This window comes from Pyrus communis, chromosome 12, assembly GCF_041283825.1.
Source record: "Pyrus communis isolate YQ-2024b chromosome 12, ASM4128382v1, whole genome shotgun sequence".
In the NCBI taxonomy this organism is placed as follows: domain Eukaryota; kingdom Viridiplantae; phylum Streptophyta; class Magnoliopsida; order Rosales; family Rosaceae; genus Pyrus; species Pyrus communis.
Window position 1 is genome coordinate 15,080,705 of NC_142576.1, and position 72,089 is coordinate 15,152,793.

General features: G+C 38.8%; 1 protein-coding gene across 1 annotated transcript; it reads left to right on the forward strand.

Annotated features, from left to right (window-relative positions):
- Positions 1–1,589: 1,589 nt before the first annotated feature.
- On the forward strand, positions 1,590–38,171 carry LOC148692377 (uncharacterized; the record flags this gene model as incomplete). The annotated part of the gene is made up of 7 exons (XM_088680923.1): positions 1,590–1,618; positions 11,289–11,352; positions 12,205–12,504; positions 12,601–13,938; positions 34,413–34,577; positions 35,547–37,116; positions 37,621–38,171. Coding segments are annotated over exons 1-7 (4,017 nt in total), but the record flags the coding sequence as incomplete, so codon positions are not given.
- Positions 38,172–72,089: the final 33,918 nt, after the last annotated feature.

Here is a 72,089-nt window from a genome sequence, read left to right on the forward strand (position 1 = left end):
GAAGAAATCAATTCATATTTCAAACATGTTCATGGCTTCAAACTTTCCCCTAACTAATTAGGGGTTTAGCCACTCATGATTACAGCAAACTCAGAGAGTAATAACAAAGTAAACATTGAAAACAAGAACGAAGTACACCTAAGAACACTCCAATCTGCGAGCATGAAACGTTCAAGGCCTCCTTCCTCTCCTAATTGCTGTGGCACAAGAGGTTTTGGGCAGAAAAATATGGAGAATGGTGAAGTATGGATGTGTTAGAGGGATGGGATGATTTTCTGGCGTGAATGGTGAATGAATCAATTCATTTGTGGCTGCAACAAGAATGTTTCTTTATAGGATTTCAGGAATTAAAACCCTAGGTTATTTAGGTAAACAGAAATTAAGTTAAAAGCTTCTAGAAATAGGAAATCAAATCAGAAAATTAAAGGAAAGTGGTTAATAGGTGCGGCAATGGCATAAAACACAATAGTAATGTTTTTTAATGCAAGGAAATAGAAAAGAACTATCTCCCTTGCACGGCAAGGCTTGCATAGGAAATAAGTAAGTGTTTAATTCCCCAAATCCATTCTAAGAATCAGGAATTAAGGAGAAGGGCTAAGTCTTGCGGCAAAGGGAGGAAAAGAAGGGGAAAGTGCAATTAAACTTGCAGATTTTGAGTGAAAGGAAATGTATAGGTGCGGCTAAGACTTTTAAGAAAGGGATTGTGACATAATCTTGCAGATTTTGGGAGAGAAAAGGAAGGTAAGGTGAGGCACAATTTAGGACATGTCTAGGGCTTCCAGAACATGTGATTTAGGCAACCAACATTATTTGGAAACTTCAAAAATGGACACCTTCACAAATGGAAACTCCCAATAATGGAAACTGGTTTCCAATTCTTGATTCCTCCTTCTTCCTTCGATTCTAGGCTCACTTGGTCTTCAATTTCGTCCAACACTTTGGCTCCAAGCATAAGCTATCCATCTTTAGCCCAAAAGTGCTCCAAAAGACTCCAAAGTGCACTTCTTTGCTCCTTTAGCCCTTAGAACCTGAAAACATACGAAAATGGCTTAAAAGACTTAAAGAACTAAGAAAACACAACGTAAATGCATGAGAACAAGCCAATTAAGTCGCATAAATATGCTCCTATCACTTACCTTAATGGATAGCAATTACTCGTCTGGGAATGTTTCTGAAATAGGTGAAGGCTCCTCCTCATGTACCATACGGCTTAGGTGGTTAGCCACCACATTTCACTCCCCTTTTTGTCCTTAATTTCGATGTCAAACTCTTGAAGAAGTAGCATCCATCGAATTAGCCTTGGTTTGACTTCTTTCTTGGTGAACAAATACATTAAAGTTGCATGATCAGTGAAAATAATAACCTTAGTACCAAGTAAATATGATCGAAATTTATCTAAAGCAAAGACAATGGCAAGAAATTCTTTTTCAGTGGTCGAATAGTTTAATTGAGCATCATTCAATGTTCGGGATGCGTAGTAGATAACATGCGGCTTCTTGTCCTTTCTTTGGCCTAAAACAGCCCCTAACGCATAGTCGGATGCATCACACATGAGCTCGAACGGAAGGCTCCAATCTGGTGGAACAATGATGGGTGCTATGGTTAGCAAGTCCTTGAGGTGTTGGAAAGCTACCGTGCACTCCTTGTTGAAATCAAAAGTTGCATCTTTTTGTAGGAGACGGCATAGAGGTTGGGAGACCTTCGAGAAATCCTTAATGAACCTTCGATAAAAACCTGCATGTCCAAGGAACGAACGAACCTCTCTAACCGAAGTAGGAGAGGGTAAGCGGCGCACAAGATCTATCTTTGATTTATCAACCTCAATACCTTTTTCAGAAATAATATGACCTAAAACTATGCCTTGTTTAACCATGAAATGACATTTTTCCCAATTTAGAACAAGGTTAGTTTCAATGCATCGTTTTAAAATCAAACTAAGATTATTAAAACAACCATCAAATGAATCACCAAAAACGCTGAAATCATCCATAAAAACTTCAGTAATTTTCTCAACATAATCCGAAAATATGCTCATCATGCATCTTTGAAATGTGGCAGGTGCATTGCATAAACCAAATGGCATGCGACGATAAGCAAATGTACCAAAGGGGCATGTGAAAGTGGTTTTCTCTTGATCTTCCGAAGCTATTACAATTTGATTATAACCTGAATATCCATCAAGAAAACAATAAAAATCATAACCCACTAACCTTTCAAGCATTTGATCAATGAATGGCAAAGGAAAATGATCCTTCCTCGTAGTGGCATTGAGCTTCCTATAATCAATACAAACCCTCCAACCTATTTGGATTTGAGTAAGAACAAGCTCATTTTCAGCATTTGTCACCACAGTTACTTCGGATTTCTTTGGAACACATTGAACCGGAGACACCCAACGACTATCCGAAATGGGATAGATCACTCCACAATCCAAGAGCTTAATTATCTCCTTCTTCACAACTTCCATCATTGGAGTGTTGAGTCGGCGTTGAGCCTCTCGAGATGCTTTAGACCCCTCCTCCAAAAGTATACGATGCATACACGTGGTAGGGCTTATTCCCTTGATGTCGGCCAAGGTCTAACCAATTGCTATTTTGTACTCTTTTAACACCCTCACTAACTTAGCTTCTTCTTGTGCCATGAGTGAGGAGGAGATAATGACGGGCAGGGTTTCTTGGTCTCCCAAGAAAACTGATAGGAGCATATTCATGCGACTTAAATGGCTTGTTCTCGTGCATTTACGTTATGTTTCTTTAGTTATTTTAGTACTTTAAGCTATTTTCGTGTGTTTGTAGGCCGAAAGGGCTAAAGGAGCAAAAAGATGCATTTTGGAGACTTTTGGAGCACTTTTGGGCTAAGGATGGATAGCTTATGCTTGGAGCCAAAGTGTTGGACGAAATTGAAAACCTAATTGAAGACCAAAGTGTTGGAACCTTGTTCCCTTTAGTTTTAGGATATTTAAACCTTTCCTATATCCTTAGTCGTGCATAACATTCCAACATTCCACTCCTTCATTCACCACTTATCATATCATACACTTATCTTATCATCACCACATATCATTCATTTATTACTTATCATATCATTCATTCATCTACATATCAATAACCACTTATCTTATCACTCAACATATCATTCATTTATCACTCAACATATCATTCATTTATCACTTAACATATCATACACTTATCATAATCATTCACTTATCACTTATCATAATCATTCACTTATTCTTTCATCATTCAACCACCAATTCAACACATGCATCTTCAAACATATCAACCCTACAAGCACATGCTCCCCCTAATCCCTTGCCGTGCCTTCCTCAACCATTTCAACCACATTCTTCCACTTTGTCTCTCATCATTTCAGCCACATTTCTAACTCACATGCATCACATTCATTTCCAAATAACAATCACTTCAAATGCCATGCATTCACATGCATTTACACCACCAAAAACCCCTTTGACGTGGGCTTTCAATGCCTTTCCAGCTTTCCCTTTTATTTTCCAGCTTTCATTCTTCACAATTTCAGCCATTACACATGCATTTCAAACCTTTCAACACCCTTTAATCATCTCCCTTTAAGTTATGATTGTATTTCCTAACCCTACATGCATTATTTATTAGCATCTTCACATGCATTCACACACACTTCACACAAACAAACACCCTTGTTGCCGTGAGTTCCCTACCTTTTCAGCATTCCATTTCATCATTTCACCAACAATTCAGCCACATTCCACATGCATAACCAACCTAGTGTCACTCCCATTCATTCCCTTTAATTATTTAGCCATTATCATACATTTATTCTCCCATAAACAACCCAACAATGCCGTGAGTTCCCACTCCCATTTCCAGCTTTCCATAACTTTTCCTAGTTGTTTTATTACATACATTCCCCCTTCATTATTCCAAACACATGCACCCATAATCATTCATCCCCTCCTAGCTGCAATATTCCCTCTTTTGTTCCCCCATTTCACCTATAAATAAGCATCCAACACTCCTCAAAATTCACTCACTCTTCCATACACATTTTCAGTTACAAACACTTCCATCTTCTCCCTAGCCGTGAGTCTCTCCATTTTCTGCACCATTCCCTTCCCTTTCTCCTCCATTTCTTCCATTTCCATAATCCCCCAAACCACTCATCCCCCAAAAACTCACCTTAGACCTTGTGCTACAACAACGAAGAAGAGAAGAGTGCCTAAACGTTCATACAATTCAAGTTTGAGTTGTTGGAATGTTTAGGTGTTTCTTTGATTTCAATGTTTAAATTCAATTTTCTTTGTTTTGTAATGGAAGAGAAGAGTGCCTAAACGTTCATACAATTTAGTTTGAGTTGTTCGAATGTTTAGGTGTTTCTTTGATTTCAAAGTTATGAGGAACTAAACCCCCTTTAGCTAGGGGGTGATTCGAAACTATGTTTATATTTGCAATTTGAATTGATTACGTTTGGTTGGAATTTCATAAGTTGTGGATTCAATTCGTTTAACTGTTTGATTGATAACTTATTTATGTATGTTCATTGAGATTGCAAGCTTAATTTTCATGCATAAATATGACGCTAGAATATAAGTGAATTTCACCTAATCGCTATGAACTTATATTCACAAGTAGTGGAGGTTGCTTATAAACAATCGCGTTAAACGAATTCTTGGCATAAGTTTCATGCGTATTCCATAGTAACGAATGCCTCGTCGATGTTTATGATTTCCGTTGAACTTAATGATCTTTGTTGAATGTCTCTATCATGCGTATTCCATAGTTAGGGACTTTGATTAAGAATAATTTGGTTGTAATGCGTAGTCCATTCAATCCAACGAATTTAGGGAAATCTGAAAGTTAATCTAAGCGGATCTAATTAACTTGGAGCATTGAGTTTCACAACTTATCGAAAGACCAACTGAGAATCAATTTTGTTTGCAAGTGTAACATGTGTGGAGAAGAACCCCTTGGCTATTCCATCATCCATATTTTTATCACATTCATATTTACATTTTGCCTTTAATTATATTCTGTCTTTTTAATTTAATATCGTCCAACCACAATTCCCCCCCCCTTATTTTGTTAAGTCTTAATCATTCGTATTTGTTTTATTTTTGTATCTTTAAGCTTTTGGAGTCATAAACAATTGCAAATTCGTCTAAATCAAGTTCTAGCTTCTATTTGAGTCAATTTGATTGTTTTAGACAATTTGAGTTTTTCAAAGCCTTTCTGAGTCATAGTAGTCTTGTTAAGAGTATTTTAATTTAGTTTTTATGTTTTTAAGTCAATTTAGAAGGTTTTAGCAAGCCCTCCTAATCCCCGGTCTAGAACGATCCTTCACTTATCCATTCTACTACAATTGTCAAACGAGGGTTTAATTTGAGTGTCAAGTAAATCTCGCATCAAAAACATACTTTAAATGGCTTGGCAATGGTTTAAGTTCAAGGGAAGGTGGCTGCACAACTGAAGGAATGGGCTTATTAGTCGAAATTGGAATTGAAATTGGGTCCAAAGACTTACCAGATTTTAGTGGCAATGACTCAAGGGCAGCCACTATCTCAATCATATCTATATTAGGGGGCACGGCATGGTGTTCTCCATGCATGCCGTGGGTGGCCAATGAGGCTGGTTCCTTGTTTTTGCATTCCATTCCTCTTGTGATGACCAATTCAAGTGCATCTTCGTTCAATTGTTCAAAATGGTCATACGCCAACGAATCAATTACATCAATAGCAAAACATGAATGATCATTAATAGGGTACTTGATAGATTCAGAAAGATTGAAATTAATAACTTCCCCATCAAATTCCATTGTTAACGTCCCATTAAACACATCAATCTTAGTGCGGGCAGTTTTCATGAATGGGCGTCCAACAAGGATTGGCAACGAAGGGGAATTGTTTGATTCTTCCATTTCAAGCACGTAGAAATCCGCCGGAAAGATTAGATGATTGACCTGCACTAAAACATCTTCCAAAACACCCTTTGGATAGGCATGAGATCTATCGGCCAATTGAATAATCACACCATCATTTTTTAACTCACCTAGGTTCGTAGATGCATAAATTGAGTAAGGCATAACATTAATAGATGCACCTAAATCTAGCATGACATGTTCAAAACGATTATTGCCAATAACACAAGGAATTGTAAAACTACCCGGATCTTTGCATTTAGGGGGCAAATTACGTTGCAAGATGGCTGAGACATTTTCACTTACCTTTACAACCTCTTTGTTCGAAATTCTCTTCCTAGTAGTGCAAAGTTCTTTTAAAAACTTAGCATACCTTGGAACTTGCTTAATTGCATCCAAGAGTGGTATATTGACTTGTACTTTTCTAAATGTCTCCAAAATGTCCTTTTCAACCTCCTCCTTCTTCGTTTGCATGAATCTACGAGGAAAGGGTACATTTGGAGGAATAACATTAGAAATAATCGAATTTGAAACCTCCTTACCCTTGGAAGCCGAATGGGGTTGTTTGGGTGGCTGTGGCATGGGTGGTGTTACCCTTGCCGTGGCTTGCTCTTGCTTTTCCTCCTCGAATTGCAACTTTTCGTCCTCCGTAGGGGCTGATTTAGAGGGTTGTGAGGCCGTTCCAACTTGTTTTCCACTTCGCAACATGATTGCATTGGCAGATTCGAATCCTCCTTTTAGGTTGACAACGGTTGAACTAGGTGATGCGAACTAAATAAGCACACAAATTAAAACCCTCTTTTGACAATTGTAGTAAAGATGCAAGTAGGGATCATTCTAGACCGGGGATTAGGAGGGATTACTAAATCACTTGGAAACTGACTCAAAAACGTAAAACAAACGTTAAAAACACTACACTAGACTCAAAGAATGCAAAACTAAACAATAAAACACTAAAACAAATCAAAAGACTCAAAGAATGCAAAACACTTATAAACACAAACTAAGACACTTTCTAACTAAATTGGACACTAAAGTAAAGTGGGATTGAGGTTTTGACGAAATTAAACTAAATGCACAGATTGCAATTAAAAGGCATAATGAAAATATGAATGTGATGAAAATATGGATGAATGCTAGCTAGAAGGTTCTTCTCCACACATGTCACACTTGCATACAGTTTGATTTTCAATTGGTCTTTCGATGAATTATGAAACTCGACACTCCAAGTTAATTAGGTCCGCTTAAATTAACCTTCAGATTTCCCTAGAATCATTGAATTGGATGAATATGCATCGCAACCAAATTATTCCTAACAAGTTCTCTATATGAACAGCATGATAAAGATACAAGTTAGAATCATTACGTTCTTTGGAAATCATAAGCATCGACAAGGCATTTGTAACTATGAAAAGCATGATACTCTTGCCAGGAATTCATTTAACGCGATTGTTTATAAGCAACCTCCACTACTTGTAAATATAAGTTCATAACTATTAGGTGAAATTCACTTATATTCTAGCGTCATATTCATGCATGAAAATTAAGCGTGCACTCTCAACAAACATACACAAATAAGTTATCGATCAAGCAGTTAAACAAATTGAATCCACAATACATGAAATTCCAACCAAAAGTAATCAAATCATATTACAAGCATAAACATGGTTTCGAATCACCCCCTAGCTGATAAGAGCATATTTAGGCGACTTACTTAGCTTGTTTTCGTGCATTTATATTGTTAATTCATAGTTGTTTTAGTAGTTTAAGCCATTTTCGTGTGTTTTTAGGTTCATATGGCTAAGGAAGCAAAAAGATGAATTTTGGAGCATTTTGGAGCAAAATTGGACTTGGAATGGATAGCTTATGTTTGGAGCAAAAGGAATGGACGAAATTGAAGGATTCCTAATCCATTGCAGCCACATGTGCCCATAATCATTCACACCAAAACCTTGCACATGCTTTCCCATTTCATTATTCATTCACTTTGCACCACCAATTCAGCCACATGCACTTATTCCTTCATTATTTCACCCACATGCTCTCCCATTTCAGATTGCATTCCATTCATTCCACCCTTTAATCACATGCATAAATCAGCCACATGCATCTCCCATCACCATTTCAGATTTCCACCCACCTCCTAGCTGTCATGTTCCCTCTTATTTACCTATAAATAAGCATGCATTTCAGCCACAATTCATTCACACTCATTCATACACATTTCAGTCACAAACTCTTCCATATATTCAGAAAACCATCTCATATACACATTCATTCACGCTAGGAATTCATTCCCTCTCTCTAACACTGCCATACTTCACCATTCTTCATATTTTCTGCCCAAAAACACTCCTTGCCTTCCCCTACATCCATCCCTACCCTAAACACATCATCCTACATCATCCATAACCCCCAAAACTCACCAAAACCCCTTGTGCCGCAACAACAAAGAGAAGGAGAAGAGGCCTAAACGTTCATACAATTCAAGTTTGAGTTGTTGGAATTTTTAGGTGTACTTCCTTTCCTTGATTTCAATGTTTACTTTGTTATTACTCTCTAAGTTTGTTGTAATCATGAGTGGCTAAACCCCTCATTAGTTAGGGGAAAGTTTGAAGCCATGAACATGTTTGAAATATGAATTTATTTCTTCCAATTGTGATTTGTTAAGTTGTGATTGTAATTCAATTATCATGTTTATTAAAAACTTGTTTTTGTATGTTGATTAGGGATGCATACTTAGTCTTCATGCATAAACTCGATGCTAGTTTATAAACGAGTTTCACCTAATCGTCACAAGTTTATAAACATGAGTAGTGAAGGTTGCTAGTCACAACCGCGTTAATTGAATTCTTGGCAAGAGTATCATGCATTCATAGTTACAATTGCCTCGTCAACACTTATAATTTTCATAGAGCATCATGATCTCTCATTGTATCTCTTCTATGCATTCATGTTGAGAACCATTGGAGAATGATTTGAATTGTCGCATGCATCATCCAATTCAATAACATAAGGAAAATTTGAGAGTTAATTAGTGCATCACGGTTAACTTGGGGTGTTGAGCATCATAGTTAATGAAAAGCAATTGGAGAATCGATTCATATATAAATGTGTCATGTGTGGAGAATAGACCTCTAACTAATCCATCCATCATCTTGTTTCTCAAATCCGTTTATACAATCTGCCTAGTTTATTAACTTGTTTTGTTAATTCAATTTTCGTCAAATCAAAACCCCCCTTTACTTTCTTGTTCTTTGGTGCTTAGAATCTGTTTAATTTATGTTTTAAAGTGTTTTGAATCAAGCCATAATCTTAAATTCGTCCAAAATTGGGTTTAAGGTCAGAAACTGCCTAATTAGTGTTTTTAGGCAGTTTTGAGTCTTTTGAACTTGTTTTGAGTCCTTTGAGTCTTTGTGAACGTTTTTAACTTTGTTTTTATGTTTTTGAGCCAATTTAGAGGTTTTAGCAAGCCCTCCTAATCCCCGGTCTAGAACGATCCCTACTTATACTTATACTACAATTGACAAAAAGAGGGTTTAATTTGTGTGCGTATAATTTTCGCATCAAATTTTGGCGCCGTTGCCGGGGATTAGCAAAATTGCTAATCCCTTGTGTTTTTGCCGTATGTTTTTAGTGTAATTTACCTAGTTTTCTTATTTTGTTTTGTTTTCTTGGTTTAGGTACTAGTGCATGACGCGGAGTTCTCAAACTGTGCATGCACATATCTTGGACTTTAACGACGATTTTGAACGTGATTTGAGAAGAAAGAGGAGGCATCCCGAACCTAGTGAACCTAGTTCAAGTTCAGAGGCCGAATCTGAGTTTGAAAGTGTGGAAGAAGAAGTTATGGCAGCGGACAATCGGACCATTAAAGAGCTTTCGGCCTCGGGGTTGACCAATGCCGCACCATTATGCATTCAATACCCCGCGGCTGCCCAAGGCAAGACCGATGAATTCGAGTTGAAGTCAAGCTTGTTGCACCACATTCCGAAATACCATGGGCTTTCCATGGAAGATCCCAACAAGCATCTCAAGGAGTTCGAGGTTGTTTGTTCGAGCATGACACCCATAAATGTCGATGGGAACATTCTAATGATGAAAGCTTTTCCATTCTCTCTTGTGGAAAAGGCTAAGGATTGGCTTTATGAATTGGCACCCGGGACCGTTACTTCTTGGGAGAGCATGAAGAGAGCGTTCTTGGAGAAGTTCTTCCCTCCTTCAAGAGTCATTCTCTTGAGGAAGAAAATTAGCGGAATCCAACAAAGTCAAGGAGAATCTTTTCCGGCATACTACGAGCGTTTTAAAGCCCTTGTTGCATCATGTCCTCAACATCAAATGAAGGAGGAGCTTCTCCTTCAATATTTCTATGAGGGCCTTCTTCCCATTGAAAGGCAAATGCTCGATGCTTCGGCGGGAGGTGCATTGGTGGACAAAACTCCTATGTCAGCCAAGACCCTAATTGCAAACCGTGCTCTAAATGCACAACAATATGAAGGACTTGGGCAAAGGGACCCCCCACGGCAACACTTGAATGAGGTAAGTTCTCAATCCGATATTCAATCTCAGATAGCTAATCTTACTTCTATTGTGTCTCAGATGGCCGAAGGAATGAAGATACAAGGACCGATTGTATGTGGTGTATGTTCTATCCAAGGACACCCTTCGGAAAAATGCCCTCAATTGATTGAGAATGGGGGATGGGAGAGTGCAAATGCCATTGGATTTCCGAGCCACAATCAACCAAGGAATGATCCATATTCCAACACATACAATCCGGGTTGGAGAGACCATCCAAACTTCAAGTGGAGGGAACCTCAACAACCTCAACAACAAGGAGGCTTTAGACAACAACCCCCGGGGTTCTACACCAAGCCATTTGGCCCCAATCCAAACCAAGCACAACCTGCCCAAAACAATCAAGGTACGTCGTTGGGCAATGAAACACTTCTTAAGTTACTTACCAATTTGTCTCAGGGGCAAGAGGATCAAACCAAAGCCATGCAAAACCAAGACAAAAGGGTGGATCACTTGGAGAAACAAATTGGGCAGATTGCGGAATTTGTAGGACAATTCCGAGACAAAGGCAAGCTCCCTAGCTCAACCATTGTCAATCCAAGGGGAGGGTGCGAATCTGCCAAGGCAATCATGTTGAGAAGTGGTAAGGAGGTCGGAACCACCTCAAGGCCATCCAAAACAAGTCAAGAAGAGGACATGTTGCTGCAAGAAGAGGAGGAACAAGCAAAGAAGGCCACGACAAGGGTGAAAGAAACTTTGCCGCAGCCCCCTATTGTGCCAAAACCGTCCAACACGCCTAAGGTAAGTCCAAATTCGACTTTGTCAAGTTCTATTCCACTAACCGTGCCTTTTCCTCACAGATTTTTGCAAACAAAGAAGGAGGAGCATGAGAAGGACATTCTTGAGACGTTTAGGAAAGTTCAAGTCAATATCCCGCTCCTAGATGCCATAAAGCAAGTGCCCAAATACGCTAAGTTCTTAAAGGAATTGTGCACTACAAGGAAGAGGGCGTCACATAAAGAGGTAGTAAGGGGAAGTGAGAACGTTTCCGCTGTTTTACAAAGAAAGTTACCACCAAAGTGCAAAGATCCAGGTAGCTTTACAATCCCTTGTATTATTGGTCAAACTAAGTTCGAACATGCTATGTTAGACTTAGGAGCTTCAATTAACGTCATGCCATACTCTATTTATGCTTCAATGAACCTTGGTGAATTGAAAAATGATGGTGTGATTATTCAGTTGGCCGATAGATCTAATGCCTATCCAAAGGGCGTATTGGAAGATGTCTTAGTGCAGGTGAATAATTTGATCTTCCCGGCGGATTTCTATGTCCTTGAAATGGAGGAAACCACCCATGCTCCATCCTTGCCGATTCTTCTTGGGAGGCCATTCATGAAGACAGCCCGAACTAAGATAGACGTGTTTAAAGGCACTTTAACAATGGAATTCGATGGGGAAGTGATTGATTTTAATATTTATGAAACTATGAGATTTCCTAAAGATGATCACTCATGTTTCTCTATTGATATTCTTGATTCTTTGGCGCAGGCACACCTTGATCAATTACATGGCGATGCACTTGAAACGGTGATTACAAATGGCATAGAAACGAAGGGTCACATGAATGGCACCATAGCAACCCACGACATACAAATGAACAATTATGCCGTGGCCTTTGATGAAGATGTAATAGAGACCGTGGCAGCCCTAGAGTCATTGCCACGGCTCCAAGGTAAGTCCCCTAGTCCAATTTCCATTCCAATTTCAACTAATAAGTTGCTTCCTTCTATAGAACAACCACCTACCCTTGAGCTCAAACCGTTGCCAAATCACTTGAAGTATGTGTTTTTGGGAGAGCAAGACACATTGCCCGTCATTATAGCTTCATCACTCACGGAACAAGAGGAGGAGAAGTTGGTGAGGGTTCTCAAAGAGCACAAAACAGCCATTGGGTGGACTTTGGCCGATATCAAGGGTATAAGCCCTACCACGTGCATGCATCGAATTCTCATGGAAGAAGGCGCCAAACCATCAAGGGAAGCCCAACGTCGACTCAACCCACCAATGATGGAAGTAGTGAAGAAGGAAATCATCAAGTTACTAGATTGTGGCATCATCTATCCCATCTCAGATAGTTGTTGGGTTTCACCGGTCCAAGTGGTTCCCAAAAAGTCCGGAGTCACTGTGGTGAAGAATGAAGAAGATGAACTTGTGCCTACACGCATTCAAATCGGTTGGAGGGTGTGCATTGACTATAGGAAGCTAAATGCCGCAACAAGGAAAGATCACTTCCCTTTACCATTCATTGATCAAATGCTTGAAAGGTTAGCCGGTCATTCTTTTTATTGCTTTCTTGATGGTTATTCGGGTTACAATCAAATTGTCATAGCGCCAGATGATCAAGAAAAGACCACCTTTACTTGTCCATTTGGTACTTTTGCATATCGTCGTATGCCATTTGGTTTATGCAATGCACCGGCCACTTTCCAACGATGCATGGTAAGTATCTATTCTGATTATGTTGAAAAGATAATTGAAGTATTTATGGACGATTTTAGTGTGTTTGGAGACTCATTTGATGCTTGTTTGCATAATCTCACTTTAATCTTGAAAAGATGCATGGAAACTAACCTTGTTTTGAATTGGGAAAAATGTCATTTTATGGTTAAACAAGGTATAGTTTTGGGTCATATCATCTCTGAAAAAGGAATTGAAGTTGATAAGTCTAAAATAGATCTTATACGTCACTTACCCTCTCCTACTTCGGTTAGAGAGGTCCGTTCTTTTCTTGGCCATGCAGGATTCTATAGACGATTTATCAAGGATTTTTCTAAAATTGCACAACCACTATGCCGTCTCCTACAAAAAGAAGTGGCGTTTGAATTCACTAAGGAGTGCACGGCATCATTCAACCAACTCAAGGAGTTGTTGACCACGGCACCCATTATTGTTCCCCCGGATTGGAGCCTCCCGTTCGAGCTTATGTGTGATGCGTCCGACTATGCTTTAGGAGCAGTTGTAGGACAAAGAAAGGACAAGAGGCCGCATGTCATCTACTACGCCTCACGGACGTTGAATGATGCTCAACTTAATTATTCCACAACCGAAAAAGAACTCTTGGCTATTGTATTTGCATTAGATAAGTTTAGATCATATCTTCCTGGTACTAAAGTAATTGTTTTCACTGACCATGCAGCCTTGAAGTATCTTCTCACCAAAAAGGAGGCTAAGCCAAGACTCATTCGTTGGATGCTCCTACTTCAAGAGTTCGATCTCGAAATCCGAGACAAGAAAGGGTGTGAAAACGTGGTGGCTGACCACCTAAGTAGAATGGTGCGTGAGGAAGAGTCCACCCCCATTTTAGAAACGTTTCCGGACGAGCAACTTCTGTCCATTGAGGTAAGAACCCCTTGGTATGCCGATTTGGTCAATTTCTTGGTGTCTAAGCAAGTTCCTAGTACCCTAAACAAGTTCCAACGTGATAAACTTGTTCATGATGCACGTTTTTATGTTTGGGATGATCCATATTTATGGAAATTCTGCCCAGATCAGATTGTGCGTAGATGTGTGCCCGAATATGAATTTAATTCCATTCTTACGTTCTGCCATACTTATGCATGTGGGGGACATTTTGGCACCCAAAGGACAGCCCTAAAGGTGTTACAATCTGGATTTTATTGGCCTAATCTCTTTAAAGATGCTAAAATGTTTTGTTTAACATGCGATAAGTGTCAAAGAACAGGTAACATAGGGCCTAAGGACCAAATGCCGCAACAATCTCTCTCATTTGTGGAAATTTTTGATGTTTGGGGTATTGATTTCATGGGCCCCTTCCCTCCATCTTTTGGTTTCACTTATATCTTGCTAGCTGTCGATTATGTTTCCAAATGGGTGGAAGCCAAAGCCACCCGTACTAACGATTCTAAGGTTGTTGCAGATTTTGTGAAATCTAATATTTTTGCTAGGTTTGGGATGCCACGAGTTTTAATTAGTGATGGGGGTTCTCACTTTCGTAACCGCACCATTGAAGCTTTGCTCAAGAAGTACAACGTTACTCATAAGGTTTCCACACCTTATCACCCTTAAACTAATGGGCAAGCGGAGGTTTCAAATAGGGAGATCAAACAAGTCCTAGAGAAAACCGTGGGACCCTCAAGAAGAGATTGGAGTTTGCGCTTGGACGATGCATTGTGGGCCTATCGTACGGCTTACAAAACTCCCCTTGGCATGTCACCTTTTCGGCTTATATATGGTAAGCCATGTCATTTGCCCGTTGAGTTAGAGCACAAGGCACATTGGGCTGTGAAAACCTTCAATTTGGACATAGACGCTGCTGGAGTTCATAGGAAACTCCAATTAGATGAACTTGAGGAGATTAGGAACGAGGCTTACGAGAATGCTCGCATCTACAAGGACAAGACGAAGGCTTATCATGATAAGATGCTTCGTACCAAAACGTTCTCCAAGGGGCAGAAAGTGTTGATTTTTGATTCAAGACTTCGGTTATTCCCTGGTAAGTTACGTTCTAAATGGATTGGACCTCTTGTTGTTACTAATGTTTTTCCTCATGGTGCAGTCCAAGTCCAAAGCTTAAAAAGTGGCCACGAGTTCAAGGTGAACGGACATAGATTGAAGCCATACTATGAGAACTTTGTGGAGCATGTTGTGGAAGAGCTTCCCTTGGGTGCCGTGGGCTACAATCTGGAGTGATTAGGTACCGTCCGGCTGGAAGACGTTAAAGCAAGCGCTTCTTGGGAGGCAACCCATGTGTTGAAACACGAGAAGAAGGAACTTTCACTCAAAACCCAGATTTGCGTCCCTAACACTATCTCTTTATTGCTATTACTTTGCCATTTGTGTTATGTTTGCTAGTTGTGTTAGTTGATTGTTTTTGTGTTAATCTAAGTTTGAAACATTGAGGACAATGTTTGGTTTAAGTGTGGGGGGGGGGGTAAACAAGCTGTTTTTGATACAAATTCGTGGGATTTTATCACCCATAACTTCAAATGTTGTTCCTTGCTGTTTTAAGGTGTTTTTAAGTTGTTTTAGAGTGTTTTAGTATGTTTTGATTTAATAACTCCGAAAATCACATAAAAATTTGAAAAACATGTTTTGAAAAGCCTAAAAAGAGTGTTTTGAGTCGTTTTTGTGTGTTTGTGTCTTAGGGTACCTTCCAACACAATGATAAGGATTTGGTTTGTAATTGCATGACTGTTAAAAAGAGTTATAAACATAGAGAAAAGTTTGATTTACTCTTGGTATATGCTTGGTTATGGTTATAATGTATGACTTCACATGCAATCATAAAAGAAAAATTAGTTTTTGTAACATGCTTGAAGGAAGCAACTCAAACAAACGCTACAACCCTGTGAGACTCGAGCCATTACCTTCTTTGGAGAGTTATAATCTGTGATTCTTTGTTTTCTAAAGTTGTTGCATGATCTCATTATTCCTTGCTTGGTTGCTACTTAGAATGCAATTGTATCATGATAGAACTAAATGCTAGAACTTATATCCGTTTCATTCAAAGCATGACATTGAACTGCATAACATATATCAAGATGAAGTTGTGTAGTTGCCACCATAGCCAAATAGCCTCACTTCCCATATTTCGTATATGTTGTAAGTTTTACCCCCGTTGAGCTTTGTTTAGCCTTTATTCTTTGTTAACCCATATTATCCTCACCTAGCCTAGTTTAGGACAATCCACACCCTTGTTCTTAAAAGATAGTGAGCATGACTTAAATGAATTCCTTTTGAGTACATTATGAAAGAAAATGAGTGTGGGGGAGAGAATGTTTTGTTCTTAAGTGTTTATGTATGTTTTGAGAGTCAAAAAAAAAAAAAAAAAAAAAAAAAAAAAAATTGTGAAAAACATATGAAAAAGAAAAACAGAAAAGAAAAGAAAGAAAGAAAGAAAAAAGAGCTTGTTCTCCCTTTTTGTTCAAAAGTTGAGTTTTCATTCAAAAGTGAATTCTAAGATGATTCAAATGCTTTGCTCGCTATTTCTTTAAGAACCTTTGTTTTCCATATCCCTTCTTTGTTAGCCAATACCCTAGCCCCGTTACAACCCTTTGACTTCTATCTTGAGTGTTAGGTGTTTCAATTTGTGGAGTTTGAACTTGGTATGAGCTTATGGTGTCACTGGTTCTCGCTTCTAAGTAGTAGCATTCCATTCATGAGATCATACCTAAACATGCTTATTAACTCCAGAAAATGCTTTCTTTGATATAACATATGTGAGTGTTAGAATTCATATTTACATCAATCTTCTCACATATACCTAGTGTAAGGTGTGAAGCTAGAAAATCTGTGTGAAAATAGAGTGCATTCTAGTGAGGAATTGAGGAAATTCTCTAAGGCATGTTACTACATTCGAAATGTGTTTTAATTGATTAAATGCGAACTAGTATGTGGTGACTATGAGTAAGAATGTACTTAAGTGTAAAGATTGCTAAAATCTGTGGGAATAATGATTTTTAACATGTCATGTGCATTGGAAATCCCTGAGACGATTGTTGGAATGTTTAGGTTGTGTTTTACTTGTTTAGTGTCGTTTTATTTGTTTTGATTTTCTGTTTTGCTCGAGGACGAGCAAAAGCTAAGTGTGGGGGAATTTGATAGGAGCATATTTAGGCAACTTACTTAGCTTGTTTTCGTGCATTTATATTGTTAATTCATAGTTGTTTTAGTAGTTTAAGCCATTTTCGTGTGTTTTTAGGTTCATATGGCTAAGGAAGCAAAAAGATGCATTTTGGAGCATTTTGGAGCAAAATTGGACTTGGAATGGATAGCTTATGCTTGGAGCAAAAGGAATGGACGAAATTGAAGGATTCCTAATCCATTGCAGCCACATGTGCCCATAATCATTCACACCAAAACCTTGCACATGCTTTCCCATTTCATTATTCATTCACTTTGCACCACCAATTCAGCCACATGCACTTATTCCTTCATTATTTCACCCACATGCTCTCCCATTTCAGATTGCATTCCATTCATTCCACCCTTTAATCACATGCATAAATCAGCCACATGCATCTCCCATCACCATTTCAGATTTCCACCCACCTCCTAGCCGTCATGTTCCCTCTTATTTACCTATAAATAAGCATGCATTTCAGCCACAATTCATTCACACTCATTCATACACATTTCAGTCACAAACTCTTCCATATATTCAGAAAACCATCTCATATACACATTCATTCACGCTAGGAATTCATTCCCTCTCTCTAACACTGCCATACTTCACCATTCTTCATATTTTCTGCCCAAAAACACTCCTTGCCTTCCCCTACATCCATCCCTACCCTAAACACATCATCCTACATCATCCATAACCCCCAAAACTCACCAAAACCCCTTGTGCCGCAACAACAAAGAGGAGGAGAAGAGGCCTAAACGTTCATACAATTCAAGTTTGAGTTGTTGGAATTTTTAGGTGTACTTCCTTTCCTTGATTTCAATGTTTACTTTGTTATTACTCTCTAAGTTTGTTGTAATCATGAGTGGCTAAACCCCTAATTAGTTAGGGGAAAGTTTGAAGCCATGAACATGTTTGAAATATGAATTTATTTCTTCCAATTGTGATTTGTTAAGTTGTGATTGTAATTCAATTATCATGTTTATTAAAAACTTGTTTTTGTATGTTGATTAGGGATGCATACTTAGTCTTCATGCATAAACTCGATGCTAGTTTATAAACGAGTTTCACCTAATCGTCACAAGTTTATAAACATGAGTAGTGAAGGTTGCTAGTCACAACCGCGTTAATTGAATTCTTGGCAAGAGTATCATGCATTCATAGTTACAATTGCCTCGTCAACACTTATAATTTTCATAGAGCATCATGATCTCTCATTGTATCTCTTCTATGCATTCATGTTGAGAACCATTGGAGAATGATTTGAATTGTCGCATGCATCATCCAATTCAATAACATAAGGAAAATTTGAGAGTTAATTAGTGCATCACGGTTAACTTGGGGTGTTGAGCATCATAGTTAATGAAAAGCAATTGGAGAATCGATTCATATATAAATGTGTCATGTGTGGAGAATAGACCTCTAACTAATCCATCCATCATCTTGTTTCTCAAATCCGTTTATACAATCTGCCTAGTTTATTAACTTGTTTTGTTAATTCAATTTTCGTCAAATCAAAACCCCCCTTTACTTTCTTGTTCTTTGGTGCTTAGAATCTGTTTAATTTATGTTTTAAAGTGTTTTGAATCAAGCCATAATCTTAAATTCGTCCAAAATTGGGTTTAAGGTCAGAAACTGCCTAATTAGTGTTTTTAGGCAGTTTTGAGTCTTTTGAACTTGTTTTGAGTCCTTTGAGTCTTTGTGAACGTTTTTAACTTTGTTTTTATGTTTTTGAGTCAATTTAGAGGTTTTAGCAAGCCCTCCTAATCCCCGGTCTAGAACGATCCCTACTTATACTTATACTACAATTGACAAAAAGAGGGTTTAATTTGCGTGCGTATAATTTTCGCATCACTAGCTAAATAGGGATTTAGCCTCTCATGTTCACAAAAAGAGAAATACAATTGAATTTAAACATAAAGCACAAAGGATTGATTACACCTAGAACGCCCAACGAATCCACTTGAATTTCTGCGCGTCTAAGTCCTCTTTCCTCTTCTCCTTGCTGTGGCAGTGAGGTTAAATGGTGTTTTTGGATGGTTTTCTGGGTTAGGGATGGATTTAGGGAAGTTTGGTGGTGCGGCAATGGTGGTGGAAGGTGTGGAATGGAGGGGGAATGAATGGTGGTGCTGCGGCAGAAAAAGGGAGGCTGCTGGAATGGATATGGTGGCAGCGGCCAGGATGGGAGAAAGCTGGAATGGGTGGTGAAGGCACGGCAGAGAAGAATAATAGGATCTGGTGGCTGCGGCTAATATTGATTTTTGATTTATTAGGGTCAATGATAAGATGGGAGGCCACGGCTTAGAAGAATAATGAATGAATGAATGGGAATGACGGCTGAAACGGGAATTAGGGTCAATGATGCACGATTTTGGGAGAGAATATAAGGTAGAATGGTTGCGGCTTAGGGGGGAGAGTGTGTATGTTAGTGGCTGAATGAATATTGAATGATAGAATAGGCTCTAGGGTTAGGAAAAGGTGCGGCTAGGATATATTGGTGGCTGAATAGAATGAATGGATGGCTACGGATTAAAGGGAGAGTATGGAAGTGTGCGGCTTAGGAGGAATTAGGGTGTGAAGGTGGCTGAATGAATATGAAATGAGAGGTGAATCAATATGAATTAGGGTGCGACTGCAAGGTTGTAGAACTAGGGTTATTAGGGTGAACGGCTGATATGTAATTAGGGTGATTAGGGTTTAGGGTTTAAGTGCATAAAATGAGACAAAACTACCCCCCCTTGCACGGCAAGGGAAGGGAATTGGGCTAAAAGCACGACATGGGTTGGAAATTGGGCTAGGGCCTTGGTCTTGTGTACTAAAGTGCATACAAAGCCTACAAAGTGGCTAGAAAATACGGACGTTTAGATTAGGAAAGGTTACCAAAACGGGAAACTTAGGGTTAACTTTCCTACTTCAAGTAGGAAACCTTGTTTGAGTAGGATTCCTCGTTTTGGTAAGAATTCATCATTGGAGTAGGAATTCGTCGTTTCTTCAAATCTTCAACTCATTCATTCCTCTTTCGCTCCAAAAGACTCCAATTTGCATCTTCTTGCACACTTTGGCCTTATAATCTGAAAATACACAAAAATAGCCTTAAACACTAAAATAGCTAAGTAAACACAACATAAATGCAAGAGAACAAGCTAATTAAGTCGCATGAATATGCTCCTATCACTAGGCAACTTGCCTTGCTCTCTGAATTGGCCCGTAAACTCCGCAATCTACCCTACTTGCTTCTCTAATTTGATAGGAGCATATTTATGCTACTTAGTTATGTTATTTCCTTACATTTAGTGAGCTAATTATTACTTATTATAGTGTTTTAAGCTATTTTTGTTTGTTTGTAGGTCGTAATGACAAAGTTGGCAAGAAAAGGCAATTTTGAGCCTTTTAGAGCAGTTTTGGGCTTATGATGGATAGCTTGTATATGGAGCAAGGTGGATGGACGAATTTGGAGTCCAAAGAGTTAGAAACATGCTACAAATCAGAAAAGGAAAGTTCAAGACAAAGAAGATAAGGAAAGAGCAAGAAATATGGAAACTTATCCTAACAACCTTATCTTATCCAAACCTTATCCTATCTTATCCTAACCTAATCCATTTCCACCTTAATCCTAGCTGCAAGTGGACCTAAAAACCTAATTTCTAGAAGCCTTATCTGACCCTAAAAGGGTGCCACACCTTTCTCCCTTTTTATGTCGTCTAGAACATCCAAAATCAGCCACAAAACACTTAGTTTCTAGAAGGCCCAATTTTGGGCGAAATGCCTAAACCTTTTTCTGATTGGATTCTGATTTAATTTGGCCCTTTTCCTCTTGGATTTGGATTCTATAAGTCCATATCTAAAACCAATTGGGCTAAGACTTAATTTCCAAGGAATGTGCCGCACCCTAGGGGGCCCTAAGCACTTGTATTTGCTAGGTTTAACCCTAATTCTGATTGCTAGGGTTTTGCCATGCTATATATATATATGAAACTAAAAGTTGCCACACATACACACCCTAGGCAGCCATTCATCATTCAATTCGTTCATTCATTCACACACACACCATCCATTCAGAAAATACAACCTTGTGCCGCAAACCCTAGGGAGAAGAAGCAGTGCCATGGCTTCCATTGGAGAAGGAGACCCTTGTGCCGTAAGGAATCTGCAACCATTGGAGACTTTGAGAGTTCTTTGTTCCCTCGTTTCGTTTCCATGTTTATTTTAATTTGCTTTTCAATTGTTATGAACATGTGTAACTAAGTTTTTCTTAGTTAGAGGTGAATTCGAAGCCATGGACTTATGTTTTATATGGATTGATTTCCTCCAGATTTTGTTTCTTGAATTGTGAATGTGATTTACTTAATTGATTTATTGAGAAATTGTTCTTGTGTGTTGATGAAGGATGCATACTTAGTTTTCATACATGAATTTGATGCTAGGATATAAGGGAATTTCACCTAATCGTTATGAACTTATATTCACAAGTAGTGAAAATCGCTAGTCATGATTGTATTAAGTAAATTCTAGGCAAAAGTATCATGCAATTCATAGTTATGAATGCCTAGTCAATGCTTAGGGTTTTCAAAAAGCTTAATGATCTTTGATTTTATCTCTATTATACAGTTCATGTAGGGAATTTGATAAGAATAATTTGATTGTCGATGCGTATTCCATCCAATTCAATGAAACTAGGAAAATCTGAAAGTTAATTTGTGCTTTTCACAATTAATTTGGGGCATTGTCATTCATGGTTTAAAGGGATAAAATCTGGAATTCAATTTGTGTTACATATGTGCATGTGTGGAGAAGGACCCTCTAACTAGCCTTTTTCCCATTCAATTCACCTAATTTAGTGCCTAATCTGTTTAGTTTACAATCTGATTAGTTAGAAAAGTGTTTGAATCTGTCCAAATTAGTGTTTTGAGTCTAAGTTAGTTAAATTTCGTCCAAATCACGCTTTAGAGTCTAATTTGAGTCTACTTGATTGTTTTGTGCTGTTTTGAGTCTTTTTAATTTGTTTTGAGTCATATAGGTCTAGTTAAGTGTTTTTAAGTTTAGTTTTGTGTTTTTAAGTCAGTTTATAGTAGATTAGCATCCCTAGTTAATCCCCGGTTTGATGCGAAATATATAAGCACACAAATTAAAACCCTCTTTTGACAATTGTAGTATATGTATAAGTAGGGATCGTTCTAAACCGGGGATTAGGAGGGATTGCTAAATCACTTGGAAACTGACTCAAAAACGTAAAACAAAGGTTAAAACACTAAACTAGACTCAAAGAATGCAAAACTAAACACTTAAAACACTAAAACAAACCAAAAGACTCAAAACAGCACCAAAACAGCACCAAAACACTCAAAACTGCCTTAAAAACACAATCTGGGCAGTTTTGAGCACTTACACTAATTTGGACGAAATTGGGTGATAAATTGAATCAAAACACTTAGAAACACAAACTAAGACACTTTCTAACTAAATTGGACACTAAAGTAAAGGGGGATTTAGTTTTTGACGAAATTAAATAAAATGCACAGATTGTAATTAAAACAGATTGTAAATACGAATTTGATAAAAATATGGATGGAATGCTAGCTAGAAGGTTCTTCTCCACACATGTCACACTTGCATACAAGATGATTTTCAGTTGGTCTTTCGATGAATCATGAAACTCAACACCCCGGGTTAATTAGGTTCGCTTAAATTAACCTTTAAGTTCTCCTTAAGTTAATGAATTGGATGGGACAGCGCATACACAATTCAAAACATTCTCCAAAAGTCCTTTACGTGAAAAGCACAATAAAGATACAATCAAAGATCATTAAGCAACATGAAAACTATAAGTGTTGACGAGGCATTCGTTACTATGATGAGCATGAAACTAGTGCCAAGAATTCATTTAACGCGATTGTTTATAAGCAAAGAAAAAGAGTTGAAAATAAGTGAGAATGAACTCACAAGTGTTGATTGTTGAAGAAAGGGTCCAAAAGTTTGAATTTGACCCTAAGTTATGTGTGAATCTTCCCTTCATGTTTAAAGTTGGTTTCTGCGTTCAAAAGTGAATTCTAAGTGTTTATTTCATTACTTTGCTTACTATTGCTTTAAGAACTTTTGTTTATCCTTACCTTTCTTTGTTAGCCAATACCTTAGCCCCATTACAACCCTTTGACTTCAATCTTGATTGTTATGTGTTTCAATATGTGGAGTTTAAAATTGGTTTGAGCATATGGTATCCCTGGTTCTCGCATCTAAGTAGTGGCATTCCATTCATGAGATCATATACAAGTTAATAATTCCGGAAATTGCCTTCTTTGTTATGACATATGTGAGTATTAGTTTACGTATTTACATCAATCTTCTCACATATACCTAGTGTAGGGAGTGTAGTCAGAAAATTTGTGTGAAAAGAGAAAGTATATCTTGTGAGGAATTGGGGGATTCTCTAGGCATGTTACTACATTCAAAATCATGTTTTAATTGATTAAATGGGAGGTAGTGTGTGGTAACTATGGTTAAGTATATGCTCAAGGGTAGGGATAACTAAAATTTATGTATGTAGTGTTCTTTAATGTGTCATGTTCATTGGAAATTCCTGAGGTACATGTTGGAAGGTCTAGATTGTGTTTTGTTTGTTTTGCTCGAGGACTAGCAAAAGCTAAGTGTGGGGGAATTTGATAGGAGCATATTTATGCTACTTAGTTATGTTGTTTCCTTGCATTTAGCGAGTTAATTACTATTTATTTTAGTCTTTTAAGCTATTTTCGTATGTTTTTAGGTTCTAATGGCAAAAGGAGCAAGAAAGGGCATTTTGGAGCTAAATGGAGCATTTTTGGGCATGGATTGGATAGCTTAACTATGGAGCATAGAGGATGGACGAAATTGAAGTCAAGAAGGGCTAGGAAAGGCTACAAATCTGGTGGATGAAGTCCTAATGCAAAGAAGATAAGGAAATAGCAAGAAATAAGGAACCTTATCCAACCTTATCTTATCCTATCCGAACCAACCTTATCCTTTCCTAACTCTAACATTATCCTATCCTATCCTATCCAAATCAGGTTAGGACTTAAATCTAGCTAATTAGAGGGGATTAATTACACATTTAAACACCTATTTCAGTTTCTAGAAGCCTTATCCATTTGTTTGCCGCATGTGGACCATTCCTTGTAGGTTTAGGAGTTGCAATCCTTCCTCTACACCTATATCATGAGTCCTTATCCATTTAGGTCCAGAAATCTACCCTTTACCCCTTCTAGAAGTCTAAATTCTGCCAAAAAATACCTAGTTTCTAGAAGCCCTTAATTTCTGGCGAAAATTCCCTATCCCTTTCCCCTTTGGTTTCTACAAAGACTTAACCCTTTTTCCATGGGATTGTGCAATCCTTGTCCTTCACTAAGTGTGCATAATTAGCCTATATAAACAGCCAATGCCTCACCATTTAATCCATCCACTCACACATTCATTCATTCATACTTTCATCCATCAAACACCACAATCCATTCTACAACACCCTAGTGCCGCAAGCAAGGAAGCAAGGAGAAGAGGACTTGTGCAATCTGCCATTGGAGTGTGGAGAGTTTCTAGGTGTATTCTATCCTTAGTCTTAGTTCAATGGTTAAATTTAATTATCTTTGTTTTGCGAACACGAGGAACTAACTTCTTTTTAGTTAGAGGAGAATTTGAAGCCATGATTATATGTTTTATATGAATTGATTACGTCCGGTTATTATTTCTTAAGGCATGAATGTGATTTGCTTATCTAAGTTATTAAAACTGGTTTATGTATGTGGGTTGGGGGTTAACACTTAATTTGCATGCATAAACTTGATGCTAGAGTATAAGGGGGTGTCATGTAATTGTTATTCACTTATATTCAAAAGTGGTGGACGTTGCTAGTCACAATCGCATTAAGTAAATCCTTGGTATGAGTCTCATGAGTTTCATAGTGATGAATGCCTTGTCAACGCTTATAGTTTTCACAAAACTTAATGACTTTTGATATGTATCTTTGTTATGCATCTCATATAAAGAACTTGAAAAAGATAATTTGGTTGTAATGCGTTTTCATTCAATTCAATGAGATAAGGAAAACTTGAGGGTTAGTTGTGCGATGCAACTAATTTGGGGCGTTGTCATTCATAGTCTAAAGGAGTAATAACTGGACATTGGTTCGTATGCATATATCATGTGTGGAGAAGGACCCTCTAACTAGCCTTTTACCCATTTATTTTACCTAAATTCGTTTTTCAAAAGTGTTTTCTACAAAGTTTTTGTTTTGAGTCTTTGTTTGCATGAACCTACTAGGAAAAGGCACATTCGAAGGAAAAACATTAGTAGGAACCGAATTTGACACATTCTTACCCTTTTTGGACAAATTGGACAATTTGGGGTCACTTAAGGATTGCGGCAAAGGTGTTTCCACCTTTGCCGTGGGTTGGCTTGATTCCTTCTCTTCAATTCTCAGTTTTTCGTCCTCGTTAGGACCTGATGGTGATGGTGTAGGACCTGCCCCAACTTCTTTTCCACTTCTCAAGAGTATGGCCTTTGCACTTTCGAAGCCTCCCTTTGGGTTTGGAATGGTAGAACTAGGAAGTTGGCCTTGCTCACGAAACTTCCCTACAAAATCTGCAATCTGCCCAACTTGTTTCTCCAATTGCTCCACCCTCTTGTCTTTGTTTTGCATGGCTTTGGCTTGATTTTCTTGCCCTGAGACAAATTAGTTAGTAACTTAAGAAGTGTATCATTGTCTAAAGTGTTACCTGAACTTGTTTGGGCAGATTGTGGAGGTACTTGTGTGGGTGCGTATGGCTTGTTGTAGAAGCCCGGGGGTTGTTGCCTAAAGCCTCCTTGTGTTTGGGGTTGTTGTGGCTCCCTCCACTTGAAGTTTGGGTGGTCTCTCCAACCTGGATTATAGGTGTTAGAATACGGATCATTCCTTGGTTGGTTTTGGCCTTGAAATCCAATTGCATTTGCGCTTTCCCATCCACCATTTTCAATGCGTTGTGGGCACTTCTCAGAAGTATGTGATAGGAGCATATTCATGCGACTTAAATGGCTTGTTCTCGTGCATTTACGTTATGTTTCTTTAGTTATTTTAGTACTTTAAGCTATTTTCGTGTGTTTGTAGGTCCAAAGGGCTAAAGGAGCAAAAAGATGCATTTTGGAGACTTTTGGAGCACTTTTGGGCTAAGGATGGATAGCTTATGCTTGGAGCCAAAGCGTTGGACGAAATTGAAGACCTAATTGAAGACCAAAGTGTTGGAACCTTGTTCCCTTTAGTTTTAGGACATTTAAACCTTTCCTATATCCTTAGCCGTGCATAACATTCCAACATTCCACTCCTTCATTTCAGCCACACTCCCACATATCATTACTTATCATCACCACTTATCACATATCATTCACCACATATCATTCACCACTTATCATATCATATCATACACTTATCACTTATCACAACAACAACCTTGCACATGCAGCCACATATTCATTGCACATGCAATTCCAACCCACATGCATCCTTTAATCATTCAAACATGCAGCCACATTCCCTCCTAGCTGTCATGTTCCCCCCATTTCACCTATAAATAAGCATCCATTGCATTCATTCTCATTCACACTCTTCCATATTCACACTCATTCATACACATTTCAGTCACAAACACCTCAATTCTCTCTTCCATTTCAGAATGTAGACATCAAAACTCCCTTGTGCCGTGCCCTCCCTTACAATCCAAACACCATCCTTCCATTTTCACCACTTCCCAAACCATTCACACCATCAAACTATCCTTAGACCTTGTGCTACGACGAAGAGGAAGAGAAGAGTGCCTAAACGTTCATACAATTCAAGTTTGAGTTGTTGGAATGTTTAGGTGTTTCTTTGATTCCAATGTTTAAATTCAACTAAACCCCCCTTGGCTAGGGGGGGATTCGAAATATATGTTTATGCTTGCATTTTGATTTGATTACTTCTAATTGCGTTTCATAAGTTGTGGATTCAATTTGTTTAACCGTTTGATTGATAACTTATTTATGTATGTTTATTGAGAATGCGCGCTTAATTTTCATGCATGAATATGACGCTAGAATATAAGTGAGTTTCACCTAATAGTTACGAACTTATATTCGCAAGTAGTGGAGGTTGCTTATAAACAATCGCGTTAAACAAATTCTTGGCATAAGTTTCATGCAATCATAGTAACGAATGCCTCGTCAACACTTATAATTTTCATAGAGCGTAATGATTCTTGCTTGTACCTCTTCTATGCATTCATGTTGAGGACTTGTGGGGAATGTTTTGAATTGTCGCATGCATCATCCAATTCAATAACGTTAGGAAGATTTGAAGGTTAATTAGTGCATCACGGTTAACTTGGGGTGTTGAGTATCATAGTTTATTGAAATGCAATTGGAAATCGTTTTATTATGCAAGTATAACATATGTGGAGATGAACCCCGTAGCCAACTTTCCATCCATTTGTTCTTTCTTTTCTTGTTTCTGTTTTCATGTTTAATTTAACTTGTTATTCAATTATATTAAACATGTGAAACTAATTTCTTTTTAGTTAAAGGCGAATTTGAAGCCATGGACATATGTTGGTTATGATTTGATTTACTCCAGTTATGAATTCATGAACTTTAGATGTGGGTTACTTTTCTGTTTTGATTAAGAACTTGTTTATGTATGTGGGTTGAGGGTCGACACTTAATTTGCATGTCTAAACTTGATGCTAGGATATAAGGGAATTTCACCTAATCGTTATGAACTTATATTCATGAGTAGTAAAGATCGCTAGTCACGATTGTGTTTAGTAAACCCTAGGCTGGATTAACATGCGTATTCCATAGTTATGAATGCCTAGTCGATGTTTATGATTTCCATTGAACTTAATGATCTTTGTTGAATGTCTCTATCATGCGTATTCCATGGTTAGGGACTTTGATTAGGAATAATTTGGTTGTAATGCGTATCCCATTCAATCCAATGAATCTAGGGAAATCTGAAAGTTAGTTTAAGCGAACCTAATTAACTTGGAGCATTGTCATTCATCGTTTGTTGAAGTCATAACTGGGAATCAATTTATATGCTTATGTTCATGTGTGGATAAGGAACCCTCTAACTAGTTTTTCATCATTTTATTTCATTAATTTCGTTTTTACAATCTGTTTGTTTCCAAGTTTCTGTTTTTATTTCAAGTTTCATTCAAAACCAATCCCCCATTTCTTTTAAAGTGTTAGATTAGTTAGAAATACATTTAGTTTGTGTTTATAAGTGTTTTGATTCATTTTGTTTCCCAAATTCGTCCAAAGTACTCAAGGTGCTCAAAACTGCCCAGATTGTGTTTTTAAGGCAGTTTTGAGTGTTTTGGTGCTGTTTTGAGTCTTTTGGTTTGTTTTAGTGTTTTAAAGTTTAGTTTTGCAATATTTGAGTCTAGTTTAGTGTTTTATATTGTGTTTTTACGTTTTTGAGTCAAATCCAAGTGATTAACAATCCCTCCTAATCCCCGGTCCAGAACGATCCCTACTTGCACCTATACTACAATTGATAAAAAGAGGGTTTAATTTGTGTGCGTATAAATCTCGCATCAGTATGTCCTTGGATAGAACACACTTCGCATACAATTGGTCCTTGCATCCTCATTCCTTCGGCCATCTGAGACACAATGGAAGTAAGATTAGCTAATTGTGAATGAATGTCGGGTGTGGAACTTACCTCATTTACTTGCTGCCGTGGGCGTCCTCTTTGGCCTACTCCTTCGTATTGTTGAGCGTTCAACGCTCGGTTAGCAATCAAGACCTTGGCAGCCATGGGTGTCTTGTCCACCAATGCTCCACCCGCCGAGGCATCGAGCATTTGACGTTCAATTGGTAGGAGCCCCTCGTAGAAGTATTGTAGAAGTAACTCCTCCTTCATCTGATGCTGTGGACAAGAAGCAACAAGGGATTTAAAACGTTCATAATACGTAGGAAAAGACTCACCTTGTTCTTGCTGAATTCCACTTATCCTTTTACGTAAAAGGATGATTCGAGAAGTTGGGAAAAACTTCTCCAGAAATGCCCTCTTCATACTCTCCCATGATGTGACGGTTCCGGGAGCTAATTCGTACAACCAATCTTTGGCTTTGTCCATTAAAGAGAATGGAAAAGCCTTCATCTTCAAAATACTTCCATCGACGTTGACGGGAGTCATGCTTGAATACACCACCTCGAATTCCTTCAGATGCTTGTTCGGATCCTCCATGGACAACCCATGGTATTTCGGAATATGGTGGAGCAAACTTGACTTCAACTCGAACTCTTCAGTCTTCCCTTGGGCAGGTGGGGGATATTGGATACACAAAGGTGCGGCATTATCCAATCCCGAAGCCGAAAGCTCCTTGAGTGTCCGGTTGTCCATGGCCATGCCGTGTGGTTCTTCAAAAATCCTTGCCGTGGCCTCCTCTTCCTCTTCTAGGACTTGTTCTTCGAGGTCAAGTTCCAGGCTTGGTGGATTTGATTCGTGTTGCTTTCTCTTTCGTCTCAAAGTCCTCTCAAAATCGCTGTCAAAGTCCAAGATATGCTCACGAATCGATTGAGAACTCCGAGTCATGCACTAGTACCTAAAACAAGAAAAACACAACATGGTCAGAAACTTTAACAAACTAAAATAAACAGAAAATAACAATCCAAGGGATTAGCAAAGTTGCCAATCCCCGGCAACGACGCCAAAAATTTGATGCGAAATATATAAGCACACAAATTAAAACCCTCTTTTGACAATTGTAGTATATGTATAAGTAGGGATCGTTCTAAACCGGGGATTAGGAGGGATTGCTAAATCACTTGGAAACTGACTCAAAAACGTAAAACAAAGGTTAAAACACTAAACTAGACTCAAAGAATGCAAAACTAAACACTTAAAACACTAAAACAAACCAAAAGACTCAAAACTGCCTTAAAAACACAATCTGGACAGTTTTGAGCACTTACACTAATTTGGACGAAATTGGGTGATAAATTGAATCAAAACACTTAGAAACACAAACTAAGACACTTTCTAACTAAATTGGACACTAAAGTAAAGGGGGATTTAGTTTTTGACGAAATTAAATAAAATGCACAGATTGTAATTAAAACATATTGTAAATACAAATTTGATAAAAATATGGATGGAATGCTAGTTAGAAGGTTCTTCTCCACACATGTCACACTTGCATAGATGATAGGAGCATATTCATGCGACTTAAATGGCTTGTTCTCGTGAATTTACGTTATGTTTCTCTCGTTATTTTAGTCCTTTATGCTTCTTTTGTGTGTTTTCAGGTTCTAAGGGCCTAGGGAGCAAGAAAGTGCATTTTGAGGCCATTTGGAGCATTTTTGGGCATGGATTGGATAGCTTATCCATGGAGCCAAGAGGATGGACGAATTTGAAGGCCTTGTATGCACTTGAAGACACAAAACAATGGCTCTAGCCCAATCAAACACATTATGCCATACAAACCAACCTATTTTAGGCCCATTCTATGTACTTAAACCCTAGCCCTTTAAACTAATTCATTTATCACTTATCAAACCATTCACTTATCACTCACCACATATCATTCACTTATCACTTAACATATCATTCATTTATTTCACTTCCATACTCCTCTTAATTCCACATGCATTCTCACACATGCACATCATTCACTCACATTTCCACCATTCATTCTTTATTCCTTTCCAAACATCTCACATGCATTTCCACCTTCCTACTTCATCATTTCACCACATTCTCCCTCTTTAACTCACATGCATTCATCATAATTCACAACACAAAACAACTTCATTGCCGTGGGTTCCCATTTCCTTTCCAAACATCTCACATGCATTTCTTCATTATTTCCTAACCCTACATGCATTATTTATTGCATCTTCACATGCATTCACACACACTTTACACATTCAAACCGTGAGCTCCCATTCCTATATGCCATTTTCAGATTTCCACCCACTAACCTAGTCATCAACACATGCACTTCCACCTTTCATCCACAATGATTCATGATTCATTCACTTTGCATCCTTTAAATCACATACTTTTCCATCATTAATTAGCCACTTGCATCTTAAACAAACAACCATATGTTCCCTCCACTACTCCTATAAATACCCTTGCATTCATTCATTCAATTCATATCTCATATTTCCATTCACAACACTTCACACAACACAAATACCATTCCATTGCCGCAATTCCCCTTCCATTTTCTGTGCAGTTTTTCTCCTTCATTGCAGCCACTATCCAACCACTTCCCATCCCTCCAAAACACTTCACATAATCCCCAAAGCTCACCTTAGACTTTGTGCTACAACAACGAGGAAGAAAAGAGTGCTTAAACGTTCATACAATTCAAGTTTGAGTTGTTGGAATGTTTAGGTGTTTCTTTGATTTCAAAGTTTAAATTTAATTCTCTTTGTTTTGTACGTATGAGAAGGGAAGAGAAGAGTGCCTAAACGTTCATACAATTCACGTTTGAGTTGTTGGAATGTTTAGGTGTTTCTTTGATTTCAAAGTTATGAGGAACTAAACCCCCTTTAGCTAGGGGGTGATTCGAAACTATGTTTATATTTGCATTTTGAATTGATTACGTTTGGTTGGAATTTCATAAGTTGTGGATTCAATTCGTTTAACTGTTTGATTGATAACTTATTTATGTATGTTCATTGAGATTGCAAGCTTAATTTTCATGCATAAATATGACGCTAGAATATAAGTGAATTTCACCTAATCGTTATGAACTTATATTCACAAGTAGTAAAGGTTGCTTATAAACAATCGCGTTAAACGAATTCTTGGCATAAGTTTCATGCGTATTCCATGGTAACGAATGCCTCGTCGATGTTTATGATTTCCGTTGAACTTAATGATCTTGGTTAAATGTCTTTATCATGCGTATTCCATAGTTAGGGACTTTGATTAAGAACAATTTGGTTGTAATGCGTATTCCATTCAATCCAACGAATTTAAGGAAATCTGAAAGTTAATCTAAGCGGATCTAATTAACTTGGAGCATTGAGTTTCACAACTTATCGAAAGACCAACTGAGAATCAATTTTGTTTTGCAAGTGTAACATGTGTGGAGAAGAACCCCTTGGCTATTCCATCATCCATATTTTTATCACATTCATATTTACATTTTGCCTTTAATTATATTCTGTCTTTTTAATTTAATATCGTCCAACCACAATTCCCCCCCCCCTATTTTGTTAAGTCTTAATCATTCGTATTTGTTTTATTTTTGTATCTTTAAGCTTTTGGAGTCATAAACAATTGCAAATTCGTCTAAATCAAGTTCTAGCTTCTATTTGAGTCAATTTGATTGTTTTAGACAATTTGAGTTTTTCAAAGCCTTTCTGAGTCATAGTAGTCTTGTTAAGAGTATTTTAATTTAGTTTTTATGTTTTTAAGTCAATTTAGAAGGTTTTAGCAAGCCCTCCTAATCCCCGGTCTAGAACGATCCCTCACTTATCCATTCTACTACAATTGTCAAACGAGGGTTTAATTTGAGTGTCAAGTAATTCTCGCATCAAATTTTGGCGCCGTTGCCGGGGATTAGCAACTTTGCTAATCCTTTGTCTTTATTTTTATATTTTTTTGTTTTTCGTGCATTCTTATTTCAGATTCTTAGTTTGTTTGTTTCCTTTTTTTTTTTAGGTACTGTGTATGACTCGTAGCTCTCGGCCTATTATAGAGAACATCTCCGACTTTGACGGTGATTTTGAACGCACTTTGAGGAGAACGAGGAGTCAACAAGAGCCACCACAACCTCCACCATAACCTGGGCTTGAAGAAGACGAAGTAGGTGTAGAAGAAAAGCCCACGGATCAGATTTTTGAAGAAGAACAAGCCATGGCAGCAGATAATAGAACCATCAAGGAGCTTTCGGCCTCAGGTTTGGATAATGCATTGCCTCTTTGTATCCAATACCCCACGGCTGCAGAGGGGAAGACTGAGGAATTTGAACTCAAATCCAGTTTGTTACACCATATTCCGAAGTTCCATGGCTTGTCTATGGAAGACCCCAACAAACACTTGAAGGAGTTCGAGGTGGTTTGTTCGAGCATGACCCCCGTCAATGTGGATGGGAGTATATTGAAGATGAAGGCCTTTCCATTTTCACTTATGGACAAGGCCAAAGATTGGCTCTACGAACTAGCCCCGGGAACTGTGACTTCGTGGGAGAGTATGAAGCGTGCTTTCTTGGAGAAATTCTTCCCTACTTCGAGAGTGATTCTCCTACGGAAAAAAATTAGTGGTATTCAACAGAATCATGGTGAGACATTCCCGGCTTATTATGAGCGCTTCAAGGGCCTTGTAGCTTCATGTCCCCAACATCAAATGAAGGAGGAACTTCTCCTTCAATATTTCTATGAGGGCCTCCTTCCTATCGAACGTCAAATGGTTGATGCATCAGCGGGAGGAGCATTGGTGGACAAAACACCAAGGGATGCCAAGATTCTCATAGCCAACCGAGCGCTCAACGCTCAACAATATGAAGGAGTGGGCCAAAGGGAAGCCCCACGGCAACAAAGTGTAAATGAGGTGAGTGCTATTTCTGAAATTCAATCACAACTTGCTAATCTTACTTCTCTTGTTTCTCAGGTTGTGATTGGTCCAAAAGCACAAGAACACCAAGTTTGTGGCGTGTGCTCAATTCAAGGGCATCCATCCGACAAGTGCCCTCAACTAATCGAGAATGGTGGGTGGGAATCTGCCAATGCAATTGGTTTCCAAGGACAAAATCAAAACAACCCATACTCGAACACTTACAATGCCGGATGGAGGGACCATCCAAACTTCAAATGGAGGGAGCCACAACAAGCTGCCCAACAAGGAGGATTTAGGCCAAACCCCCCTGGTTTTTATTCCAAGCCGTATGCACCCCAACAACCTTCGACATCATCTCATTCAGGTACGTCCTTGGAAAGTGATCAAGCTATGCAATTACTAACCTCTATTTCGCAGGGGTTGCAAAATCAAAACAACCGGATAGCAAATAACGAGAAGGAGATGACGGATATGAAGAAACAAATAGGGCAGATTTCTGAGTTCCTTGGACAGATTAGAGAGCAAGGAAAGCTTCCTAGCTCAACCACAGTCAATCCAAAGGGAGGATTCGAATCCGCCAAGGCCATCACCCTAAGGGGTGGAAAAGAAGTTGGGACCGAGCCAAACAATCCCAAATCTGCCCAGAAAGTAGATGAAGAGACGACACAACCTGAGGCAGATCACCCTAACTCGGCCAAATCAGGTAATTTAAGTTCAAATTCATGTACTTCACGTCCTAATCTGCCCAATGTACCTTTTCCTCGCAGGTTCATGCAAGAAAAAAAGGAAGAAAGCGAGAAGGACATTCTTGAAACGTTCCGGAAAGTGCAAGTGAACATACCGCTTCTCGATGCAATCAAACAGGTTCCAAAGTATGCTAAATTCCTCAAGGACCTATGCAATACAAAGAGAAGAAGGGCAAACAAAGAGGTAGTGAAGGTAAGCGAGAATGTGTCCGCTGTTTTGCAACGTAAACTGCCTACCAAGTGCAAAGACCCCGGTAGTTTCACGATTCCTTGTGTAATTGGACATAATCGTTTTGAACATGCCATGCTTGATTTAGGTGCATCCATAAATGTCATGCCTTATTCTATTTATGCATCTATGAATTTAGGTGAATTAAAACAAGATGGTGTAATTATACAATTGGCTGATTGTTCTAACGCGTATCCAAAAGGAGTTTTGGAGGATGTGCTTGTGCAGGTGAACCATTTAATTTTTCCGGCTGATTTCTACGTCCTAGACATGGAGGATTCAGCCCATTCTACATCTTTGCTGATTCTCCTTGGTAGGCCATTCATGAAGACGGCCCGAACGAAGATTGATGTATACAAAGGCACCTTGACAATGGAATTCGATGGGGAAGTGATTGATTTTAATATTTCTGAAACTATGAGATATCCCGTTGATGACCATTCTTGTTTTTCCATTGATGTTATCGATTCTTTGGCGCAGGTATACCTTGAAGAATTGAACGAGGACGCCCTGGAAACAACCATCACTAAGGCCATAGAGCGCAAAAATGAAGGATTTGGGCCAATGCAAGGCCACGGCAAGGAGGAGGAATTCTTTGCAATGGGTTCTAGTGAAGAAATAATTGAGGTTGTGGCAGCCCTTGAGTCATTGCCACAACAATATGGTAAGGTTCCACTCTCACTTTCAAATTCAGTTTCCACTAAGATGCTACCTTCTGTTGTTCAGGCACCATCGCTTGAACTTAAGCCGTTGCCAGACCATTTGAAGTATGTGTTTTTGGGAAAAGGCGAAACATTGCCCGTCATCATTTCATCAAGTCTCACGGCAATGGAGGAGGAGAAGCTTGTGAGGGTGCTGCGAGAACACAAAACGGCCATAGGGTGGACTTTGGCCGACATTAAAGGAATAAGCCCTACCACATGCATGCACCGTATACTTCTTGAGGAGGGGCCTAAACCAACTCGAGAGGCTCAACGCCGTCTCAACCCTCCGATGATGGAAGTGGTGAAGAAGGAAATAATCAAGCTTTTAGATTGCGGAGTGATCTACCCTATCTCCGATAGCCGTTGGGTCTCTCCAGTTCAAGTCGTTCCCAAGAAGTCCGGAGTAACTGTTATCAAGAATGATGAGAATGAGCTCGTGCCTACACGCATTCAGACTGGATGGCGGGTATGTATCGATTACCGGAAGCTAAATGCCATGACTAGGAAAGATCACTTTCCTTTGCCATTCATCGACCAGATGCTCGAAAGGTTAGCCGGTCATGCTTTTTACTGTTTTCTTGATGGATACTCTGGATATAACCAAATTGTGATAGCCCCGGATGATCAAGAGAAGACCACATTCACATGTCCCTTTGGAACATTTGCTTATCGTCGCATGCCATTTGGCTTATGCAACGCACCGGCCACTTTCCAAAGGTGTATGGTAAGTATATTTTCCGATTTTGTTGAAAAGATCATTGAGGTTTTCATGGATGATTTCAGTGTATTTGGGAGTTCATTTGATAATTGCTTGGATAATCTGACCTTAATTTTGAAACGATGTGTTGAAACTAACCTTGTCTTGAATTGGGAGAAATGTCACTTTATGGTGAAACAAGGTATAGTTTTAGGACATATTGTTTCAGAAAAAGGAATTGCAGTAGATAAATCGAAAATAGACCTTGTACGTCACTTACCCTCTCCTACTTCGGTTAGAGAGGTACGTTCGTTTCTTGGCCATGCAGGGTTCTATAGGCGTTTTATCAAGGACTTCTCCAAGATGTCCAACCCTCTTTGCCGATTGCTTCAAAAAGATGTGCCATTCAAGTTTGATGAAGAGTGTAATTCGGCATTTAACCAACTCAAGGAGAAGCTAGTCTCGGCCCCCATTATTGTACCTCCAGATTGGAGCCTTCCGTTCGAGCTCATGTGCGATGCATCCGACTATGCATTAGGAGCTGTTCTAGGACAAAGAAGAGACAAGCGGCCGCATGTCATATACTATGCCTCTCGGACTCTCAATGATGCCCAATTGAACTACTCCACGACGGAAAAAGAACTTCTAGCTGTGGTTTTTGCTTTAGATAAATTCCGTTCATATTTAATTGGTACTAAAGTAATCGTTTATTCTGATCATGCAGCTTTGAGGTACTTGCTCACGAAAAAGGAAGCAAAGCCGAGGCTTATCCGTTGGATTCTTCTTCTTCAAGAATTTGATATTGAAATCCGGGATAAGAAAGGAAGCGAGAATGTAGTGGCTGACCATTTAAGCCGAATGATCCACGAGGAGCATGAACATGCCGTACCTATCCCTGAAACTTTTCCCGATGAGCAGCTGCTATCCATTGAGGTAAGTGAACCATGGTATGCAGATTTAGTGAATTACTTGGTGGCTAAACAAATTCCAAATGAACTAAACAAGCACCAACGTGATAAGCTTAAAAATGATGCACGTTTCTATGTTTGGGATGACCCTTATTTGTGGAAGTATTGCTCAGATCAAATTGTACGTAGATGTGTGCATGATTCTGAATTTCACTCAATTCTAAGCTTTTGTCACACATATGCATGTGGTGGTCATTTTGGCACACAACGCACTGCCCTCAAGGTTCTAGACTGTGGTTTTTATTGGCCGACTATATTTAGGGATGCTAGAACCTTTTGTATGTCTTGTGATCGTTGCCAACGAATGGGTAACATAGGTACCAAGGACCAAATGCCGCAAACCCCTGTCTTTAATGTTGAAATTTTTGATGTTTGGGGCATTGATTTCATGGGCCCTTTCCCTCCATCTTATGGTTTCACTTATATCTTGCTAGCCGTTGATTATGTTTCTAAATGGGTGGAAGCAAAAGCCACCCGTACTAACGATTCTAAGGTGGTTGCAGATTTCGTGAAAACTAACATTTTTGCTAGGTTTGGAATGCCGAGAGTAATCATAAGTGATGGAGGGTCTCACTTTTGCAATCGGACCATTGAGGCGTTGCTAAGAAAGTACCATGTCAACCATAAGGTCTCCACACCTTACCATCCTCAAACAAATGGCCAAGCCGAGGTGTCTAACCGAGAAATCAAACAAATTTTGGAGAAGACCGTTGGACCAACAAGGAGGGATTGGAGCTTACGTTTAGATGATGCACTGTGGGCATATCGTACGGCATACAAAACACCCATTGGGATGTCACCTTTTCGGCTCGTCTATGGTAAGCTATGTCATTTGCCCGTAGAGTTAGAGCACAAGGCATATTGGGCCGTGAAGATTTTCAACATGGACATAGATGCAGCGGGAGTTCATAGGAAGCTCCAATTGAATGAACTTGAGGAGATTCGGAATGAAGCCTATGAGAATGCCCGGATGTACAAAGCCAAGACCAAAGCATTCCATGATAAAATGATTCGAACCAAGACCTTCACAGTTGGGCAGAAAGTGTTACTTTTTAACTCTCGCCTACGTTTGTTTCCTGGTAAGTTGCGTTCTAAATGGATTGGCCCGTTTGTTGTTACTAATGTTTTCCCTCATGGTGCAGTGCAAATCAAAAGTTCAAGGACGCAGCAAGAATTCAAAGTGAATGGGCATCGATTGAAGCCCTATTACGAGATGTTTGAGGAGCATGTCGTGGAGGAGGTACCCCTCCATGCCGTGGAACCTAGTCAAGCTTAAACGGAGGTACCGTCCGGCTGCAAGACGTAAAAGAAAGCGCTTCGTGGGAGGCAACCCATGCATCCGAATAGAGAAGAACTTGGAAACCCCTTTAAGAGACTTATTTTTATTCCTTTCTTTTTCTTTACTGCCTTTACTTTGCTTTCTTTCTCGAATTTGTTTATTTGCTTGCTCTGTTGTGACTTTCTGCTTAAAACATTGAGGACAAAGTTTGATTTAAGTGTGGGGGGGGTAAACAATTTGTATTTGCATCAATTTCGTGGGATTTATTCACCTTTCACTTAGAATGTTGTTTCTTGATGTTTTAAGCGTTTTTAGAGTGTTTTAGTGTGTTTTATAGTGTCTTGGTATAAAACTCCGAAAATTTGATAAAAAAAAAAAAAAAAAAAAAAAAAAAAATTCTTTTCTTTGTTGCTATTTCGTTTCTGCCTTGTTAGGTTGTTTAGTTGTTATTGTTTGTTTGTTTATTAATTGTGTGAGTCTATGATTGTAACATTGAGAAAATGTTTGATTTATTGATAGGCACTGCTAAACAAAGAAAGATGGTGCTTCACAAAGGGTGTTTGCTTGAGGCCCCACTACGTGGCTTTACTCTTGAAGCGGAAGGCGTAGGAACAGAAGGCGTAGGAGCGGAAGGCGTAGGAACAGAAGGCATCGGAGCGGAAGGCATAGGAGCAGAAGGCATCGAAGATAGAGCATTCCAGGCCTCAATACTTGGCCAAGCGCTGGATGAGCCAGGAAAAAGGTGCCTCTGGAGGAAAGACGAGAACCTTTGACGGTCACTGTGAATCCGACCTTCAGACTCTTGCAGCTCATCAAGCTTCCTCTTCATGCCCGTCGAATAGTTGTTTGCAAGCACGTGCAAACTTCTATTCTCATACTTCAGCTGCTGGATCTCCTGCTTGAGACTTTCCACCTCTGCCATCAATGATTCCACCTGACAGGAGCGGGCAAGCAGGCGTTGGCCCATGTTGGACACAGAACTCGCACACTGAACACTAAGTGCGAGGGACTCTTGAACGGCCAACTCATCGGACCGTCCTGACAGCAGCCTACTATCTTTTGGAGTGAGGAGGTTCCTAGCTACTATTGTAGCTGTTGTGGCGTCCTGCATCACGGAGTCTTCACCTGTGAGAGGACCGTTAGAAGAAAAGAAAGAAGGGCGCCATACGTTACCTTGACGCGGCACGCCCGCATCACTGCTAAGGCTCAATTCCAAGCTAAGGTTCGATGAGTTTGCCATTTTTCAAAAGTGTTCAAGGAGAAGGGATGGAGTTAAATTTCAAAGGGCCGGAGTCGATTTTCAAGAATGGGAAATCTTCAGAGTGTGTTTGTTGTGGTGATCGATAGCTCAATAAAAAAAGCCAAGGCGACGCGTCCACCAATTCAAAAAGCCGGAATTTCCGGCGTAATTTGGGCGACGCTTTCTCGGCTTTTCAGAAGGCGCGTTCAACTTTGTCAAAAGATTTCTTCTTTTCAGACAACACGTGGAGGCCATCATCACAACTACACATCTTTAGCCGACAAGCGCAAAGTTCGGCGACGCTTTCTCTGCTTTTCAGAAGACGCGTGCAGCTTTGTCAAAAGGAGCCGCATCTGCACTACCACGTGTCGTTCAACAAGCGAAGGGGCGTCGTTCAGAAATCGAAGGGGCGCCTGCTCAGAAATCGAAGAGGCGTGTTCAGAGATCGAAGAGGCGCCATTATTTCAAAAAGCCGGATTTGCGGGATCAAAACGTTTGTCGACAAAGGTAAAAAGTACCACCACTTGATATTATCTCTATATATGTCGACCTTCGTCTTTTATGGCAGGGCAAACCTGAAGAAAATGCCCAACTCTCTCTCACCTCTGAGGGCGCACTCCCAGCAAAACCTTTCGAAATACTCAATTCTTTCTTCTTCCCCAAAGATGATACCAGATGCCTGGAGTACAGATGACCCAGGAGGAATCAGCACAACAAATACATGTGCTGATTCATTCACCGCTTCTTCCAAAGCAAAGGTATCTCATATCATCAAGGTCAAAAGCAAAAGTATCTCATATCATGCTCTTTCCCTGTCTTTTTCTTTGTCCTTGTTCTTACTCGCATGGCAAAGTAAAACAAGCAATCAGCCGGCACTTGGAGTCAGTCTTCCGTTCTGGAGCCAACTGCCTGGAATCTATTCCTGATTGCTTACCTAGCGTTGCTCTCGAGTAGTCATCTTCAACGGTTGATACACTTCCGGAGAAGGGACCACTTCTGCAAAGGGGAGCGAGTAAGGCAAGTGCAAATGATACATTGAAGCATGTGGAGACAAACATAGGCTGAGTTATCCTCCAACCCTTTTCAATACGAATTGGAAAGATTGAACAAAGAAACAGATAAAAGGGATAAGCTCAGACCTTCGGGGAAGACCAAAAGAATCCTCTAGCCCAGTAGCACAAAGGAAAATCAACGATGGGCAGAAACCAGTTCAAGAGTAAGCCTGTGGAATCACAAAGATCAAAGCCTCAATGCAATTACCAAGGAAAAGATGGAATTTACACTCTATAACCAGATTTGCGTCTCTAAACTCTTCTCTTTGTTAATTACATTATGCCATGTTTAGTATGTTTAAATGCTTTTTGTGTATTTACTTATGCTTTGTGTGAATCTATGCTTAAAACATTGAGGACAATGTTTGATTTAAGTGTGGGGGGGGGGGGTAACTAAGTATATTTGATGCAAATTCGTTGGATTTTATCACCTATCACTTCACATGTTGTTTCTCACTGTTTTAAAACTGTTTTAGTGTGTTTTGTCTTAAAAATTCGAAGATCCCATAAAAATTTGAAAAAATTGTTTTGAAAAACCCAAAAAGAGTTGTTTTAAAGTTGTTTTTGTGTGTGTGTTTGTGTCTTAGGATACCTTCCAACACAATGATAAGGATTTGGTTTGTAATTGCATGACTGTTAAAAAGAGTTATAAACATAGAGAAAAGTTTGATTTACTCTTGGTATATGCTTGGTTATGGTTATAATGTATGACTTCACATGCAATCATAAAAGAAAATTTAGTTTTTTTGTAACATGCCTGAAGGAAGGAACTCAAACAAATGCTACAACCCTGAGAGACTTGAGCCTATAACGTTCTTTGGAGAGTATAATCTGTGATTTCTTGTTTTCTAAAATCGTTGCATGATCTCATTATTCTTTGCTTGGTTACTGCTTAGAAGGCGTTTCATCATATAGTTCCAAATGCTAGAACTCATGCCCATTTCATTCAAAGCATGTTATTGATTTGCATAACATATATCAAGATGAAGTTGTGTAGTTGCCACCATAGCCAAATAGCCTCGCTTCCCATATTTCGTATATGTTGTAAGTTTTACCCCCGTTGAGCCATGTTAACCCATGTTCTTTGTTTACCCACTTTATCTTCACCTAACCTAGAATATGACCGTCCTTACCCTTGTTCTTAAAAGATAGTGAGCATGACTTAATTGAATTCCTTTTGAGTTACATTATGAAAGAAAATAAGTGTGGGGGAGAGAATGTTTAAGTGTTTTTGTTTTGAGATTCAAAAAAAAAAAAAAAAAAAAAAAAAAAAAAAAAAAAAAAAGAAAAAAAGAGAGAAAAGAATAAGTGATTGAAGAAAGGTTCCAAAACACCAATTCTGGGCGTAAATTGTCTAAATTCTCCCTTTTTGTTCAAAAGTTGAGTTTTCATTCAAAAGTGAATTCTAAGTTGATTAAAATGCTTTGCTCACTATTTCTTTAAGAACCTTTGTTTTCCATATCCCTTCTTTATCCACATACCCCAAGCCCCGTTACAACCCTTGACTTCTATCTTGAGTGTTGTGTATTTCAATTTGTGGAGTTTGAACTTGGTATGAGCTTATGGTGTCACTGGTTCTCGCGTCTAAGTAGTAGCATTCCATTCATGAGATCATATCTAAACTTGATTATTAACTCCAGAATTTGCGTTCTTTGTGATACATATATGTGAGTGTCGTTTTCATGTTTACATCAATCTTCTCACATATGACTAGATTAGGGTGTGTAGTTAGAAAATCTGAGTAAAAATTGAGTGCATATCTTGAAAGGAATTGAGCAAATTCTCTAAGGCATGTTACTACATTCAAAACATGGTTTTAAATGCTTAATTGTGAACTAGTATATGGTGAATATGATTAAGAATGTACTTAAATGTGAAGATGACTAAAATCTGTGAGAATGATGATTTTTAACTTGTCATGTGCATTGGAAATCCCTAAGACGGTTGTTGGAAGGTTTAGGTTGTGTTTTACGTGTTTAGTGTCGTTTTGTTTATTTGTTTTTATTCTGTTTTGCTCGAGGACTAGCAAAAGCTAAGTGTGGGGGTATTTGATAGGAGCATATTCATGCGACTTAAATGGCTTGTTCTCGTGAATTTACGTTATGTTTCTCTCGTTATTTTAGTCCTTTATGCTTCTTTTGTGTGTTTTCAGGTTCTAAGGGCCTAGGGAGCAAGAAAGTGCATTTTGAGGCCATTTGGAGCATTTTTGGGCATGGATTGGATAGCTTATCCATGGAGCCAAGAGGATGGACGAATTTGAAGGCCTTGTATGCACTTGAAGACACAAAACAATGGCTCTAGCCCAATCAAACACATTATGCCATACAAACCAACCTATTTTAGGCCCATTCTATGTACTTAAACCCTAGCCCTTTAAACTAATTCATTTATCACTTATCAAACCATTCACTTATCACTCACCACATATCATTCACTTATCACTTAACATATCATTCATTTATTTCACTTCCATACTCCTCTTAATTCCACATGCATTCTCACACATGCACATCATTCACTCACATTTCCACCATTCATTCTTTATTCTTTTCCAAACATCTCACATGCATTTCCACCTTCCTACTTCATCATTTCACCACATTCTCCCTCTTTAACTCACATGCATTCATCATAATTCACAACACAAAACAACTTCATTGCCGTGGGTTCCCATTTCCTTTCCAAACATCTCACATGCATTTCTTCATTATTTCCTAACCCTACATGCATTATTTATTGCATCTTCACATGCATTCACACACACTTTACACATTCAAACCGTGAGCTCCCATTCCTATATGCCATTTTCAGATTTCCACCCACTAACCTAGTCATCAACACATGCACTTCCACCTTTCATCCACAATGATTCATGATTCATTCACTTTGCATCCTTTAAATCACATACTTTTCCATCATTAATTAGCCACTTGCATCTTAAACAAACAACCATATGTTCCCTCCACTACTCCTATAAATACCCTTGCATTCATTCATTCAATTCATATCTCATATTTCCATTCACAACACAAATACCATTCCATTGCCGCAATTCCCCTTCCATTTTCTGTGCAGTTTTTCTCCTTCATTGCAGCCACTATCCAACCACTTCCCATCCCTCCAAAACACTTCACATAATCCCCAAAGCTCACCTTAGACTTTGTGCTACAACAACGAGGAAGAAAAGAGTGCTTAAACGTTCATACAATTCAAGTTTGAGTTGTTGGAATGTTTAGGTGTTTCTTTGATTTCAAAGTTTAAATTTAATTCTCTTTGTTTTGTACGTATGAGAAGGGAAGAGAAGAGTGCCTAAACGTTCATACAATTCACGTTTGAGTTGTTGGAATGTTTAGGTGTTTCTTTGATTTCAAAGTTATGAGGAACTAAACCCCCTTTAGCTAGGGGGTGATTCGAAACTATGTTTATATTTGCATTTTGAATTGATTACGTTTGGTTGGAATTTCATAAGTTGTGGATTCAATTCGTTTAACTGTTTGATTGATAACTTATTTATGTATGTTCATTGAGATTGCAAGCTTAATTTTCATGCATAAATATGACGCTAGAATATAAGTGAATTTCACCTAATCGTTATGAACTTATATTCACAAGTAGTAAAGGTTGCTTATAAACAATCGCGTTAAACGAATTCTTGGCATAAGTTTCATGCGTATTCCATGGTAACGAATGCCTCGTCGATGTTTATGATTTCCGTTGAACTTAATGATCTTGGTTAAATGTCTCTATCATGCGTATTCCATAGTTAGGGACTTTGATTAAGAACAATTTGGTTGTAATGCGTATTCCATTCAATCCAACGAATTTAAGGAAATCTGAAAGTTAATCTAAGCGGATCTAATTAACTTGGAGCATTGAGTTTCACAACTTATCGAAAGACCAACTGAGAATCAATTTTGTTTTGCAAGTGTAACATGTGTGGAGAAGAACCCCTTGGCTATTCCATCATCCATATTTTTATCACATTCATATTTACATTTTGCCTTTAATTATATTCTGTCTTTTTAATTTAATATCGTCCAACCACAATTCCCCCCCCCCTATTTTGTTAAGTCTTAATCATTCGTATTTGTTTTATTTTTGTATCTTTAAGCTTTTGGAGTCATAAACAATTGCAAATTCGTCTAAATCAAGTTCTAGCTTCTATTTGAGTCAATTTGATTGTTTTAGACAATTTGAGTTTTTCAAAGCCTTTCTGAGTCATAGTAGTCTTGTTAAGAGTATTTTAATTTAGTTTTTATGTTTTTAAGTCAATTTAGAAGGTTTTAGCAAGCCCTCCTAATCCCCGGTCTAGAACGATCCCTCACTTATCCATTCTACTACAATTGTCAAACGAGGGTTTAATTTGAGTGTCAAGTAATTCTCGCATCAATAGAAGATGATTTTCAGTTGGTCTTTCGATGAATCATGAAACTCAACACCCTGGGTTAATTAGGTTCGCTTAAATTAACCTTCAAGTTTTCCTTAAGTTAATGAATTGGATGGGACAGCGCATACACAATTCAAAACATTCTCCAAAAGTCCTTTACGTGAAAAGCACAATAAAGATACAATCAAAGATCATTAAGCAACATGAAAACTATAAGTGTTGACGAGGCATTCGTTACTATGATGAGCATGAAACTAGTGCCAAGAATTCATTTAACACGATTGTTTATAAGCAACCTCCACTACTTGTGAATATAAGTTTGTAACTATTAGGTGAAACTCATTTATATTCTAGCATCATATTCATGCATGAAAACTAAGCGTGCACTCTCAATAAACATACACAAATAAGTTATCAATCAAGCAGTTAAACAAATTGAATCCACAACTCATGAAATTCCAACCAAAGATAATCAATTCATATTGCAAGCATAAACATGGTTTTGAATCACCCCCTAGCTAACTAGGGATTTAGCCTCTCATGTTCATAGAAAGAGAAACAAAATTGAAATTAAACATAAAGAACAAAAGATTGATTACACCTAGAACGCCCAACGAATCCACTTGAATTTATGCGCGTTTAAGCTCCTCTTTCTTCTTCTCCTTGCTGCGGCAGAGATGTTTTTGGATGATTTGGGATGATTTTCTGGGTTGTAGATGGGTTTATGGGGATATGCTGGTGCGGCAAGGGGTGTGAGTGGTGGAGGAAGGTTGGGAATGGTGGCTGGACTAGTGGAGTGGCTGCGGATTGAAGGAGAAGGGGGTGTGTGGCTGCGGCAAAGGGAGAGAATTAGGGTGATGGTGGCTGAATGATGAAAGAATGAATGAATGAGAGAGCTAGGGTGCGGCTGAAATTTAGTTTATATAGGGTTATAGAAAATAAAACCCTAGCTTATTAAAATTAAATCAAAGGCTCCCAAAATTAGGAAATTAAATCAGAAATTTAAAAGGGAATTGATTAATAGCTAGGGTTTAGTTTAGGAGAGAAATAGGTTTAAGTTCAGAAATAAAAGGGCAAGGTGCGGCCAAGAAGAAGGGTTAGGGTTTAGGTGCATAAAATGGGACAAAAATGCCCCCCCTTGCACGACAAGGGAAGGGGAGAAGGGGAAAGGCCACGGCATAGGTTGGAAAGTGGGCTAGGGCCTTTGTCTTGTGTACTAAAGTGCATACAAGGCCTATAAAGTGGCTAGAAAATATGGACATTTAGATTAGGAAAGGTTACCAAAACGGGAAACCTAGGGTTAACTTTCCTACTTCAAGTAGGAATCCTTGTTGAAGTAGGAATCCTCGTTTGAGTAGGAATTCATCGTTGGAGTAGGAATTCATCGTTGGAGTAGGAATTCATCGTTTCTTCAAGTCTTCAACTCATTCATTCCTCTTTTGCTCCAAAAGACTCCAATTTGCATCTTCTTGCACACTTTGGCCTTATAATCTGAAAATACACAAAAGTGACTTTAAACACTAAAATAACTAAGGAAACACAACATAAATGCACGAGAACAAGCTAGTTAAGTGTTTTTAAGTTTAGTTTTGTGTTTTTAAGTCAATTTATAGTAGATTAGCATCCCTAGTTAATCCCCGGTTAGAACGATCCCTACTTGCATATATACTACAATTGTCACAAGTAGGGCTTAATTTGTGTGTTAAGATAATTTTCACATCATAATTCATCAACCTTTTTGTCCCTGTTTTGCATTCCCTGCGCCATAGAAGTTAGTAATTGAAAATTTTGATCATTATCTATGGACAAACTTGATTTGGGTTGGGTAGGTTGTGCTTGGGGTTGTGTGGGTGCATACGGCCTTTGATAGAATCCCGAAGGTTGCTGCCTAAATACGCCTTGTTGTTGGGGTTGTTGTGGCTCCCTCTATTTGAAATTTGGATGATCTCTCCAACCGGGATTGTTGGTATTAGAGAAAGGATCACTCCTTGGTTGGTTTTGGCTCCCATAACCCACGTCATTGGCAGATTCCCACCCTCCGTTCTCAATCAATTGAGGGCACTTATCCGTGAGATGTCCATTCATGGAGCACACGCCACAAACAGCCACACTTTGTACCTTTGGTATTTCAACCACCTGCGAAAGAAGAGAAGTAAGATTAGTCATTTGATTTTGAAGTGCGGAAATAACACTTACCTCATTAACTTGTTGCTGCCGTGGTATGTCTCTTTGACCAATGCCTTCGTATTGTTGAGCATTCAAAGCTCGGTTGGCAATGAGAGTCTTGGCGGCCATGCGTGTTTTGTCCACTAAAGCTCCACCCGATGAGGCGTCTAGCATATGACGTTCAATTGGTAGAAGCCCTTCGTAGAAATATTGAAGAAGAAGCTCCTCTTTCATTTGGTGCTGTGGACATGAAGCATCAAGAGTTTTAAAATGTTCATAATAAGTTGGAAATGTTTCACCTTGATTTTGCTGAATGCCACTAATCCTTTTGCGTTAAAGAATGACTCGAGAAGTTGGGAAAAACTTCTCCAAACGCTCCCATGATGTGACAGTTCTGGGGGCTAGTTCATACAACCAATCTTTAGCCTTTTCCAAGAGAGAAAAGGGAAAAGCCTTCATCTTCAAAATGCTCCCATCACCATTCACTGGGGTCATACTCGAGCAAACAACCTCAAACTCCTTCAAGTGCTTATTAGGATCTTCCATGGACCACCCATGGAACTTGAGAATATGGTGCAATAAGCTAGACTTTAGTTCGAATTCGTCGGTCTGGTCTGGGGCTGCCCTTGGGTATTGAATGCATAGAGGCATGGCATTGTCCAATCCCGAAGCGGAAAGCTCTTTGATTGTTCAATTGTCGGTTGCCATAGCTTGTTCTTCCTCAAAAATCTGAGCCGTGCCCTCCTCTGCCACTTGTATTTCATCCTCTTCAAGATCTGGTGCAGGTTGAGGTGGTTGATAGTAGCATATTTATGCGACTTAATTGGCTTGTTCTCATGCATTTACGTTGTGTTTTCTTAGTTCTTTAAGTCTTTTAAGCCATTTTCGTATGTTTTCAAGTTCAAAGGGTTGAAGGAGCAAAGAAGTGCATTTTGGAGTCTGTTGGAGCACTTTTGGGCTAAAGATGGATAGCTTATGCTTGGAGCCAAAGTGTTGGACGAAATTGAAGACCAAGTGAGCCTAGAATCGAAGGAAGAAGGAGGAATCAAGAATTGGAAACCAGTTTCCATTATTGGGAGTTTCCATTTGTGAAGGTGTCCATTTTTGAAGTTTCCAAATAATGTTGGTTGCCTAAATCACATGATCTAGAAGCCCTAGACATGTCCTAAATTGTGCCGCACCTTGCCTTCCTTTTCTCTCCCAAAATCTGCAAGATTATGTCACAATCCCTTTCTTAAAAGTCTTAGCCGCACCTATACATTCCCTTTCACTCAAAATCTGCAAGTTTAATTGCACTTTCCCCTTCTTTTCCTCCCTTTGCCGCAAGACTTAGCCCTTCTCCTTAATTCCTGATTTCAATTACCTATTCTAAAGGGATTTAACTTAATTCCTGATTCTTAGAATGGATTTGGGGAGTTAAACACTTACTTATTTCCTATGCAAGCCTTGCCGTGCAAGGGAGATAGTTCTTTTCTATTTCCTTGCATTAAAACACATTCCTATTGTGTTTTATGCCATTGCCGCACCTATTAACCACTTTCCTTTAATTTTCTGATTTGATTTCCTATTTCTAGAAGCTTTTGACTTAATTTCTGTTTACCTAAATAACCTAGGGTTTTAATTCCTGAAATCCTATAAAGAAACATTCTTGTTGCAGCCACAAAGGATGGATTGATTCACCATTCACGCCAGAAAATCATCCGATCCCTCTAACACATCCATACTTCACCATTCTCCATATTTTCTGCTAAAAACCAACGCTTGGCGTCCCCTACATCCATCCCAACCCTAAATCCATCATCCTACATCATCCATAACCCCCTAAACTCACAATAACCTCTTGTGCCGCAGCAATTAGGAGAGAAAGGAGGCCTTGAACGTTTCATGCTTGCAGTTTGGGGCGTTCTTAGGTGTACTTCATTCTTGTTTTCAATGTTTACTTTGTTATTACTTTCTGAGTTTACTGTAATCATGAGTGGCTAAACCCCTAATTAGTTAGGGGAAAGTTTGAAGCCATGAACATGTTTGAGATATGAATTGATTTCTTCCAATTGTGATTTGTTAAGTTGTGATTGCAATTCAATTATCTGTTTTATTCAAAACTTGTTCTTGTATGTTGATTAAGGATGCATACTTAGTTTTCATTCATGAACTCGATGCTAGTTTATAAACGAGTTTCACCTAATCGTCACAAGTTTATAAACATGAGTAGTGAAGGTTGCTTGTCACAACCGCGTTAATTGAATTCTTGGCAAGAGTATCATGCATTCATAGTTACAATTGCCTCGTCAACACTTATGATTCTCATAGAGCATAATGATCTCTCACTGTATCTCTTCTATGCATTCATGTTGAGGACCGTTGGAGAATAATTTGAATTGTCGCATGCATCATCCAATTCAATGACATAAGGAAATCTGAGGGTTAATTAGTGCATCACGGTTAACTTGGGGTGTTGAGCATCATAGTTAATGAAAAGCAATTGGAAAGTCGATTCATATACAAATGTGTCATGTGTGGAGAATGGACCTCTAACTAATCCATCCATCATCTTGTTTCCAAAAATTCGTTTTACAATCTTGATAGGAGCATATTTAGGCGACTTAGTTAGCTTGTTTTCATGCATTTATATTGTTAATTCATAGTTGTTTTAGTAGTTTAAGCCATTTTCGTGTGTTTTTAGGTTCATATGGCTAAGGAAGCAAAAAGATGCATTTTGGAGCATTTTGGAGCGAAATTGGACTTGGAATGGATAGCTTATGTTTGGAGCAAAAGGAATGGACGAAATTGAAGGATTCCTAATCCATTGCAGCCACATGCACATTCAATCATTCACACCAAAACCTTGCACATGCTTTCCCATTTCATTATTCATTCACTTTGCAGCCACCATTCACTCTTTAATCCACATGCATTCATCATCATTCACCCTAGCTTTAATTCACATGCAAACACATTCATTTTCAGCACCAAACACCATCATTGCCGTGCATCCCATTCCATCTCCCACTCTTTAATCCATTGCAGCCACATGCACTCCCTTTAATTAATTCAACCTAGCTGTCAAAGCACATGCACATTCACCCTTCATTCCAGCCATTCCACATGCATTTCCAACCCACATGCACCCTTTAATCATTCAACCATGCAGCCACACATTCACCCACATGCATTCCCCCTTTAATCCACATGCTCTTCCATTTCAGATTGCATTCCCACTCACCACAAATCAGCCACATGCATTCACTCTTCATAAATCAGCCACATGCATTCATCATCATAACCTAGCTGTCATGTTCCCTCTCCCATCCAAACCTAGCTGTCATGTTCCCTCTCCCATCCATTCATCTCCCTATAAAAACCATACACACTTCACACAACATTCATTCATTCATTCATTCATTACATTCTTCCATTTCAGAAATTCATCCATACACACCAACAACATCCCCTTAGAATCCAAAGTGCCGTGCACATTCACCACCATAAATCATCCCATTGCCGTGGCCTCCCCCTTCCATTTTCACCACTCCCCAAACCATTCACACCATCAAACTATCCTTAGACCTTGTGCCACAACGAAGAGGAAGATAAGAGGGCCTAAACGTTCATACAATTCAAGTTTGAGTTGTTGGAATGTTTAGGTGTTTCTTTGATTTCAATGTTTAATTTCAATACTCTTTGTTTTGTACGAATGAGGAATGGAAAAGAAGAGGGCCTAAACGTTCATACAATTCAAGTTTGAGTTGTTGGAATGTTTAGGTGTTTCTTTGATTCTCTTTGTTTTGTACGTATGAGGAACTAAACCCCCCTTGGCTAGGGGGGGATTCGAAATATATGTTTATGCTTGCATTTTGATTTGATTACTTCTAATTACGTTTCGTAAGTTGTGGATTCAATTTGTTTAACCGTTTGATTGATAACTTATTTATCTATGTTTATTGAGAGTGCACGCTTAATTTTCATGCATGAATATGACGCTAGAATATAAGTGAGTTTCACCTAATAGTTATGAACTTATATTCACAAGTAGTGGAGGTTGCTTATAAACAATCGCGTTAAATGAATTCTTGGCATAAGTTTCATGCGTATTCCGTAGTAACGAATGCCTCGTCGATGTTTATGATTTCCGTTGAACTTAATGATCTTTGTTGAATGTCTCTATCATGCGTATTCCATAGTTAGGGACTTTGATTAGGAATAATTTGGTTGTAATGCGTATTCCATTCAATCCAATGAATCTAGGGAAATCTGAAAGTTAATTTAAGCGGACCTAATTAACTTGGAGCGTTGAGAAGTCATGGTTTATTGAAATGCAATTGGAAATCATTTTATTATGCAAGTGTAACATGTGTGGAGATGAACCCCTTAGCTAGCTTCCCATCCATTCCATTTCATCAATTTCGTTTTTACAATCTGTTTTAATTAGAATCTGTGCATTTAGTTTAATTTCGTCAAAACCTCAATCTCCCTTTACTTTAGTGTCCAATTTAGTTAGAAAGTGTTTTAGTTTGTGTTCATAAGTGTTTTGATTCAATTTGTTGCACAAATTCGTCCAAATTCACCAAAGTGCTCAAAACTGCCCAGAAAGTGTTTTTAAGGCAGTTTTGAGTGTTTTGGGTGATGTTTGAGTCTTTTGGTTTGTTTTAGTGTTTTAAAGTTTAGTTTTGCATTCTTTGAGTCTAGTGTAGTGTTTTATATTGTGTTTTTACGTTTTTGAGTCAAATCCAAGTGATTAACAATCCCTCCTAATCCCCGGTCCAGAACGATCCCTACTTACATACTTACTACAATTTGACAAAAAGAGGGTTTAATTTGTGCGCGTATAATTCTCGCATCAAATTTTGGCGCCGTTGCCGGGGATTAGCAAATTTGCTAATCTCTTGGATTGTTCGTTTCTGTTATGTATTTTAGTTTTTGTTTTTGATTTTTGTTTTGTTTGTTGATTTCAAGTACTAGAGAAGCACAACATGGCACTTGATAATGCTTCTCTTTTGTCACAGCTCATGGAAAGGTCCCAAATGCAAAGCGTTGGTACATTTGATCTTCAATCAAGGAATAACGTGTTTTCCAATACTTACAATTCGGATTGGAGTGATCATTCAACTTCTATGTGGTGGGAACCTCAAAATGTTCAACAAGAAGGATATTGGCAGCCACCTCATATTCAATATGCCCAACCAAACTCAAGTTCGTCAATAGATTACAATCAAAAGCTTAATGAATTAATTTGTTTGGTGCAGGGCTCACAAAATCAAGTCAAGGAGGGCCAAAATCAAGACAAAAGGTTGGACCACTTGGAAAAGCAAATTGGGCAGATTGTGGAGTTCGTAGGACAGTTTCGAGACCAAGGCGAACTCCCTAGTTCAACCATTGCAATTCCGAAGGGAGAATTTGAAACTGCCAAGGAAATCATGTTGAGAAGTGACAAGGAGGTTGGAACGGACCCTCAACCATCAAAATCAAATCACAAGGAAGAGGAATACACCCAACCCACGGCAAGGGTGGAAACACCTTTACCGGAGGCACCTATTGCTCCTATGCCATCTAATTCAGGTATGGTTGTCCAAATTTCATTATTTTTAACCCCGTTCCAACAAGTATCCCTATTCCTTGCAGATTCATGACTTCCAAGGAAGAAGAAGGTGAAAAAGACATCTTGGAAGCCCTTCCAAAGGTGAAAAGTAGGGAATGTCATGAATTCATCAAAGAGGACGTTCTTGAAACCACAAAACCCAAAGAAGTTGAATTTGATGACATTGGACAAGTCATAACCATCACATGCAATTTGGCCAAGTCCAATATCCCTGAAACTTTCAAAGGAGTGGTGTTTGTCATTGAGTTCTTGTCGGACAAAACAAGTAAGTCATCTTTTCCAAATTCCATTACATTTTATACTAACTTGCTGTTTTTTATGAATCAGACACCTACACTAGAATTCAAACCAATGCCGGTTCACTTCAAGTATCACCTTCCATTCAAGGACCAATTCCATGCCGTTTGATTTGATTTAAAAAAAAAAAAAACAAAAAAAAAAGAGAAAAGAAAAATAAAAGAATGTAACTTTCACAAAGGTTGTTTGCTTGAAGCCCCACTACTTGGCAAAACTCTCGGAGCGGGAGGCATCGAAGAAGAGGCCACAATACTTGGTGGAACGCTGGATGACCCAGGAAAAAGGTGCCTCTGAAGATAAGCAGCAAACCTTTGACGGTCACTTTGAATCCGACCTTCAGATTCTTGCAGCTCATCAAGCTTCCTCTTCATGCCCGTCGAATAATTGTTGGCAAGCACGTGCAAACTTCTATTCTCGTGCTTAAGCTGTTTGATCTCCTGCTTAAGACTTTCCACCTCTGCCATCAACGATTCAACCTGACGGGAGCGTGCAAGTAGGCGTTGGCCCATGTTGGACACAGAGCCTGCACACTGAACACTGAGAGCGAGGGACTCTTGAACGGCCAACTCATCGGACCGTCCTGAAAGCAGCCTACTATCCTTAGGAGTAAGGAGGTTCCTAGCTACTATCGTAGCTGTTGTTGCATCCGTCATCATGGAGTCTTCACCTGTAAGAGGACCGTTAGAAGATAAAAAAGATGGGCGCCATAGATTACCTTGACGGGGCGCAACCGGATCGCTGCTGAGACTCAAATCTAAGCAAAGGTTCGATGAGTTAGTCATTTTTTCAAAGGTGTTCAAAGAGAAGGGGTGATGGAGTTAATGTTTTTAGGCAGTTTTGAGTCTTTTGAACTTGTTTCGAGTCCTTTGAGTCTTTGTGAACATTTTTAACTTTGTTTTTATGTTTTTAAGTCAGTTTAGAGGTTTTAGCAAGCCCTCCTAATCCCCGGTCCAGAACGATCCCTACTTGCATCCTTACTACAATTTGACAACAAGAGGGTTAATTTGTGTGCTTAACTATTTTCGCATCAGTGGTTGAGGCTCTTGTTGATTCTCCTTCCTTGTCAAAGTTCGCTCAAAATCATCGTCAAAGTCTAAGATATGCGCATGAACCGGTTTAGAAGTCCGAGTCATAAACTGGTACCTAAAAACAAGAAAACAAGACAAGGTCAGAAACTAAAACCAAAAACACACGAAAATAAACAAAAAGAAATAACAAAGGATTAGCAAAGTTGCTAATCCCTGGCAACGGCGCCAAAATTTGATGTGAAAATTAACTTAACACACAAATTAACCCTCTTTTGACAATTGTAGTATATTTGTAAGTAGGGATCGTTCTTAAACTGGGGATTAGGAGGGATTGCTAAACACTTTAAATTGACTCAAATAAATAAAACTAAACTTTAAAACACTTAACTCAACTTAAAAGACTCCAAAACAAGTTCACAAGACTCAAAATAAGCTAAAAACACTCAAAACTGCCTAAAAACACAAACTGGGCAGATCTGGCTCTAAACACAAAATTGGACGAAATTTAGTTCTAACTTGACTCAAAACTCTTGAAAACACAATCTAAAACATATTCTAACTAGTTAGACACTCTACAATAAATGGGGATTTGGTTTTGGACGAAAATAAAACAAACAAAGCAAGAAATTAAACTAGGTAGATTAGCACAAAATTGGTAGAATTAAGTGGATCGTAGCTAGCTAGGAGGTCTTTCTCCACACCCCAAGTTATTCAATGAATCATGAATCTCAACACCCCAGGTGCTTATTCAATGAATCATGAATCTCAACACCCCAAGTTAATTAGGTACGCTTAAATTAACTCTCAGATTTTCCTTAGGTCATTGAATTGAATTGAATTTGCGCATTGCAATCAAATTATTCCTCAAAAGTTCTCTACATGAAAGCGCATAATAGAGAAGCAATCAAAGATCATTAATTTCTATGAAAATCATAAGTGTTGACGAGGCATTCGTAACTATGAAGGCGTATGATACTTATGCCAAGAATCTACTTAACATGATTGTGACTAACAACCTTTACTACTTATGAATATAAGGTCCCAACGATTAGGTGAAGTTTCCTTATACCCTAGCATCAGATTTATGCATGCAAATTAAGTGTGCACTCTCAATTCATATACACAAACAAGTTTTAATTCAAATAGATAAGTAAATTGAATTCACCATTCATGAAATCACAACTGAAAGTAATCAAATCATATTGTAAATATAGTCATGGTTTCGAAATTCCCCGTAGCCAAAAGGGGATTAGTTCCCCATACTCGCAAAGCAAAGATTCTTGAAATTAAACAGTGAAAACACAAGATAGATTATACCTAAAACGTTTTAGCAATTCTAGGTTGAATGGCATGCACGGCTAGCCTCCTCTTCCTCTTCCTTGCTGCGGCACAAGTTGTGGGTGGTGGTTTTGGGGGTTTTGAATGGTGTGTTCTTGTTTAGGATGATGAATAAGGGCTGATTATGGTAGTAGGGTGATAGGAGCATATTCATGCGACTTAATTAGCTTGTTCTCGTGCATTTATGTTGTGTTTCCTTAGTTATTTTAGTGTTTAAAGTCACTTTTGTGTATTTTCAGATTATAAAGCCAAAGTGTGCAAGAAGATGCAAATTGGAGTCTTTTGGAGCAAAAGAGGAATGAATGAGTTGAAGACTTGAAGAACGATGGATTCCTACTTCAACGAGGATTCCTACTTCAAGTAGGAAAGTTAAGCCTAGGTTTCCCATTTTGGTAACCTTTCCTAATCTTAAACGTCCGCATTTTCCAGCCACTTTGAAGGCCTTATATGCACTTTAGGACACAAAACGAAGGCCCTAACCCACTTTCAAACCTTTGCCGTGGGTTTCCCCTTCTTCCCTTCCCTTGCCGTGCAAGGGGGGGCATTTTTGTCCTAGGTTATGAACTTAAACCTATTTCCCTTTCAAAATATAACCCTAAGCCGCACCTAAACCCTAACCCTTTTCTTGGCCGCACCTTTCCCTTTAATTTCTTAACTTAAACCAATTTCCTTTTAATTTTCTGATTTGATTTCCTAATTCTAGAAGCCTTTGACTTAATTTTAATTAACCAAAATAACTTAGGGTTTTAATTTCTGAAAACCCTCATATATAAGCCGCACCCTAGGGAGAATTTCTGTCATTCATTCATCATCCCATATCAGCCGCAGCCACCACCAACCCTAAAACCTTTTCAACCGCAATCTCCATCCATTCCAGCCACCTCCCATCTCTGCCGCAACCATTCCCACCATTGCAGCCACCATTCAAACCTCCCTACACCACCCACACCCCTTGCCGCAACCCTTTACCACCCTAAATCCATCCCTAAACCAAAATAACATTCAAAAACCCCCTAAACCCTCTCTGCCGTAGCAAGGAGAAGAAGAAAGAGGAGCTTGACGCGCAGAAATTCAACGTGGAATTGTTGGGCGTTTTAGGCGTAATCAATAATTTGTTCTCTATGTTTAATTTCAATTTTGTTTCTCTTTCTGTGAACATGAGAGGCTACATCCCTAGTTAGCTAGGGGGTGATTCAAAACCATGTTTATGCTTGCAATATAAATTGATTACCTTCGGTTGGAATTTCATGAGTTGTGGATTCAATTTGTTTAACTGCTTGATTGATAACTTATTTGTGTATGTTTATTGAGAGTGCACGCTTAGTTTTCATGCATGAATATGATGCTAGAATATAAGTGAGTTTCACCTAATAGTTACAATCTTATATTCACAAGTAGTGGAGGTCGCTTATAAATGATCGCGTTAAATGAATTCTTGGCACTAGTTTCATGCTCATCATAGTAACGAATGCCTCGTCAACACTTATAGTTTTCATATTGCTTAATGATCTTTGATTGGATCTTTATTGTGCTTTTCACGTAAAGGACTTTTGGAGAATGTTTTGAATTGTGTATGCGCTGTCCCATCCAATTCATTAACTTAAGGAGAACTTGAAGGTTAATTTAAGCGAACCTAATTAACCCGGGGTGTTGAGTTTCATGATTCATCGAAAGACCAACTGAAAATCATCTTGTATGCAAGTGTGACATGTGTGGAGAAGAACCTTCTAGCTAGCATTTCATCCATATTTTCATCAAATTCATATTTACAATCTATTTTAATTACAATCTGTGCACTCTGTTTAATTTCGTCAAAAACTAAATCCCCCTTTACTTTAGTGCTCAATTTAGTTAGAAAGTGTCTTAGTTTGTGTTTCTAAGTGTTTTGATTCAACTTATCACCCAAATTCGTCCAAATTAGTGTAAGTGCTCAAAACTGCACAGATTGTGTTTTTAAGGCAGTTTTGAGTGTTTTGGTGCTGTTTTGAGTCTTTTGGTTTGTTTTAGTGTTTTAGGTGTTTAGTTTTGCATTCTTTGAGTCTAGTTTAGTGTTTTAACCTTTGTTTTACGTTTTTGAGTCAGTTTTCAAGTGATTTAGCAATCCCTCCTAATCCCCGGTTTAGAACGATCCCTACTTATACATATACTACAATTGTCAAAATAGGGTTTTAATTTGTGTGCTTATATATTTCGCATCAAAATTTTGGCGCCGTTGCCGGGGATTAGCAACTTTGCTAATCCCTTGGATTGTTACTTTCTGTTTAGTTTAGTTTGTTAAAGTTGCTGACCTTGTTTTGTTTTTGTTGTTTTAGGTACTAGTGTATGACTCGGAGTTCTCAATCGATTCGTGAGCATATCTTGGACTTTGACAGCGATTTTGAGAGGACTTTGAGACGACAGAGGAAGCAACACGAATCAAATCCACCAAGCCCAGAACCTGACCTTGAAGAACTGATAGGAGCATATTTAGGCGACTTACTTAGCTTGTTTTCGTGCATCTATGTTGTTAATTCATAATTGTTTTAGTAGTTTAAGCCATTTTCGTGTGTTTTTAGGTTCATATGGCTAAGGAAGCAAAAAGATGCATTTTGGAGCATTTTGGAGCAAAATTGGGCTTGGAATGGATAGCATATGCTTGGAGCCAAAGTGTTGGACGAATTTGAAAGCCTTGTATGCACTTTGGACATAAAACAAAGGGCCTAGCCCAATCAAACAATCCTTTGAGCCATGCAAAACCTCTAGCCCAATCAACAACCCTTAGCCACATGCATAACATGCACTTACTCTTTCATCATTGCACCACCAATTCAACACATGCATTTCCACCTTCCTACTTCATCATTTCATCATTGCACCACCATTCACACACACATGCACTTACTCTTTCATCATTGCACCACCATTCACACACACATGCACTTACTTTTTCATCATTGCATCACAAATTCAACACATGCATTCACACACCAACAACCTAGCTCTTTTTCCATCATTATTTCATCCACATGCACTCTCAATCATAACAACCACATTCACTCTTAAACAATCACCCACATATTCTCCCATTCCCCCTATAAAAACCCATGCATTCATACACAAAAATCACATCTCATTTTCATACACAACACATCACAAACACATCCAATCTTCCCTCATTGCCTTGAGCTACCATTCCCTTATAATCCAAACACCACTCCTCATCCATTTCCATAATTCCCCAATCCATTCAACACACCAACAACATCCCTTAGACCTTGTGCTACGACGAAGAGGAAGATAAGAGGGCCTAAACGTTCATACAATTCAAGTTTGAGTTGTTGGAATGTTTAGGTGTTTCTTTGATTCTCTTTGTTTTGTACCATGAGGAACTTCCTCTCGGCTTCATTCCATTAGATACACTCTCCCATTTCTTAAAGGATTTCGACATCAGTTTTGCTTCAAGGGTTCTTTCTTCTTAATCCTATGTTCACTCATGTTATATATTTTTATGTCAAACCTTTTGTAAACATGAAGTGTAACTAATCTCTCTCTAGGGATTCGATGTAGCCTTGCAAGATTGCCATGTAGTTAATTCGGAATTCTCATTTAATCTATCTATTTCTTGTTTCATTCTTCGATTTAATTGTGACTTAGTGTGTTGATTTTAATGCTTGATCATCATTTGAATTAACCACAGGTTGTTTAGCCAAGATTAAAGCACACATCATGCATAATCTTGGTAGATATGTGAATGAATGAAGGGAATGTTTTGCAAACATCCTGCCGAGTGTTCCCTTTGGTTTTGTGAAAGTTTCTTATGCACTACATAGTCTTGATTAGGAACCAAAGTTGCACATCACAATTAGGCTCATGATTAGAGACATTTGATCAAATCCACACATCATATGGCTGATCATATCTAAGTGAAACAAACCCAAGAAATAAGTAGAGGGATGAGTATAATCTGACTTAACAAGCATGGACTTGGCTTAGCAATGGTGAAATCGAATCTCTAGCTTCATCTCCATTTGTGCTATCTCTTTTTATTAGCTGTTGATTCATTCATTTTGTGTTTACTTCATTTCCTTATGCTTTAATTTATAATCTGTCATTTAGTTTAATCAAAACCTAAATCCCCCTTTACCTTATTGTTCAATTTAGTTAGAAATCAATTTAGTTTATGCTTTAAAGCATTTTGAGTCTTTGGTTTGTCTTAGTGTTTTAAAGTTTAGTTTTGCATTCTTTGAGTCTAGTATAGTGTTTTAGATTGTGTTTTTAGCGTTTTTGAGTCAAATCCAAGTGATTAACAATCCCTCCTAATCCCCGGTCCAGAACGATCCCTACTTACATACTTACTACAATTGTCAAAAAGAGGGTTTAATTTGTGTGCGTATAATTCTCGCATCAAGAACAAGTTCTAGAAGAGGAAAAGGAGGCCACGGCAAGGGTTTTTGAAGAACCACAAGGCGTGGCCATGGACAACCGGACACTCAAGGAGCTTTCTGCTTCGGGATTGGATAATGCCACACCTTTGTGTATCCAATATCCCCCACCTGCCCAAGGGAAGACCGAAGAGTTCGAGTAGAAGTCAAGTTTGCTCCACCATATTCCGAAATACCATGGGTTGTCCATGGAGGATCCGAACAAGCATCTGAAAGAATTCGAAGTAGTGTGTTCAAGCATGACTCCAGTCAACGTCGATGGAAGTATTTTGAAGATAAAGGCTTTTCCATTCTCTTTAATGGACAAAGCCAAAGATTGGTTGTATGAATTAGCTCCCGGAACCGTCACATCATGGGAGAGTATGAAAAGGGCATTTCTGGAGAAGTTTTTCCCAACTTCTTGAATCATCCTTTTACGTAAAAGGATAAGTGGAATTCAGCAAGAAGAAGGTGAGTCTTTTCCTACATATTATGAACGTTTTAAATCACTTGTCGCTTCTTGTCCACAGCATCAGATGAAGGAGGAGTTACTTCTACAATACTTCTACGAGGGGCTCCTACCAATTGAACGGCAAATGCTTGAAGCCTCGGGGGCAAGAAAATCAAGCCAAAGCCATGCAAAACCAAGATAAGAGGGTGGATCAATTGGAGAAACAAATTGGGCAGATTGCAGATTTTGTAGAGAAATTTCGTGACCAAGGCCAACTTCCTAGTTCTACCATTCCAAACCCAAAGGGAGGCTTCGAAAGTGCAAAGGCCATACTTTTGAGAAGTGGTAAAGAAGTCGGGGCAGGTCCTACACCATCACCATCAGGTCCTAACGAGGATGAAAAACTGAGAATTGAAGAGGAGGAGGCAAGCCAACCTACGACAAAGGTGGAAACACCTTTGCCGCAAGCTTCTAGTGATCCAAAAATGTCCAATTTGTCCAAAAAGGGTAAGAATGTGTCAAATTCGGTTCCTACTAATGTTTTTCCTTCGAATGTGCCTTTTCCTAGTAGGTTCATGCAAACAAAGAAAGAAGAAGCCGAGAAGGACATCCTTGAGACATTTCGGAAAGTTCAAATCAACATACCCTTTTTGGATGCAATCAAGCAAGTCCCGAGGTACGCCAAGTTTTTAAAGGAGCTTTGCACCACTAGGAAGAGGATGTCGACCAAAGAGGTGGTAAAGGTAGGTGAAAATGTCTCCGCCATCTTGCAACGCAAACTACCCCCCAAATGCAAAGATCCGGGTTGTTTTACCATTCCTTGTGTCATAGGTAACACTCGTTTTGAATCTGCCATGCTAGACCTAGGTGCTTCTATAAATGTCATGCCATATTCAATTTATGCATCTATGAACCTAGGAGTATTGAAAAATGATGGTGTGATCATACAATTGGCCGATAGATCTAATGCCTATCCAAAGGGAGTTTTGGAAGATGTGTTAGTGCAGGTAAATCATTTAATCTTTCCGGGGGACTTCTATGTGCTCGAGATGGATGAATCTGACCATGCCCCTTCGTTTCCAATCCTCCTTGGACGGCCATTCATGAAGACGGCTCTGACGAAGATTGATGTGTTTAATGGAACTTTGTCCATGGAATTTGATGGGGAAGTTGTTAATTTTAGTCTTTCTGATTCTATTAAGTATCCTAGTGAGGATCATTCATGTTTCTCCATTGATACAATTGACTCTTTGGTGCAGGGATACCTTGAAGATTTGAACGCCGATGCACTCGAAAATGTCATTACACGAAGCATGGAACTCAAAACCAAGGGAGGGGGGCAGTTGCTAGCCCACGGCACACACACTCCATTGCATGCCGTGCCCCCTAGTGAGGAATGCATTGAGTTGGTTGCTGCCCTTGAGTCGTTGCCTAAGCACGATGGTAAGTCTTCTAACTTTGAGTCAATTCCCATTTCGACTAACAAGTTGCTTCCATCCATAGTTCAGGCACCTACCCTTGATCTCAAACCACTACCTAGCCATTTGAAGTACATTTTCTTGGGGGAAGAAGAGACCTTACCTGCCATTATTTCCTCATCACTCACGGCACAAGAAGAAGAGAAACTAGTGCGTGTTTTGAAGGAGTACAAATCTGCCTTAGGATGGACCTTGGCCGATATCAAAGGTATTAGTCCCGCGACATGTATGCATCACATATTTCTTGAGGAGGGGGCCAAACCAACTAGAGAGGCTCAACGCCGTCTAAACCCTCCGATGATGAAAGTGGTGAAGAAGGAGATAATCAAACTCCTTGATTGTGGAGTGATCTACCCCATCTCCGATAGCCGATGGGTTTCACCTATCCAATGTGTTCCCAAGAAATCTGGAGTGACGGTTGTGGAGAATGCAGAGAATGAGCTTGTGCCCACCCGAATCATAACCGGTTGGCGTGTATGCATTGATTATAGGAAGATAAACGACACCACAAGGAAGGACCACTTCCCATTGCTGTTCCTAGATCAAATGCTCGAGAGGTTAGCGGGTCATTCATTTTATTGTTTTCTTGATGGATATTCTGGTTATAATCAAATTGTTATTGCCCCGGATGATCAAGAAAAGACCACTTTTACTTGTCCCTTTGGAACGTTTGCATATCGACGCATGCCATTCGGTTTGTGCAATGCTCCTGCCATTCGGTTAGCATATTTTCTGATTATGTTGAGAGAATTATTGAGATATTCATGGATGACTTTAGTGTGTTTGGTGATTCCTTTGATCATTGTTTAAATAATCTGACCTTAATTTTGAAACGTTGTGTTGAAACAAATCTTGTGCTTAATTGGGAAAAATGTCACTTCATGGTTAATCAAGGTATTTTTCTAGGACATATTATTTCTGAAAAAGGCATTGAAGTGGATAAATCTAAGGTAGACCTTGTTCATCACTTACCCTCTCCAACTTCGGTTAGAGAGGTTCGTTCGTTTCTTGGTCACGCAGGTTTTTATAGGCGTTTCATAAAGGATTTATCCAAGATTGCGCAGCCACTATGCCGATTGCTTCAAAAAGAGGTGGTTTTCGAGTTTGATGATGCATGCTCCACGGCATTCAAGCACTTAAAGGAGGCTCTCACCACGGCACCAATCATCACTCCACCAGATTGGTCCATTCCTTTTGAGTTGATGTGTGACGCAACGGATTATGCCTTTGGAGCTGTTTTGGGCCAAAGGAAAAACAAACAACCACATGTTATTTATTATGCTTCACGCACTTTAAATGATGCTCAATTGAATTATTCTACAACCGAAAAAGAACTTTTGGCGGTTGTATTTGCGTTGGATAAGTTTAGATCATATCTAATTGGTACTAAAGTAATTGTTTTCACTGACCACGCAGCCTTGAAGTATCTTCTCACCAAAAAGGAGGCCAAACCAAGGCTCATTCGTTGGATGCTCCTACTTCAAGAATTCGACATTGAAATTAGGGACAAGAAGGGATGTGAAAACGTGGTGGCTGACCACCTAAGTCGAATGGTGCGTGAAGAAGAGGACCTTCCCATTTTAGAAACGTTTCCGGATGAACAACTTATGTCCGTTGAGGTAAGTGCCCCTTGGTATGCCGATTTGGTTAATTTTTTGGTGTCTAAGCAAGTTCCTAACACCTTAAGCAAAGCCCAACGTGATAAACTAAAAAAGGATGCACGTTTTTATGTTTGGGACGACCCTTATTTGTGGAAAATCTGCCCGGATCAGATTGTGCGTCGTTGTGTTCATGAATCTGAGTTTAATTCCATTTTTAGTTTTTGCCATACATATGCATGTGGTGGACACTTTGGCACACAACGTACAGCGTTTAAGGTTCTTTAAAGTGGTTTTTATTGGCCTACATTGTTTAGAGATGCTAGGGCTTTTTGCTTAACATGTGATCGATGTCAAAAGACAGGAAGTTTAGGCCAAAGAGACCAAATGCCTGATAGGAGCATATTCATGCGACTTAAATGGCTTGTTCTCGTGCATTTACGTTATGTTTCTTTAGTTATGTTAGTCCTTTATGCTTCTTTTGTGTGTTTTCAGGTTCTAAGGGCAAAGTATGCAAAAGGATGCCTTTTGGAGCCTTTTGGAGCAAATTAGAGATTGGAATGGATATCATATGCTTGGAGCCAAGAGGATGGACGAAATTGAAGGATTCCTCCTCCATTGCAGCCACATGCACATTCAATCATTCACACCAAAACCTTGCACATGCTTTCCCATTTCATTATTCATTCACCTTGCAGCCACTCCACATGCATTTCTAGCTTTTCCTTTGCATTCCCCCTTTAATCAACACATGCATCCACTCACCAAGAAATCATTCACTCCACATGCATTTCTAGCTTTTCCTTTGCATTCCCCCTTTAATCAACACATGCATCCACTCACCAAGAAATCATTCATTCCACATGCACCCAAAACACCACCAGAAATCATCATTGCCATTGTTCCTCCATCATTGCACCACAATGCAGCCACATGCACTTGTTCCTCTAACATTTCAGCCACTTGCACTCCCATTCTCTCCCAAAACCGTGCACATGCCTTCTCCTTGCATTTCCAGCCATTCCACATGCTATTTCAGCCACATGCACTCATAATCATTCAACCAACATGTGCACATGCAACCTAGCTGTCATGTTCCCCCCATTTCACCTATAAATACTCATTCATTCACACTCATTCATAGACAATTCATTTCACAACAGAAAATGGTCCCTTGGGGCCGTGCCCTTCACAAGTCCATCCATTCCATTCATAAACACTCATCCATTGTAGAAATGTAGACCATCAAACCATCCTTGTGCCGTGCTCTCCCTTACAATCCAAACACCATCCTTCCATATTCCACCACTCCTCTTCCATTCCTCCACCACTCCCCAAACCATTCACACCATCAAACTATCCCTAGACCTTGTGCTACAACGAAGAGGAAGAGAAGAGTGCCTAAACGTTCATACAATTCAAGTTTGAGTTGTTGGAATGTTTAGGTGTTTCTTTGATTTCAATGTTTAATTTCAATGCTCTTTGTTTTGTACGAATGAGGAATGGAAGATAAGAGGGCCTAAACGTTCATACAATTCAAGTTTGAGTTGTTGGAATGTTTAGGTGTTTCTTTGATTCTCTTTGTTTTGTACCATGAGGAACTAAACCCCCCTTGGTTAGGGGGTGATTCGAATATATGTTTATGCTTGCATTTTGATTTGAATACTTCTAATTGCGTTTCATAAGTTGTGGATTCAATTTGTTTAACCGTTTGATTGATAACTTATTTATGTATGTTTATTGAGAATGCGCGCTTAATTTTCATGCATGAATATGACGCTAGAATATAAGTAAGTTTCACCTAATCGTTATGAACTTATATTCACAAGTAGTGGAGGTTGCTTATAAACAATCGCGTTAAACAAATGCTTGGCATAAGTTTCATGCAATCCATAGTAACGAATGCCTCGTCAACACTTATAATTTTCATAGAGCGTAATGATTCTTGCTTGTATCTCTTCTATGCATTCATGTTGAGGACTTGTGGGGAATGTTTTGAATTGTTGTATGCGCTAACCCATGCAATTCAATAACGTTAGGAAGATTTGAAGGTTAATTAGTGCATCACGGTTAACCCGGGGTGTTGAGTTTCATGGTTTATTGAAATGCAATTGGAAATCATTTTATTATGCAAGTATAACATGTATGGAGATGAACCCCTTAGCCATTCTATCATCCATTCATTCCATTCCATCAAATTCGTTTTACAATCTGTTTAGTTTATTAACTTGTTTTGTTATTTCAATTCTCGTCAATTTAAAACCCCCCTTTACTTTCTTGTTCTTTAGTGTTTAGAATTTGTTTAGTTTATGTTTTAAAGTGTTTTGATTCAATTTTATTTCCCAATTTCGTCCAAATTCACCAAAGTGCTCAAAACTGCCCAGAAAGTGATTTTAAGGCAGTTTTGAGTGTTTTGGGTGATGTTTGAGTCTTTTGGTTTGTTTTAATGTTTTAAGTGTTTAGTTTTACATTCTTTGAGTTAGTTTAGTGTTTTATATTGTGTTTTTACGTTCTTGAGTCAAGTTATTACTTAATTTCGTCCAAATTTGTGTTTGTGCTCAAATCTGCCCAGAAAGTGGTTTTTAGGCAGATTTGAGTGTGTTTGTGTTGTTTTGAGTCTTTTGGTTTGTCTTAGTGTTTTAAAGTTTACTTTTGCATTCTTTGAGTCTAGTATAGTGTTTCATATTGTTATTTTACGTTTTTGAGTCAAATCCAAGTGGTTAACAATCCCTCCTAATCCCCGGTCTAGAACGATCCCTACTTGCACCTATACTACAATTGTCAAAAAGAGGGTTTAATTTGTGTGCTTAACTATTTTCGCATCAATGCCGCAAACCCCAATCCTTGTTGTTGAAATCTTTGATGTTTGGGGTATTGATTTTATGGGTCCTTTCCCTATGTCTTTTGGTTTTACTTACATTTTACTTAACGTTGATTATGTGTCAAAGTGGGTGGAAGCCAAAGCCACCCGAACTAACGAGTCTAGAGTTGTTGCAGATTTTGTAAAATCTAACATTTTCTCTAGATTTGGGATGCCTCGAGTGCTCATAAGCGATGGTGGGTCTCATTTTTGCAACCGCATCATTGCGGCATTGCTCAAGAAGTACAACGTGATGCATAAGGTTTCCACACCTTATCACCCCCAAACAAGTGGCCAAGCCGAAGTTTCAAATCGAGAAATAAAGCAAATCTTGGAAAAGACCGTTGGGCTGAATAGAAAAGATTGGAGCTTGCGTTTGGAGGATGCATTGTGGGCGTATCGAATGGCTTACAAAACGCCCATTGGTATGTCCCCATTTCGGCTTGTCTATGGAAAGCCATGCCATCTACCCGTGGAGCTTGAACACAAGGCACATTGGGCGGTCAAGACATTCAATATGGATGTGGACACGTCTGGAACCCATAGGAAGCTACAATTGAACAAGCTTGAAGAGATTAGGCATGAGGCGTACGAGAATGCCCGGATGTACAAAGAGAAGACCAAGGTCGTCCACGACAAGATGATTAGAGGCAAAACCTTCTCAATCGGGCAGAAAGTGTTGTTATTCAATTCCCGTCTTCGGTTATTCCCTGGTAAGTTACGTTCTAAGTGGGTTGGTCCATTTGTTATCACTAATGTTTTTGTGCATGGTGCAGTCCAAATACAAAGTTTGAAAACTGGACAAGAATTCAAGGTGAATGCCCATAGGTTGAAACCCTACTACGAGAACTTTGTTGAGCATGTTGTGAAGGAGATCCCATTGCATGCCGTGGGCTCCAATGGGGAATGAGCATACCTTCATCCGGCTGCAAGACGCTAAAGCAAGCGCTTCGTGGGAGGCAACCCATGCAATCATCAAGGAGAGGATGGCATTTACACTCCATAACCAGATTTGCGTCCCTAGCCTCTTCTCTTTGTTATTTACATTCTGCCATGCTTAGTGTGTTTAGTTGTTGTTTGTGTGTTTACTTTTGTTTGGTGTGATTTTAGGCTTGAAACATTGAGGACAATGTTTTATTTAAGTGTGGGGGGGGGTAACTAATGTTGTTGATGCAAATTCGTGGGATTTTATCACCCATAACTTCCAATGTTGTTCCTTGCTGTTTTTAATTGTTTTAAAGCTATTTTAGAGTGTTTTAGTGTGTGTTGACTTAAAAATCCGAAAATCCCATAAAAATTTGAAAAATTGTGTTGAAAAACCCAAAAAGAGTTGTTTTTGTATGTTTGTTTGTGTCGTAGGGTACCTTCCAACACAATGATGAGGATTTGGTTTTTAATTGCATGATGGTTAAAGAAAGTTACAAACATGGATGGACGTTTGATATACTCTTTGGTTTATGTTTGGTTGTAGTTATAGTTTACGAATTCACATGTAATCACAAAGGAAAATTAGTTTTTGTAACATGCTTGAAGGAATGAACTCAAACTAATGCTACATCCCTGTGAGACTTGAGCCTAAACGTTTATTTGGAGAGTAATAATCTGTGCATCATTGTTTTCTAAAGTCGTTGCATGATCTCATTATTCTTTGCTTGGTTACTACTTAGAAGGCGTTTCATCACTTAGTTCCAAATGCTAGAACTCATGCCCATTTCATTCAAAGCATGTTATTGATTTGCATAACACGTATTCAAGATGAAGTTGTGTAGTGACCACCATCGAAGCCAAATAGCTGTGTGCCCTTAACTCATTTTGTGTTTAAGTTTAACCCCATTGAGCCGTGTTAGCCATGTTCGTTGTTAACCCATATTATCCTCACCTAGCCTAGATTAGGACCACCCATACCCTTGTTCTTGAAGCATAGTAAACATGACTAAAAAATGAATTCCTTTTGATTAAAGGTGTTGCAGAAACTAAGTGTGGGGGAAGGATTATTGATGTGAGTTGTTGTGCCATAGGCACGGCTAGAAAAAAGTCATGAAAAAGAAAAAAAAAAAAAAAAAAAAAAAAAGAGAAAAAAATGTGAAAAAGAAGAAAGAAAGAAAAGGAGTTGAAAATAAGTAAGAATGAACTCATAAGTGTTGGTTGTTGAACAAAGGGTCCAAAAAGTTGAATATGGCCCTAAGTTTTGTGTGACTTCCCGTTGGGTGTTCAAAGTTGATTTTTGCGTTCTAAAGGGAATTCTAAGTGCCTAATTCATTACTTTGCTTGCTATTGCTTAAAGAAATTTTGTTTATCCCTATCTTTCCTTGTTAGCCAATACCCCAAACCCCGTTACAACCCTTGGCTTCTATCTTGAGTGTTGTACATTTCAATTGTGGAGTTTGAATTTGGTATGAGCATATGGTGTCACTGGTTCTCGCATCTAAGTAGTAGCATTCCATTCATGAGATCATATCTAAACATGTTTAATTACTCCAGAAACTGCTTTCTTTGTTATAACGTATGTGAGTACTAGTCTTTCATGTTTACATCAATCTTCTCACATATAACTATTGTAGGGTGTGTAGTCAGAAAATCTGAGTGAAAATTGAGTGCATAACTAGTGAGGAATTGAGGGAATTCTCTAAGGCATGTTACTACATTCAAAATGTGTTTTAATTGATTAAATGCGAACTAGTGAATGGTGACTATGATTAAGTATGTGCTCGAGGGGAAGGAAGACTAAAAGCTCTGTGAGTAAAGATCTTTGACATGTCATGTTTCATTGGAAATCCCTGAGGCAAACGTTGGAAGGTTTAGGTTATGTTTTGTTTGTTTTGTTTCGTCTTGTTTTCTTTAGTTGTTTTGTTTTGCTCGAGGACTAGCAAAAGCTAAGTGTGGGGGAATTTGATAGGAGCATATTCATGCGACTTAATTAGCTTGTTCTCGTGCATTTATGTTGTGTTTCCTTAGTTATTTTAGTGTTTAAAGTCACTTTTGTGTATTTTCAGATTATAAAGCCAAAGTGTGCAAGAAGATGCAAATTGGAGTCTTTTGGAGCAAAAGAGGAATGAATGAGTTGAAGACTTGAAGAACGATGGATTCCTACTTCAACGAGGATTCCTACCCTAAGCCGCACCTAAACCCTAACTCTTTTCTTGGCCGCACCTTTCCCTTTAATTTCTGAACTTAAACCTATTTCCCTTTCAAATAAAACCCTAGCCGCACCTATTAACCAAATTCCTTTTAATTTTCTGATTTGATTTCCCTAATTCTAGAAGCCTTTGATTTAATTTTAGTTAATAAAAATAAGCTAGGGTTTTATTTTCTAAAACCCTATATAAACTAAAGCCTAGCCGTACCCTAGCTCTCTCTCTTTTCATTGATTCTTTCATATTTCAGCCACAAAACATCTAAGCCGCAGCCACCATCCCTTTCTTCCTTCAATCCGCAGCCACCATCACCCTAATTCCACCTTTGCCGCAACCATCCCCACATCTCCAGCCACCATTCAAACCTCCATACACCTTCCACAACCCTTGCCGCAACCCTTCACCTTCCTAAACCCATCTACAACCCAGAAAATCGTCCAAACTCACCCTAAACCCTTTCTGCCGCAGCAAGAAGAAGAAGAAAGAGGAGCTTGAAACGTGCAGAAATTCAAAGTGGATTCGTTGGGCGTTCTAGGTGTAATCAATCTTTTGTTCTCTATGTTTAATTTCTATTTTGTTTCTCTTTCTGTGAACATGAGAGGCTAAACCCCTAGTTAGCTAGGGGGTAATTCGAAACCATGTTTATGCTTGCAATATAAATTGATTACCTTCGGTTGGAATTTCATGAGTTGTGGATTCAATTCGTTTAACTGCTTGATTGATAACTTATTTGTGTATGTTTATTGAGAGTGCACGCTTAGTTTTCATGCATGAATATGATGCTAGAATATAAGTGAGTTTCACCTAATAGTTACAAACTTATATTCACAAGTAGTGGAGGTCGCTTATAAACGATCGCGTTAAATGAATTCTTGGCACTAGTTTCATGCTCATCATAGTAACGAATGCCTCGTCAACACTTATAGTTTTCATGTTGCTTAATGATCTTTGATTGTATCTTTATTGTGCTTTTCACGTAAAGGACTTTTGGAGAATGTTTTGAATTGTGTATGCGCTGTCCCATCCAATTCATTAACTTAAGGAGAACTTGAAGGTTAATTTAAGCGAACCTAATTAACCCGGGGTGTTGAGTTTCACGATTCATCGAAAGACCAACTGAAAATTATCTTGTATGCAAGTGTGACATGTGTGGAGAAGAACCTTCTAGCTAGCATTCCATCCATATTTTCATCAAATTCATCTTTACAATCTGTCTTTATTACAATCTGTGCATTTTGCTTAATTTCGTCAAAAACTAAATCCCCCTTTACTTTAGTGTTCAATTTAGTTAGAAAGTGTCTTAGTTTGTGTTTCTAAGTGTTTTGATTCAATTCATCACCCAAATTCGTCCAAATTAGTGTAAGTGCTCAAAACTACCCAGATTGTGTTTTTAAGGCAGTTTTGAGTGTTTTGGTGCTGTTTGGAGTCTTTTGGTTTGTTTTAGTGTTTTAAGTGTTTAGTTTTGCATTCTTTGAGTCTAGTTTAGTGTTTTAACCTTTGTTTTACGTTTTTGAGTCAGTTTTCGAGGGATTTAGCAATCCCTCCTAATCCCCAATTTAGAACGATCCCTACTTATACATATACTACAATTGTCAAAAGAGGGTTTTAATTTGTGTGCTTATAATATTTCGCATCAAATTTTTGGCGCCGTTGCCGGGGATTAGCAACTTTGCTAATCCCTTGGATTGTTACTTTCTGTTTAGTTTAATTTGTTAAAGTTTCTGACCTTGTGTTGTTTTTCTTGTTTTAGGTACTAGTGTATAACTCGAAGTTCTCAATCGATTCGTGAGGATATCTTGGACTTTGACAGAGATTTTGAGAGGACTTTGAGACGAAAGAGGAAGCAACACGAATCAAATCCACCAAGCCCGGAACCTGACCTTGAAGAACAAGTCCTAGAAGAGGAAGAGGAGGCCACGGCAAGGGTTTTTGAAGAACCACAAGGCATGGCCATCGACAACCGGACACTCAAGGAGCTTTCTGCTTCAGGATTGGATAATGCAGCACCTTTGTGTATCCAATATCCCCCACCTACCCAAGGTAAGACCGAAGAGTTCGAGTTGAAGTCAAGTTTGCTCCACCACATTCCAAAATACCATGGGTTGTCCATGGAGGATCCGAACAAGCATCTGAAAGAATTCGAGGTGGTGTGTTCAAGCATGACTCCCGTCAACGTCGATGGAAGTATTTTAAAGATGAAGGCCTTTCCATTCTCTTTAATGGACAAAGCCAAAGATTGGTTGTATGAATTAGCTCCCGGAACCGTCACATCATGGGAGAGTATGAAGAGGGCATTTCTGGAGAAGTTTTTCCCAACTTCTCGAATCATCCTTTTACGTAAAAGGATAAGTGGAATTCAGCAAGAAGAAGGTGAGTCTTTTCCTACGTATTATGAACGTTTTAAATCACTTGTTGCTTCTTGTCCACAGCATCTGATGAAGGAGGAGTTACTTCTACAATACTTCTACGAGGGGCTCCTACCAATTGAACGTCAAATGCTCGATGCCTCAGCGGGTGGAGCATTGGTGGACAAGACACCCATGGCTGCCAAGGTCTTAATTGCTAACCGAGCGTTGAACGCTCAACAATACGAAGGAGTAGGCCAAAGAGGGACCCCACGACAGCAAGTTAATGAGGTAAGTTCCACACCCGACATTCATTCACAATTAGCTAATCTTACTTCCATTGTGTCTTAGATGGCCGAAGGAATGAGGATGCAAGGACCAATTGTATGCGGAGTGTGTTCTTTCCAAGGACATGCTTCAGAGAAGTGCCCACAACTAATCGAAAATGGTGGATGGGAGAGCGCAAATGC